This window comes from Pseudophryne corroboree, chromosome 9, assembly GCF_028390025.1.
Source record: "Pseudophryne corroboree isolate aPseCor3 chromosome 9, aPseCor3.hap2, whole genome shotgun sequence".
NCBI classification, from domain to species: domain Eukaryota; kingdom Metazoa; phylum Chordata; class Amphibia; order Anura; family Myobatrachidae; genus Pseudophryne; species Pseudophryne corroboree.
This window is the reverse complement of record NC_086452.1, coordinates 13989942-14062030: the sequence shown is the minus strand read 5'-3', so window position 1 is coordinate 14062030 and position 72089 is coordinate 13989942.

The following is a 72089-nucleotide window of genomic DNA, read 5'->3' as shown; positions in this document are numbered from 1 at the left end:
CAGCATGCCCTGACACAGCTTTGGCATTCCCTGGCCCCAAAACTGAGTCAAGGCATGCTGGTATATGTAGTTTCACACCAGCTTGAGGGATGCAGTTTGGACATGCCTGCATTAAAGTGTGCTTTGTGCCTTGCTTGTATAATAAGTAATGTGAGTAAGTTATTAATGTTTATGTTATCTCTTAATTTCAGATGTTGCCGTTGGAGATCCCACATCTTTTGCGGCCATTCTTGGGGACATGAGGCTACATCTACAGGCCTTGCTGGGTCTTGTTGACCAGATGCAAACCTTGTTTTAATTTTTGTTTAAAAATCAAAAATAATTTATGTTTATATTATAAAAAAAAAAAAAAAAACTCAAAATTTTTCAAGTTAAGCGGGTGTTTATTATTTATTAATGCAATAAAGGAACAGCAGATTGCCGAACAGACATTTATTACCTTAAACATTTCATACATCTAACGTAAGTTTGTTTAAAATTTAAAAAATACATATGTTGTTATTGTCTAAATAAACATGCAAACACCTTCATTCACATACTAAAACTCTACTTAAAAAAAAAAAAACATTAGACCAAGCACATTGCAAACATCTATATTTATATTAAAAATTTTAAAAAGTATATGTACAATTATGGCAACAAAGTGTTCTTCAGGTATTTTAAAAAGACTTAATTGATCATGAACATTACAAATCATTTCACTAATTGGATTTGTAATTGAGGAGGGCTTGTGGACTTTTAATTGGAAGGTGTTATTCCACTTAATAGTAAAAAAAACCCATTGTGGTGCGTTTGTCCGTAAAAGTGTGCACTTTTAATGATAAATGTGTAAATCTACTACAACTTAGTATTTTTACGATGAAGTATGTGTTAATGCGATGGTTTCGCATTGCTGCGATGTTTTCGCATTGCTGCGATGTCATTTGGCGTACGCCCACTTTGTGTAATACTGCGTACGAATGAGCAAAAATACGTTGGGGGCGGATGTTCGCAAATTTACTACATTAACGCAACTTTACGAATAGGTTGTGCGAACGAAAAACTTAGCGACCAACTCGGAATGAGGGCCTGTGTCTCTGTATCCCCTCCCTACCGCTCTGCATCTCTATCACCTCCCTACCGCTCTGCGTCTCTGTATCACCTCCCTACCGCTCTGCGTTTCTGTATCCCCTCCCTACCGCCCCGTGTCTCTGTATCCCCTCCCTACCCCCCTGTATCCCATACACGGTCCATACCACTGGCTCCTTGATACCTCCCTGACAAACCCTCACCAGGAGTACAGGAGCCATAACCCCCTGCGGTGCCCCCCATAGTTACCGGTATATCGGTGATGCTCCGCTCTGCCGCCTCCTCCCTATCCCTCACACAGCAAGCGCAGGGCGCAAGCCCAGCACCGAGCACATGACCGCGCTGTCCATGCCCATTGGCCCTGGTACCAGCTCCAGCCATCGCCCCCTCCTCCTACTGCACCTGAGGGGGGCGCGCACATAGCGCATGCAGAGGGGACTGGTGCACCTGCGGCTGCGTGGAGACCTTGCGTGCGCAACATGTCCGTGTTGCTACACCTGAAGGCTGGTACAGTGTAGAGAGAGGACACAGCTGCCCCTGCTCCGCATTGTACCAGCACTTCCCTCTGTGTCTAATGACACCATTTACCTCTTCATGCTGGTATGTCTATATCACATACATCCTTATCCTTGTCCTATATATTGTTACACATAAAATTACATAGGTATAGGTGACCCCCCCCACACACACACCTGCATCCACCTCCCCCTCCACTCGCAGCATCTACATACTCCCTGCCTCATCCGCGGTCCCCCCCCCCCCGCACCCGCTGCATTCTGTACATCGTGCTCTGCAGGCACTGTTCACGCCATCGCAAGGGGCTACGCCCCCTTCACCATTGGAAGCACTTTCGTCGTGCAATATTTAACCACTAACAAACCTAGGAATGCAGGTAATACTCATACAAATATTGAACTGCAGCAAGGCGTGCAGGGGTTAAGGGGGTGTAGACCCTTTCGACGGTGTGAAGAGCGCCCGTAGGGCGCGATGAAGCACCTAGTCTCCTATATAATAGCCCAGATCTGTGACTCTGTGCCTGTGTGTATAACGCTGGGCGGAGTCAAAGTTACAAATCTGGCCAATTATATAGGAGATGGGAAAATTAACAACCAGCCGAGGATCCACTTTCTCTGGTGTCCCAGTATGGCTGCAGGCATGGGGGGCTGAGGCACAGCGCTCTCCCTGGCCGGCGGTCTGCCCTGGGCACAGCTCTCCAGGTGCAGCCACTCTCTGTGCACCATGCTACATGGGGGACTGCTCAGCTGCGTGACTCGGGGATCAGGAACCAGCGCCAGCCCGCTGACCCCGCCGTACACGTCACCCGCAGCAGCCGTGCACCGTACTCTACCCTGTGCGGGGTCAGCACCACCATCATGTCTTCCGCTCCTCAGTCCTACACCCTGAGCAGGTCTGGGGCGCAGCAGCTGAGGACATTACATGGATCAAGCCATGGACCAGAGGTATGAACAAACCCGCACCTGCCCCTCTACCACCCGCAGCACCTCTGGACCCCCTCCCCCATCTACCGCACCTGCCCCTCCCCCACCCACGGCACCCCTGCACCCACCCCTCCCCCACCTGCGGTACCCCGCACCTGCCCCCCACCCAAAGCACCCACCCCTCCCCCACCCAAGGCACCCCCACAACCACCCCTCCCCCACCCGCGGCACCCCCATATACACCCCTGCCCCAACACCCCCGGATCCCCTCCCCCATCTGCCGCATCACCGCACCTGCCCCCCCCCCACCCGTGGCACCCATGCTCCTCCCCTACCAACGACACCTCTGGAACCCCTCCCCCACCTGTGGCATCCCCGCCCCTCTCCCACCCGCAGCGCCCACGGGACCGCATCCACTGCAACCGCCCTACCCCACCCGCTGCACCCCCGCACCTGCCCCTCACCACCGCAGCACCTCCGGGCCCCATCCACTACACCTTCCCCATGGCACCTCTGGACCCCCGCTCCTTCTCCACGGCACCTCCGGACCTCCTACCCCACCCGCGACATCCTCGCAATCTGCCCCTTCCCCACCCGCAGCGCCTTCGGAAACCCCTCCCCCATCCACAACAGCCCCGCACCTGCCTCTCCCCCACCAGCAGCACCTCCCCCCTCCACCACCCGCAGCGCCTCTGGACCCCCTCCCCCATCAGCGGCCCCCATTCCCCCACCCCTCCCCAACCCGCAGCATCTTCCCCATCCGCGCACCCCCCACATCCGCACCACTTCACCCACAGCATCTACAGACACCGTCCCCCATCCGTGGTCCCCCCTGCAGCTACTACATTCTGTACATCGTGCCCAGCAGGCGCTGTTCACGCCGTCGCAAGGGGCTACACCCCCTTCACCATCGGACGCCCTTTTGTCGCTCAATATTTAGCCTCTAACAAAACTAGGAATGCAGGTAATACTCCATATAATACAAATATTGAACCCCAGAAAGGCTTGCAGAGGTTAAGGGGGCGTAGCCTCTTGCGACGTTGTGAAGAGCACCCACAGGGTGCGATGAAGCACCTAGTATAATATAATATACATGCAATTAACAAATCAAGAACACATGCCATTCTACCTTTGTATCTTATGGACATCTGCTGTACAATCCCACTTGCTCTCAGGTGCGCCAACCTCCAGGAGCTGGCCTATACAAACCATGAGCCTTATTCAGGTTTGTCAGCAAACCAAAAAAAGCACACTAATGGGTAACACCATGCTGCACTGCAGGTGATGCAGATGTAACATGTGCAGAGAGAGTCCGAATAACTCCCCAAGCCTCAATCACAGGACTGTTGCATCTCTAGCCTGTATATGGCTGGAATAGTGTTTGAGGGCATTTATACTGTGTCTGTCACAGGTTTCTGACCTACATGTTTTAAAAACCCCAGGGAAATGTTTGAGTTGTGTTGCGAATAGCTTTTTGGTAAAATCCAGTTAAGGGTGCCTGGGGTTATGGATGGAGAGTGAGGGCGGGATCCATCAATTATTAGGCCCATTCTGGGCCTTCAGAGGTTTTAGCCTAAGATTGGGTATTACTTGCACCTGGGTGAGTGTGATAAAACCCTGCCAAGCTGGAGAGTGCAGAAACCTGCTACTTGGTACAAGTGAGGTAAACTTGCTGAAACGTTCTTTGTTTTTGTAGCTGACAGTCAGGAACGTTTTATGTTTAGTTAGTGCCGGAACAGGCAAGGTGTTTAATTTGACGTTTTATTTTCTTTTTCTGCTTAATAGAATGGCTGAGGCCAGTTGCACAAGAAACCTAGTACTTGTGTGAAGTCTCAGCTGCTGTTCACAAGCCCACGTCCCCTTTTCAGTTGCACCTTATGCAATGCAGAAGAGCCCTTTCTGCCAGTGACATACGGTAAGGTCAGTGGATGGTGAGGCACTGGCTAGTGTCAGAGACAGATTTACTGTACATACCACACCATATACAGCCCATCCCCTCTGCAAGAAGCACAGCAATGGGCAGCAATTACAGCCCTGAGGACGGACAACACTGAGATAAAATGTCATGCCTCCTCATAGATCAAACTGCCTCAACATAGCCCCCTCCTCACATCACACTGCCTCCACACAGCTCCCTCCTCACATATCACACTGCCTCCACACAGCCCCCTCCTCACATATCACACTGCCTCAACATAGCCCCCTCCTCACATCACACTGCCTCCACAGTCCCCTCCTCACACATCACACTGCCTCCACACAGCTCCCTCCTCACATATCACACTGCCTCCACACAGCCCCCTCCTCACATATCACACTGCCTCCACACAGCCCCCTCCTCACATATCACACTCCCTCAACACAGCCCCCTCCTCACATATCACACTGCCTGCACACAGCCCCCTCCTCACATATCACACTGCCTCCACACAGTCCCCTCCTCACACATCACACTGCCTCCACACAGCTCCCTCCTCACATATCACACTGCCTCCACACAGCCCCCTCCTCACAAATCACACTGCCTCCACACAGCCCCCTCCTCACATATCACACTGCCTCAACACAGCCCCCTCCTCACATATCACACTGCCTGCACACAGCCCCCTCCTCACATATCACACTGCCTCCACACAGCCCCCCTCCTCACACATCACACTGCCTCCACACAGCCCCCTCCTCACATATCACACTGCCTCAACATAGCCCCTTCCTCACATATCACACTGCCTCCACACAGCCCCCTCCTCACATACCACACTACCTCCACACAGCCCCCTCCTCATATATCACACTGCCTCCACATAGCCCCCTCCTCACATACCACACTGCCTCAACAGCGCCCTCCTCACGTATCACACTACCTCCACACAGCCCCCTCCTCACATATTACACTGCTCCACACAGCCCCTTCCTCACATATCACACTGCCTCCACATAGCCCCTCCTCACATACCACACTGCCTCCACAGCCCCCTCCTCACATATCACACTGCCTCCACACAGTCCCCTCCTCACACATCACACTGCCTCCACACAGCTCCCTCCTCACATATCAAACTGCCTCCACACAGCCCCCTCCACACATATCACACTGCCTCCACACAGCCCCCTCCTCACATATCACACTGCCTCCACATAGCCCCCTCCTCACATCACACTGCCTCCACACAGTCCCCTCCTCACACATCACACTGCCTCCACATAGCCCCCTCCTCACATATCACACTGCCTCCACACAGCCCCCTCCTCACACATCACACTGCCTCCACACAGCTCCCTCCTCACATATCACACCTCCACACAAAGCCCTCCTCACATATCACACTGCCTCCACAGAGCCCCCCTCCTCACATATCACACTGCCTCCACACAGCCCCCCTCCTCACATATCACACTGCCTTCACAGAGCCCCCCTCCTCACATCACACTGCCTCCACACAGTCCCCTCCTCACACATCACACTGCCTCCACACAGCTCCCTCCTCACATATCACACCTCCTCCACACAGCCCCCTCCTCACATATCACACTGCCTCCACACAGCCCCCTCCTCACACATCACACTGCCTTCACACAGCTCACTCCTCACATACCACACTGCCTCCACAGCCCCCTCCTCACATATCACACTGCCTCCACACAGTCCCCTCCTCACACATCACACTGCCTCCACACAGCTCCCTCCTCACATATCACACTGCCTCCACACAGCCCCCTCCACACATATCACACTGCCTCCACACAGCCCCCTCCTCACATATCACACTGCCTCCACATAGCCCCCTCCTCACGTCACACTGCCTCCACACAGTACCCTCCTCACACATCACACAGCCTCCACACAGATCCCTCCTCACATATCACACCTCCTCCACACAACCCCCTCCTCACACATCACACTGTCTCCATACAACCCCCTCCTCACATATCACACTGCCTCCACACAACTCCCTCCTCACATATCACACCTCCACACAAAGCCCTCCTCACATATCACACTGCCTCCACAGAGCCCCCTCCTCACACATCACACTGCCTCCACACAGCCCCCTCCTCACATATCACACTGCCTCCACATAGCACCCTCCTCACATCACACTGCCTCCACACAGTCCCCTCCTCACACATCACACTGCCTCCACACAGCTCCCTCCTCACATATCACACCTCCTCCACACAACCCCCTCCTCACATATCACACTGCCTCCACACAACCCCCTCCTCACATATCACACTGCCTCCACACAACTCCCTCCTCACATATCACACCTCCACACAAAGCCCTCCTCACATATCACACTGCCTCCACAGAGCCCCCCTCCTCACATATCACACTGCCTCCACACAGCCCCCTCCTTACATATCACACTGCCTCCACAGAGCCCCCATCCTCACATATCACTCTGCCTCCACACAGCCACCCCACTCACACATCACACTGCCTCCACACAGTCCCTCTCCTCACATATTACACTGTCTCCACACAGCCCCCTCCTCACACATCACACTGCCTCCACACAGTCCCTCTCCTCATATATCACACTGTCTTCACACAGCCCATTCCTCACACATCACACTGCCTCCACACAGTCCCCCTCCGCACAGATCGCACTGCCTCCACACAGACCCCCTCCTCACACAGCACACTGCGTCCACGCAGCCCCCCTTCTCACACATTACACTGCCTCCACACAGCCCCGCTTCACCAATCACACTGCCTCCACACACACCCCTCCTCACACATCACACAGCCTCCAAACAGCCCCCTTACCCCCCTCACAGATCACACTGCTTCAACACAGCCCCCCTCACACCTCACACTGCCTCCACACAGCCCCCTTCCTCACACATTATACAGCCTACACACAACTACCTCCTCACATGACACACTGCCTTCACACAGCCCCCTCCTCAAATATCACACTGCCTCCACACTGCCCCCATCCTTACACATCACACTGCCTCCACACAGCCCCGTCCTCACATATCACGCTGCCTCCACACAGCCCCACATCTTACACATTCCAATGCCTCCATACAACCCCCTCCTTACAGATCACACTGCCTCCACACAGCCCCCCACCTCACAGATCACACTGCCTCCACACAGCCCCCTCCTCACACATCACACTGCCTCCACACTGCCCCCTCCTCACATATTACACTGCCTCTACACAGCCCTCACCTCACATATTACACTGCCTCTACAAAGCCCTCACCTCACATATCACACTGCCTCCACACATCACACTGCCTCCACACAACTACCTCCTCACACATCACACTGCCTCTGCACAGCCTGCTTCTCACTGATCACACTGCCTCCACACAGCCCCCCTTCCCACACATCACACTGCCTCCACATAGCCCTCACACATGACACTGCCTCCACACAGCCACTCTCCTCACAGATAACACTGCCTCCACACAGCCCTCACACATCACACTGCCTCCACACAGCCCCCCTCCTCACACATCACACTGCCTCCACACAGCCCCCCTCCTCACACATCACACTGCCTCCACACACACCCCTCCTTACATCACACTGCCTCCACACAGCCCCTCCTCACACATCACACTGCCTCCACACACCCCCCGCCTCATATCACACTGCCTCCAGACAGCCCCTCCTCACACATCACACTGCCTCCACATAGCCTCCTCCTCACAGATAACACTGCCTCCACACACACACCCCTCCTCACACATGACACTGCCTACACACAGCCCCACTCCACACATATTACACTGCCTCCACACAGCCCATTTCTCACACATCACACTGCCTCCACACAACTCCTCAGCGATCATACTGCCTCCACACAGCCCCCCTTCTCACAGATAACACTGCCTCCACACAGCCTCCCTCTGCAAATTGCACTGCCTGCTCACAGCCCCCTCCTCACACATCACATTGCCTCTACACAGACCCCTCCTTACACATCACACTGCTTGCACACAGACCCCTCCTCACAGACCACTCTGTCTCCAAATAGCCCCACTCCTCACACATCACACTGTCTCCACACAGCCCCCTCACACAGCACACTGCCTCCACACAGCCTCCTCCTCACAAACCACACTGTCTCCACACAGCCTCTCTCCTCACACATCACACTGCCTCCACACAGCCCCCTCCTCACAGATAACACTACCTCCACACACACCCCTCCTCACACATCACACTGCCTCCACACAGCCCCCTCACACATCACACTGCCTCCACACAGCCCCCTACTCACAAACCACATTGCCTACACACAGCCACCTCCTCACATATCACACTGCCTCCACACAGCCCCTCTCCTCTCAGATAACACTGCCTCCACACACACCCCTCCTCACACATCAAACTGCCTCCTCATAGACCCCAATCACCAATCACACTGCCTCCAGACAGCCCCCCTCCTCACACATTACACTGCCTCCACACAGCCTCCTCCTCACATATCACACTGCCTCCACACAGCCCCCCTCCTCACAGATAACACTACCTCCACACACACCCCTCCTCACACATCACACTGCCTCCACACAGCCCCCTCACACATCACACTGCCTCCACACAGCCCCCTACTCACAAACCACATTGCCTACACACAGCCACCTCCTCACATATCACACTGCCTCCACACAGCCCCCCTCCTCTCAGATAACACTGCCTCCACACACACCCCTCCTCACACATCATACTGCCTCCTCATAGACCCCAATCACCAATCACACTGCCTCCAGACAGCCTCCCTCCTCACACATTACACTGCCTCCACACAGCCTCCTCCTCACATATCACACTGCCTCCACACAGCCCCCCTCCTCACAGATAACACTACCTCCACACACACACCCCTCCTCACACATCACACTGCCTCCACACAGCCCCCTCACACATCACACTCCCTCCACACAGCCCCCTCCTCACAAACCACATTGCCTACACACAGCCCCCTCCTTACATGTCACACTGCCTCCACAAAGCCCCCTCCTCCCAGATAACACTGCCTCCACACAGATCACACTGCCTCCACACACACCCCTCCTCACACATCACACTGCCTCCACACAGGCCCCTCCTCACAAACCACACTGCCTCCACACAGCCCCTCTCTTCACACATCACACTGCCTCCACACAGCCCCCTCCTCACATATCACACTGCCTCCACACAGCCCCCCTCCTCACATATCACACTGCCTCCACACAGTCCCCTCCTCACATATCACACTGCCTCCACACAGTCCCCTCCTCACACATCACACTGCCTCCACACAGCCCCCCTCCTCATAGATAACACTGCTTGCACACATACCTTTTCTCACACATCACACTGCCTCCACACAACTCCTCAGCGATCATACTGCCTCCACACAGCCCCCCTTCTCACAGATAACACTGCCTCCACACAGCCTCCCTCTGCAAATCGCACTGCCTGCTCACAGCCCCTTCCTCACACATCACATTGCCTCTACATAAACCCCTCCTTACACATCACACTGCTTGCATACAGACCCCTCCTAACAGACCACTCTGTCTCCAAATATCCCCACTCCTCACACATCACACTGGGGGTCATTCCGAGTTGTTCGCTCGCAAGCTGCTTTTAGCAGCATTGCACACGCTAAGCCGCCGCCTACTGGGAGTGAATCTTAGCATCTTAAAATTGCGAACGAAAGATTCGCAATATTGCGATAAGACATCTCTGTGCAGTTTCTGAGTAACTCGAGACTTACTCGGCCTCTGCGATCAGTTCAGTGCTTGTCGTTCCTGGTTTGACGTCATAAACACACCCAGCGTTCGCCCAGACACTCCTCCGTTTCTTCAGCCACTCCCGCGTTTTTTCCAGAAACGGTAGCGTTTTTCCACACACACCCATAAAACGGCCAGTTTCCGCCCAGAAACACCCACTTCCTGTCAATCACATTACGATCACCAGAACGAAGAAAAAACCGTGAGTAAAATTCCAAACTGCATAGCAAATTTACTTGGCGCAGTCGCAGTGCGGACATTGCGCATGCGCACTAAGCGGAAAATCGCTGCGATGCGAAAAAATTTACCGAGCGAACAACTCGGAATGACCCCCACTGTCTCCACACAGCCCCCTCACACATCACACTGCCTCCACACAGCCCCCTCCTCAAAGATAACACTACCTCCACACACACCCCTCTTCACACATCACACTGCCTCCACACAGCCCCCTCACACATCACACTGCCTCCACACAGACCCATACTCACAAACCACATTGCCTACACACAGCCATCTCCTGACATATCACACTGCCTCCACACAGCCCCCCTCCTCTCAGATAACACTGCCTCCACACACACCGCTGCTCACACATCACACTGCCTCCACACAGACCCCCATCACCAATCAAACTGCTTCCACACAGCCCCCCACCTCACACATCACACTGCCTCCACACAGCCCCCCTCCTCACACATCACACTGCCTCCACACAGCCACCCTCCTCACACATCACACTGCCTCCACACAGCCCCCCTCCTCACACATCACACTGCCTCCACACAGCCCTCCTCCTCACACATCACACTGCCTCCACACAGCCCCCCTCCTCACACATCACACTGCCTCCACACAGCCTCCTCCTCACATATCACACTGCCTCCACACAGCCCCCCTCCTCACAGATAACACTACCTCCACACACACCCCTCCTCACACATCACACTGCCTCCACACAGTCCCCTCACACATCACACTCCCTCCACACAGCCCCCTCCTCACAAACCACATTGCCTACACACAGCCCCCTCCTTACATATCACACTGCCTCCACAAAGCCCCCTCCTCCCAGATAACACTGCCTCCACACAGATCACCCTGCCTCCACACACACCCCTCCTCACACATCACACTGCCTCCACACAGACCCTCTCTTCACACATCACACTGCCTCCACACAGCCCCCCTCCTCACATATCACACTGCCTCCACACAGCCCCACTCCTCACATATCACACTGCCTCCACACAGCCCCTCTCTTCACACATCACACTGCCTCCACACAGCCCCCTCCTCACATATCACACTGCCTCCACACAGCCCCCCTCCTCACACATCACACTGCCTCCACACACACCCCTCCTCACATATAACACTGCCTCCACACAGTCCCTCTCTTCACACATCACACTGCCTCCACACAGCCCCTCTCTTCACACACCACACTGCCTCCACACAGCCCCCCTCCTCACACATCACACTGCCTCCACACAGCCCCCCTCCTCACGCATCACGCTGCCTCCACACAGCCCCCTCCTCACATATCACACTGCCTCCACACAGCCCCTCTCTTCACACATCACACTGCCTCCACAAAGCCCCTCTCTTCACACATCACACTGCCTCCACACAGCTCCCCTCCTCCCACATCACACTGCCTCCACACAGCCTCCCTCCTCACACATCACACTGCCTCTACACAGCCCCCCTCCTCATAGATAACACTGCTTGCACACATACCCCTCCTCACACATCACACTGCCTCCACACAGCCCCCCTCCACAAATCATACGGCCTGCACACAGCCCCCTCCTCATAAATCACACTGCCACCACAAAGCTCCCTCCTCACATATCACACTGCCTCCACACACACCCCTCCTCACATATCACACTCCCTCCACATAGCCCCCTTCTCACATATCACACTGCCTCCACACAGCCCCCTCCTCACACATCACACTGCCTCCACACAGCCCCCTCCTCACACATCACACTGCCTCCACACAGCACCCTCCTCACATATCACACTCCCTCCACACAGAACCTCACCTCACACATCACACTGCCTCCACACAGCCTCCTTTCCTCACATATCACACTGCCTCCACACAGCCCCTCTCTTCACACATCACACTGCCTAAACACAGCGCCCTCCTCACATATCACACTGCCTCCACACAGCCCCTCTCTTCACACATCACACTGCCTCCACACAGACCCCTACTCACAAACCACATTGCCTACACACAGCCACCTCCTGACATATCACACTGCCTCCACACAGCCCCCCTCCTCTCAGATAACACTGCCTCCACACACACCGCTGCTCACACATCACACTGCCTCCACACAGACCCCCATCACCAATCAAACTGCTTCCACACAGCCCCCCACCTCACACATCACACTGCCTCCACACAGCCCCCCTCCTCACACATCACACTGCCTCCACACAGCCTCCTCCTCACATATCACACTGCCTCCACACAGCTTCCCTCCTCACAGATAACACTACCTCCACACACACCCCTCCTCACACATCACACTGCCTCCACACAGTCCCCTCACACATCACACTCCCTCCACACAGCCCCCTCCTCACAAACCACATTGCCTACACACAGCCCCCTCCTTACATATCACACTGCCTCCACAAAGCCCCCTCCTCCCAGATAACACTGCCTCCACACAGATCACACTGCCTCCACACACACCATTCCTCACACATCACACTGCCTCCACAAAGACCCTCTCTTCACACATCACACTGCCTCCACACAGCCCCCCTCCTCACATATCACACTGCCTCCACACAGCCCCCCCTCCTCACATATCACACTGCCTCCACACAGCCCCTCTCTTCACACATCACACTGCCTCCACACAGCCCCCTCCTCACATATCACACTGCCTCCACACAGCCCCCCTCCTCACACATCACACTGCCTCCACACACACCCCTCCTCACATATCACACTGCCTCCACACAGTCCCTCTCTTCACGCATCACACTGCCTCCACACAGCCCCTCTCTTCACACATCACACTGCCTCCACACAGCCCCCCTCCTCACACATCACACTGCCTCCACACAGCCCCTCTCTTCACACATCACACTGCCTCCACAGAGCCCCCCTACTCACACATCACACTGCCTCCACACAGCCCCCCTCCTCACACATCACACTGCCTCCACACAGCCCCCTCCTCACATATCACACTGCCTCCACACACACCCCTCCTCACATATCACACTGCCTCCACACAGCCCCCTCCTCACACATCACACTGCCTCCACACAGCCCCCTCCTCACACATCACACTGCCTCCACACAGCACCCTCCTCACATATCACACTCCCTCCACACAGACCCACTCCTCACACGTCACACTGCCTCCACACAGCCTCCTTTCCTCACATATCACACTGCCTCCACACAGCCCCTCTCTTCACACATCACACTGCCTCCACACAGCCCCCTCCTCACATATCACACTGCCTCCACACAGCCCCCTCTTCACACATCACACTGCCTCCACACAGACCCCTACACACAAACCACATTGCCTACACACAGCCACCTCCTGACATATCACACTACCTCCATACAGCCCCCCTCCTCTCAGATAACACTGCCTCCACACACACAGCTGCTCACACATCACACTGCCTCCACACAGACCCCCATCACCAATCAAACTGCTTCCACACAGCCCCCCACCTCACACATCACACTGCCTCCACACAGCCCCCCTCCTCACACATCACACTGCCTCCACACAGCCTCCTCCTCACATATCACACTGCCTCCACACAGCCCCCCTCCTCACAGATAACACTACCTACACACACACCCCTACTCACACATCACACTGCCTCCACACAGTCCCCTCACACATCACACTCCCTCCACACAGCCCCCTCCTCACACACAGCCCCCTCCTTACATATCACACTGCCTCCACAAAGCCCCCTCCTCCCAGATAACACTGCCTCCACACAGATCACACTGCCTCCACACACACCCCTCCTCACACATCACACTGCCTCCACACAGACCCTCTCTTCACACATCACACTGCCTCCACACAGCCCCCCTCCTCACATATCACACTGCCTCCACACAGCCCCCCTCCTCACATATCACACTGCCTCCACACAGCCCCTCTCTTCACACATCACACTGCCTCCACACAGCCCCCTCCTCACATATCACACTGCCTCCACACAGCCCCCCTCCTCACACATTACACTGCCTCCACACACACCCCTCCTCACATATCACACTGCCTCCACACAGTCCCTCTCTTCAAACATCACACTGCCTCCACACAGCCCCTCTCTTCACACATCACACTGCCTCCACACAGCCCCCCTCCTCACACATCACACTGCCTCCACACAGCCCCTCTCTTCACACATCACACTGCCTCCACAGAGCCCCCCTACTCACACATCACACTGCCTCCACACAGCCCCCCTCCTCACACATCACACTGCCTCCACACAGCCCCCTCCTCACATATCACACTGCCTCCACACACACCCCTCCTCACATATCACACTCCCTCCACATAGCCCCCTCCTCACATATCACACTGCCACCACACAGCCCCCTCCTCACACATCACACTGCCTCCACACAGCCCCCTCCTCACACATCACACTGCCTCCACACAGCCCCCTCCTCACATATCACACTGCCACCACACAGCCCCCTCCTCACACATCACACTGCCTCCACACAGCCCCCTCCTCACACATCACACTGCCTCCACACAGCCCCCTCTTCACACATCACACTGCCTCCACACAGACCCCTACACACAAACCACATTGCCTACACACAGCCACCTCCTGACATATCACACTGCCTCCATACAGCCCCCCTCCTCTCAGATAACACTGCCTCCACACACACAGCTGCTCACACATCACACTGCCTCCACACAGACCCCCTTCACCAATCAAACTGCTTCCACACAGCCCCCCACCTCACACATCACACTGCCTCCACACAGCCCCCCTCCTCACACATCACACTGCCTCCACACAGCCTCCTCCTCACATATCACACTGCCTCCACACAGCCCCCCTCCTCACAAATAACACTACCTACACACACACACCCCTCCTCACACATCACACTGCCGCCACACAGTCCCCTCACACATCACACTCCCTCCACACAGCCCCCTCCTCACAAACCACATTGCCTACACACAGCCCCCTCCTTACATATCACACTGCCTCCACAAAGCCCCCTCCTCCCAGATAACACTGCCTCCACACAGATCACACTGCCTCCACACACACCCCTCCTCACACATCACACTGCCTCCACACAGACCCTCTCTTCACACATCACACTGCCTCCACACAGCCCCCCTCCTCACATATCACACTGCCTCCACACAGCCCCCCTCCTCACATATCACACTGCCTCCACACAGCCCCTCTCTTCACACATCACACTGCCTCCACACAGCCCCCTCCTCACATATCACACTGCCTCCACACAGCCCCCTTCCTCACACATCACACTGCCTCCACACACACCCCTCCTCACATATCACACTGCATCCACACAGTCCCTCTCTTCACACATCACACTGCCTCCACACAGCCCCTCTCTTCACACATCACACTGCCTCCACACAGCCCCCCTCCTCACACATCACACTGCCTCCACACAGCCCCCTCCTCACATATCACACTGCCTCCACACAGCCCCTCTCTTCACACATCACACTGCCTCCACACAGCCCCGCTCCTCACACATCACACTGCCTCCACACAGCCCCTCTCTTCACACATCACACTGCCTCCACACAGCCCCCTCCTCACACATAACATTGCCTCTACACAGCCCCCCTCCTCATAGATAACACTGCTTGCACACATACCCCTCCTCACACATCACACTGCCTCCACACAGCCCCCTCCTCACACATAACACTGCCTCTACACAGCCCCCTCCTCATAGATAACACTGCTTGCACACATACCCCTCCTCACACATCACACTGCCTCCACACTGCCCCCCTCCACAAATCATACGGCCTGCACACAGCCCCCTCCTCATATATCACACTGCCACCACACAGCACCCTCCTCACACATCACACTGCCTCCACACAGCACCCTCCTCACATATCACACTCCCTCCACACAGCCCCCCTCCTCACACATCACACTGCCTCCACACAGCCCCCTCCTCACACATCACACTGCCTCCACACAGCCTCCTCCTCACATATCACACTGCCTCCACACAGACCCCCTCCTCACATATCACACTCCCTCCACACAGCCCCCTCCTCACACATCACACTGCCTCCACACAGCACCCTCCTCACATATCACACTCCCTCCACACAGCCCCCTCCTCACATATCACACTGCCTCTACACAGCCCCCCTCCGCAAATCATACGGCCTGGCCACAGCCCCCTTTCCTCACACTGCCTCTACACAGATCCCTCCTCACACATCACACTGCCTCCACACAGACCCCCTCCTCACATATCAAACTGCCTCCACACACACCCCTCCTCACACATCACACTGCCTCCACACACACACCCTCCTCACATATCACACTGCCTGCACACAGTCCCCCTCCTCACATTTCACTCTGCCTCCACATAGCCTCCCTCCTTACACATCACACGGCATCCACACAGCCCCTCTGCCCACACATCACACTGCCTCTAGTCCACACACACCTCACACTGCCTCCACACAGCCCCACATCTCACACATCACACTGCCTCCACACAGCCCTCTCCTCACACATCATACTGCCTCCACACAGCACCTCTCCTCACACATCACACTGCCTCCACAGCCCCCTCCTCACACATCATACTGCCTCCACACAGCACCTCTCCTCACACATCACAGTGCCTCAATTGCGGTTTTTAATATACTGCGTACCGTGCGGAATAAACCCCCACCCAAGACCCTTATATACTGTTTATATAGTATGCCCAAGACAAAAAGCATATGTCACCTTTAACAAAAAAAGTATACTGATTATAATGTGTTAGCTGCTTCGTCTCTCTTCTGCGTTATATCGTACAAAAAAAAACCCATATAGATTAAGTTAGAATATTACTTTTCCAATGTTTTTTTTACAGAAATGAATGCTTGATTTAATCTCAACAATCGATGACTGCAGGAACAATATATATTTCAAAGTAAAGAAAAGACAGATATAAATTAGCATATATATATTATATATAACGGGACACCTACAGGTTTTAATATCTGTTATATTTATGGCACATATTTTCTGGTCGTTCTTGTAATTTGAACGAATGTGGCATGTTCTAGACTACAGCAATTATGTATTCAGTTGCATAATAATTTTAATACAATTTATTTTTCAGCATACAGTAGGTTATGGAAACTCAGGATCATGCAGATATTTTCTAATATTATACTCTGCTGTAATTGAGTGTAATAAATTATAATTTGTTTTTCTTGAATATCGAAAGGCTTTCTGAGGCAAAATATAAGCGTCCTGAACTTTTGTAACTTACTGCTGAGACTCGTAATTTTTTAAAAGTGCATTTTTTATCTTCTAAGGGCATCTGCGGAGCACGCTCACTGGAAGGAAGTCTTCACAGGAAACATGCAAGAAAAATTGACTGTCTTTTGAATGTTGTTGAATAAATACACTTATCAGTACGGAGCCTTGGGAAACAAATATAAGAAAAATAAATTCATACAAATGTGGATAAATACTTAAAAAAATAAAATATTGAAGTCATTGTTTTGAGTGTATTTTTTTTTTCATTCAGAAAAGGCTCATTGAGGGTCATTATAAAACAGATGTGGAGGCTGAAACGCAAACATGAACCATTCCACCCGGCATTAAAGGTTCTGCCCCCAATCTTCCCATTTTGTTTTTCATGATTGCTTTTACCAAATATTTGAAGATTTAAAAGGCTGTTTTTAGATCAATCAATCAATCAATCAATCAATCAATCAATCATCAATTAATACAATCCAAACTATTGATCTTGGAGGGTCTGCTTTCTGTGTGGAGCTTGTGTGGTCTCCCCATATTCAACTGCAGTTCCTGACTGGAAATCTGATAGTAGAGGCAAAAAGCAATGGGCCGGTGCCCTAATGGGTCAGCCAGGCGATGTGGCACCTGCACTTAAAGTTCATTTGGTTTGACTGCTAGTAGTTTTCACACTCACAAATAATCTGGTGCAATAGGTCCCAGAAAGTGTAAAAAAAAACTCTTGATATTGCTCAAGTAGACAACATAGTGGCACAGTGGATGGCATTGCAGTATCACAGTGATGTTTTCCTGGGTTTGCTTCCAAACAAGGCCCTATATATGTGACGTTTTATGTTCTCCCCATGTTTGTGTGTATTTCCCTTGGTTGCTCCGGTTTACACCAAAATGGGGTAAGTATTTTTACTCTTCCCTGTCCCCTACATTAACGCTCAGGGGGTGGCGGCTATGGCTAAACACCCCCCAGTGCCTAATCCTAACCCCCCTAGTGCCTAACCCTAACCCTCCCCCCCCCCAACCTGCCCTAACCATGAACCCCGATACTCACCTATGGGATGTCAGCTGTCAGTGATCCGGCGCAGATCTCCCGCGTGGTGACGGAATTCTGGAATTGGTCACGTGACCGCCGGGATGCTGGACACATCCAGTGTAGCATTATGGCATTTTAGACATTTTCATACTGGCGGTGTAAATCTAACTCACCTGTTATAGAGCGCAACGTGAATTATATTATTCTATCATTTTGCATGACGTCACCAACAAGAACATAATAACATATTTAGTGCTCTTGGTTATTTAAGTTAAGTCATTATTTAAGTATCTCAACCCAGAGATCATTTCTCTCACCGACTTCAAATCAGCATAGCAGCTAAATACTCTGAGGGCGCGATTCAGACCTGATCGCTGCAGTGCGTTTTCGCCCAGCGGGCGATTATCAAACTACTGCGCATGTGTATGAACCGCGATGCGCATGCACAACAGACAGCAGCGACAGGAGGGTGCGGAAATTTTGATCTCACAGGCAAAGTGATTGACAGGAAGAGGACGTTTGTGGGTGGTAACTGACTGATTTTTCTGGGAGGAAAAACGCAAGCGTTCCCAAGCGTTTTCAGGGCGGGTGTGTGACATCAGCTCCGGACACCATCAGCCTGATTTTTTCGCACTGGAGGAGTAAGTCCTGGGCTACGCACACACTGCACAGAATGGGATAAACATTCGATGGTGAGTGAGGTGTGAACGGTTTTGCGGCTGTCCGCTGATTTTCACACAGTGTACACATGCATTTGCACACTTCCACGGAGGCGTATTTCCACTCCCCCTGGGCGGCGACTATCTGATCGCAGCACAGTGTAATTTGCAGCTCAGCGATCGGGTCTGAATTAGGCCCTGTGTGTTCCTTGCAGATCAATGTTTCGTACTTATTTCAATGTGAGTTTATTGACTGAAAGTAAAACTGGTTTTAATAATGCAGACGAAAAGATATAAAAATTTACATAGGATTAAAGTCACTTAGTAATATCAATATAAGTGGTGGAAGAAAACCAGTGTAAGATGCTCAATTACTGCAGGACCAAGCCTCTTCCCAGTCTGATGACGTCACACTAGAATACCACCCCACGCGTTTTGTAATGCTGGTGATTGCATCCTCAGAGACGTCACACTAGAATACATCCCCACGCGTTTTGTAATGCTGGTGATTGCATCCTCAGAGACGTCACACTAGAATACATCCCCACGCGTTTTGTAATGCTGGTGATTGCATCATCAGAGACGTCACACTAGAATACAACCCCACGCGTTTTGTAATGCTGGTGATTGCATCCTCAGACATTGGGTAGGGTTACTATAATATTGGAGTCTTTATATTGAAAGTGAAGACTTAGGGGTCTATTTTACTAGGCCTTGGAGAGAGATAAAGTGGATGGAGATAAAGTACCAGCCAATCAGCTCATAGCTGTCATTTTTCTAACACAGCCTGTAACGTGACAGTTAGGAGCTGATTGACTGGTACTTAATCTCCGTCCACTTTATCTCTCTCCAAGCATTAGTACATACTGTAGACCCCAAAGTCTACTTGATATTTAAAGCCACAGCACCAGAATCCTCGGTTATTATTAAGTTTGTGATTGTAGCACAAAATACAAATATAAAGGAGCTGCAGAAAAATAAATATCTATTATGTACAGTATATAGGGACACATTCATTTTTTAATTCATTAAAAGAACACCTTTAGAGTTACGACAACTCATACAGTTAAACAATAGTGAATAATAGTTAATTAAACATGATTCTATATGCATATAAAAATTATAAAACATCAAAAGTTTCTGGCAAAAGTATGATAACAAAAATTATTAGTATTAGTAAAATGCTTTACTTTAGACTGTGATTATACTTGATCACAATTGTAATTAAATATTGTTTTATCATTTTTAAAGGCGTTTCCGCAACAGGCACCCGTCATGTAAATAATCTGTCCTTTATTACAGGAAAGATAGGGGAATTACTTTCACGGCTATCGGAAATATATTTATCATTGTTTATTTGATTAGACAGTCTTTTAATTGCACATTTGAAAATTGAGTTGGAAGGGGCTACATTACAGTTCCACTTGGAAATAAAGAGGGTCCCCGGAGGTTTGAGAATAAATAAAGCGGCCACTTTTTAGTTACATAATTAACAGTTCTTTAAGGATAGGAATGAGATATTAAATAATTGCTCTTTTGAAGTTATGAAACTATTAATCTCACAAAGAATAAAAAAAAGATCTTATTATATCTTGATGAAAAAAATCTCACAACTCAAAAGGAATTAGATCCATACAGTATGAAAATATGGATAATTATATCTGTCTTTAAATGAAGACCAGACATCAGGGTGAGAAAGCGGATGGGGTGTTAGATTTATAAAACAAAGAGGAAAGGAGAATATTCTGACAATATCAAAGAGTATTTTACAAGATAGAAAGATAGGTTATATACGTCTGAAGTTTTAATATTCAGTTGATCAAGGACAACCCTCAATACCTACATTCACCCATAACATTTGGTAATAAAAAAAAAAAAAGTCATACTAAAATAAAAAGTCACACAAATTTTTGTAATTTATGCAAAAGAAGGAATCAAAATGGCAACTTGACTGAGGGATCGTGTCCATCAGTTTTCTTTTATTGCTGGGTCAGCGTAAAAGGCAAATAGCAGTAAAAGAGGAGGTCAATGTGGCCAAAAAAGTAGGGTTCTAGACAGAGTATCATCGTGACAGCAAATAGCCAAACAACATGCTAAAATACAGTGTACTGTAAGTGATCTAAATAAATCTTACGTAAAACTCTTTAACAAGAGGCTATTTGTTAGACCTACAAATCATACTGACCCTTTTTGGAAGCATTAGAGTCATAATTCCATTTCTTACAAACCTCACTCTTGAGAACATTGGGGTATATTTACTAAGGTCCCGATTTTGACCTAGATGCCGTTTTTTCTTCAAAGTGTCATCTCGGGAATTTACTAAGCAGAAATCACGGCAGTGATGAGGCCATTCGTATTTTTTTGCAAGTCCAAGAATAAAAATACGAATGAATACACCATCGGTCAAAACGCGGCTGTTTAGATATGAATCTCGGTCATTTACTAAGAAGTGCAAAGCAAAAAAAAAAAAAAACACTGCCGTGAAAAAATACAACTCGTAAAAAAGTGCTAAAAAAAAACAGACCTGCTTTTTTTCGCCGTGATTGGATAGGCATGCACGGATCCATGAGATCCGTGCATGTATATCAGTGGGAAGGGGTGGGAAAGTGTTAATTTTGTGAAAAAAAATTGCATGGGGTCCCCCCTCCTAAGCATAACCAGCCTCGGGCTCTTTGAGCCGATCCTGGTTGCAGAAATATGGGAAAAAAATGGACAGGGGTTCCCCCATATTTAAGCAACCAGCATCGGGCTCTGCGCCTGGTCCTGGTTCCAAAAATACGGGGGACAAAAAGCGTAGGGGTCCCCCGTATTTTTAAAACCAGCACCGGGCTCCACTAGCTGGACAGATAATGCCACAGCCGGGGGTCACTTTTATACCGTGCCCTGCTGCCGTGGCATCAAATATCAAACTAGTCACCCCTGGCCGGGGTACCCTGGGGGAGTGGGGACCCCTTCAATCAAGGGGTCCCCCCCCCCAGCCACCCAAGGGCCAGGGGTGAAGCCCGAGGCTGTCCCCCCCCATCCAATGGGCTGCGGATGGGGGGCTGATAGCCTTTTTGTAAAAGTGATTGATATTGTTTTTAGTAGCAGTACTACAAGGCTCAGCAAGCTTCCCCCGCATGCTGGTACTTGGAGAACCACAAGTACCAGCATGCGGCGGAAAAACGGGCCCGCTGGTACCTGTAGTACTACTACTAAAAAAATACCCAAAAAAAGACAATACACACACACCTTGAAAGTAAAGTTTTATTACATCCATCCACACAAACATACATACATACATACTTACCTTATGTTCACACGAGGGTCGGTCCTCTTCTCCAGTAGAATCCATGGGGTACCTGTTGAATAAATTATACTCACCAGATCCAGGGTACCAGGCTCTTCGGATAATCCTTTTGTAATCCACGTACTTGATTAAAAAAATAAAACGGATACCCGAGCCACGCACTGAAAGGGGACCCATGTTTTCACATGGGTCCCCTTTCCCCGAATGCCAGAAACCCACTCTGACTGATGTCTAAGTGGGTTTCTTCAGCCAATCAGGGAGCGCCACGTTGTAGCACCCTCCTGATCGGCTGTGTGCTCCTGTACTGTCTGACAGGCGGCACACGGCAGTGTTACAATGTAGCGCCTATGCGCTCCATTGTAACCAATGGTGGGAACTTTGTGGTCAGCGGTGAGGTCACTTTCGGTCAACCGCTGACTACAAAGTTCCCACCATTGGTTACAATGGAGCGCATAGGCGCTACATTTTAACACTGCCGTGTGCCGCCTGTCAGACAGTACAGGAGCACACAGCCGATCAGGAGGGTGCTACAACGTGGCGCTCCCTGATTGGCTGAAGAAACCCACTTAGACATCAGTCAGAGTGGGTTTCTGGCATTCGGGGAAAGGGGACCCATGTGAAAAGTAAACATGGGTCCCCTTTCAGTGCTTGGCTCGGGTATCCGTTTTATTTTTTTAATCAAGTACGTGGATTACAAAAGGATTATCCGAGGAGCCTGGTACCCTGGATCTGGTGAGTATAATTTATTCAACAGGTACCCCATGGATTCTACTGGAGAAGAGGACCGACCCTCGTGTGAACATAAGGTAAGTATGTATGTATGTTTGTGTGGATGGATGAAATAAAACTTTACTTTCAAGGTGTGTGTGTATTGTCTTTTTTTGGGTATTTTTTTAGTAGTAGTACTACAGGTACCAGCGGGCCCGTTTTTCCGCCGCATGCTGGTACTTGTGGTTCTCCAAGTACCAGCATGCGGGGGAGGCTTGCTGGGCCTTGTAGTACTGCTACTAAAAACAATATCAATCACTTTTACAAAAAGGCTATCAGCCCCCCATCCGCAGCCCATTGGATGGGGGGGGGACAGCCTCGGGCTTCACCCCTGGCCCTTGGGTGGCTGGGGGGGGGGACCCCTTGATTGAAGGGGTCCCCACTCCCCCAGGGTACCCCGGCCAGGGGTGACTAGTTGGATATTTGATGCCACGGCCGCAGGGCACGGTATAAAAGTGACCCCCGGCTGTGGCATTATCTGTCCAGCTAGTGGAGCCCGGTGCTGGTTTTAAAAATACGGGGGACCCCTACGCTTTTTGTCCCCCGTATTTTTGGAACCAGGACCAGGCGCAGAGCCCGATGCTGGTTGCTTAAATATGGGGGAACCCCTGTCCATTTTTTCCCCATATTTCTGCAACCAGGATCGGCTCAAAGAGCCCGAGGCTGGTTATGCTTAGGAGGGGGGACCCCACGCAATTTTTTTTCACAAAATTAACACTTTCCCGCCCCTTCCCACTGATATACATGCACGGATCTCATGGATCCGTGCATGCCTATCCAATCACGGCTCAAAAAAGCAGGTCTTTTTTTTTTTAGCACTTTTTTACGAGTTGTATTTTTTCACGGCAGTGTTTTTTTTTTTTTTGCTTTGCACTTCTTAGTAAATGACCGAGATTCATATCTAAACAGCCGCGTTTTGACCGATGGTGTATTCATTCGTATTTTTATTCTTGGACTTGCAAAAAAATACGAATGGCCTCATCACTGCCGTGATTTCTGCTTAGTAAATTCCCGAGATGACACTTTGAAGAAAAAACGGCATCTCGATCAAAATCGGGACCTTAGTAAATATACCCCATTGTCTTAGGAATAGGCCAGTTTAAATAGATGATGAGAAAATAGATCCTGAAGGGCTGACGCTCACTGACCAGCGGTGGGCTCAGCAGATAGAACATACAGCGCTGTCCAATTAAATAAGAGGAATCATTAATGAATAAAATAAAAAACAGGTTTTAAATGAATTATGGATAATTAAGCAAACAAGCATTTAGGAGGAGTCATGGGTGGTCATTCCGAGTAGTTCGCTCGCTAGCAGTTTTTAGTAGCCGTGCAAACGCTATGCCGCCGCCCACTGGGAGTGTATTTTAGCTTAGCAGAAGTGCGAACTAAAGGATCGCAGAGCGGCGGCAAAGTATTTTTGTGCAGTTTCAGAGTAGCTTCAGACCTACTCAGCGCTTGCGATGACTTCAGACTGTTCAGTTCCTGTTTTGATGTCACAAACACGCCCTGCGTTCGCCCAGACACGCCTGCATTTTTCCGAACACTCCCTGAAAACGGTCAGTTGACACCCAGAAACGCCCACTTCATGTCAATCACTCTGCGGCTGCCTGTGCGATTGAAAAGCTTCACTAGACCCTGTGTGAAACTACATTGTTTGTTGTAATAGTACGTCGCGCGTGCGCATTGCGCCGCATACGCATGCACAGAAATACCTTTTTTTACATCATCGCTGCACAGCGAACGAATGCAGCTAGCGATCAACTCGGAATGACCACCTTGGTTATTATTTAATTGTATTCATTCCAGTTGCTATTTTCATGACGCTAATAGTCTTTACAAACTGTATGTGGGGGAGATGTACCAGGGATGTGTGGTGAGCTAAGTGGCTCAGGAGGCACTGGCTAGCACCAGAGCCAGATTTACATGCAATATATGAGCCAAAACGTACATCTGGGCATTATACACAGGTGCAGCAGTATATACATCTGGGCATTACTGTATACACAGGTGCAGCAGTATATACATCTGGGCATTATACACAGGTGCGCAGTAAAAACTCCAGGAAATTTGGTGAGTTTTGATCAGAGATGTGCGGAAAAGATAGGTGGGGGAAGGGGGGGGGGCACTGCCTTACCTGCCATAGACTTTTTACTCCAGAGTTTTGGCTATAAAAATTATTATAATAATGCAAAGAAGATATTTCAAACATATTCTTTGTATTTTCATATACTTTACGCAGTCAAAACTCTTGAACAAACGTTAGTATGACAGGAAAAGCTCTGCCTCACCTGCCTCACCACACCGCACGTCACCGAGATGTACTAAGCCATGGAGAGTGATAAAGTAGAGAGAGAGAAGTGGAGGGAGATAAAATGGAGAGAGATAAAGTACCAGTCAATCAGCTCCTAACTGTCATGTTACAGGCTGTGTTTGAAAAATGACAGTTGCTGATTGGCTGGTACTTTATCTCTCTCAAGTCTTAATACATCTGTCCCAATATATTACAGTATACATACACGGTCGAGTCACATTATTATGACCACCTCCTACATGTGACGTCGGCAGCGTGTAGCCCATGAAGTACGTCATGTATCGTGCGCTGACGTGGTGGGTATATAAGGTGTGCGATAAGTCGTCTGCACAAATATCACTCGTTGATGTCAGGGGTAAAAGGGGCCATTTATCCGAGTAGCAATAAAGGATGATTACCGGCTTTCAGGCCACGCGTGGCGGTATTTCTAACACAGCGAAGTGTGTGACCTGTCCGCGTGCTGCTGTGATGAACGTGTATCGTGACTGGAGAAATGGCGCCATTGTGACTAACCATCTCCTATATATTAGCCCTGTGACTACATTTCTAACGCTGGGCGGAGTCACAAGCACAGATCTGGGTGGCTGGATGCAGGCCAGGAACTGTCCCCTCCCTTGGTCCGCCCATCCCCGCCCAGTTCCCTCCCCATCTCCGCCCACTCCCCTCTCTCCCTCCTCCCTGTACACTCCCTGCACCCTGGTGACACTGCAGCCGGTGAGTCTTGCGGCTGCAGCACAGTCCGGTGGAGAATGCCGTGGACGACCTCTGACTGCCGCCCCCCCTCCCACCCGCGGCACCCACAGCCTCCACAACATCCGCCACCCACCCCGCAGCACACACCCCGCTCCTCCCGGCACCCTCCCTCCCAGCACCCCTCCCTCACCCGCGGCACTCCCTCCCCTCCCCCACCCGCTGCAGACGCTCCTCCCCCACCTGCAGCACTCCCCGCCCCTCCCCCATCCGCGGCACTCCCACCCCCCCCCACCCGCACCACTCCCGCCCTTCCCCCACCCGCGGCACATGCCCCTCCCCCACCCACTGCACTCCCGCCCCCTCCCCCACCCGTAGCACCCACACCTGCGGCACCCACCACATCCGTCCCCCACCCACAGCACTCCCGCCGCCTCCCCCACACATAGCACCCACAACCCCACAACCCGCACCACCCCCGCCCCTCCCCCACCCGCGTCACCCCCCGTCCCACCTCCACCCCACCCCCATACCCACCACCCCCCCTCTACACCCCCGCACCCTCCACCCCACCCGCCCCGCGCCACCCCGCACCCTCCCACCCTCGCCACCCCCACCTGCAGCACCCCCGCCCCCTCCCCCACCCACGCCCCTCCTCCACCCGCGACAGATGCCTCTCCCCCACCCGCGGCACTCCCGCCCCCCTCCCCCCACCCGTTGCACCCCCACCTGCAGCACCCCCCCCACCCGCGCACCCACAGTATCCACCACATCCGCCGCCCACCCGCAGCATCCACCACATCCGCCTCGCGCCCCCTACCTCACCCGTAGCACCCACACCCGTAGCACCCCCGTCCCTCCCCCATCCTAGGCACTCCTGCCCCTATCCGCAGCCCCCCCTGCCCCTCCCCCACCTGTGGCACCCACCACATCCGGACCCCACCCCCGGCACATGCCCCTCCCCCATCCGCGGCACTCCCGTCCCCTCCGCCACTGGTATCACCCTCAAACCGCAATACCCCCGCACCTCCCCCACCCCCATACCCACTTCTCCACCCGCTACACCCTCGCACCCTCCACCCCCCCCTCCCCCAACCCCCCCCCCATACCCACCTCCCCCCCCCCTCCATCACACCCGCACCTCCCTCACCCGCGGCTCCCATAGCGTCTACCACATCCGCCCCCCACCCGCGGAACACGTCCCTTCTCCACCCATAGCACCCACACCCGCAGCACCCACCACCCCTCCCCCACACGTGGAACCCCCGCACCCCCATACCCACCTCTGCCCTCCCGCTACATTCCCGCACCCGCCACCCCACCTACCCCTCCCCCACCCGCGGCACCAACAGCATCCACCACATCTGCCCCCCACCTGCGGCACACGCCCCCCCTCCCACCCACAGCATCCACCACATCCCCCTCCCACCCGCCACACTACCACCCCCTCCCACACCCGTAGAACCCACACCCGCAGCACCCCCCGCCCCTTCCCCTGCCCGCAGCGCATCCGGACACCCACCACACCCTGCAGCCACCACACCCCCAACCACAGCACCTCCGGCCCCCTCCCCCACCCACATCATCTACAGACACCTTCCCCCATTCGTGGACCTACCACACCTCCCCCACCCGCAGCACCTCTGGACCACCTCCCACAGCACTTATGGACCCCATCCACGGCTCCCCTGCAGCCACCCCTCCTCCACCTGCAGCACTTCTAGAACCTATCACCCAACATCACCTCCCCAAACACACACCCACTACATCGCCCCTCCAGACCCCCTCCTTCATCCACAGCCCCCCGCACCCACCCCTCCCCCACCAACAGCATTCCCCTTCCACACCCGCACCTCCCCCCACCCGCAACCCCTCCGCGCCCCCTCCACACCTACCCCTCCTCCACCCACAGCACCACTGCACCCTTTCCGCCATCCGTGCCACTGCACCCACCCCTCCACCACCCGCAACACCTCTGGACCCTCTCCCGCACCCACCCCTCCACCACACGTAGCACATCGGACACCATCCGCAGCCGCTACAAGTGATTCCCTGAATCAGGGTGATCAGCAGCACGGATAGGCACCTCCACCTCTCTGAACCCACCCCCTTTCCAAACCCCCCCACCCCCACTGAACTTCTGTGAGTATAGTTGCTACCAGTGGACATTGGATTAATAAAAAAAAGTAATACTGTGGCCATTATGTGTCTAAGTGACACTGCTACCTGTGGCCATTGTGTATAAGTGGCGCTGCTACCTGTGGGCACTGTGTGTATACACGGCTCTGCTACCAGTGGCCATTGTGTGTATAAATGACACTGCTACCTGTGGCCACTGTGTGTATAAGCGCCACTGCTACCTGTGCCATTGTGTGTATAAGTGGTGCTGCTACCTGTGGACATTGTGTGTATAAGTGACACTGCTACCAGTGGCCATTGTGTGTATAAGCGGTGCTGCTAAAAGTGGCCATTGTGTGTATAAGTGGTGCTGCTACCTGTGGCCATTGTGTGTATAAGTGGCTCAGCTACCTGTGGCCACTGTGTGTATAAACTGCTTTGCTAACTGTTGGTACTGTGTGTACAAGCGGCTCTGCTATCTGTGGGCGCTGTGTGTATAAGCGGCTCTGCTACCTGTGGGCACTGTGTGTATAAGCGGCTCTGCTACCTGTGGGCACTGTGTGTATAAGCAGCTCTGCTACCTGTGGGCACTGTGTGTACAAGCGGCTCTGCTATCTGTGGGCGCTGTGTGTATAAGCGGCTCTGCTACCTGTGGGTATTGTGTGTATAAGCTGCCCTGCTACCTCTGGCCACTGTGTTGACACGTGGCTCTGATACCTGTGGCCACTGTGTGTATAAGCTACACTGCTACCTGTGGGCGCTGTGTGTATAAGCGGCTCTGCTACCGTTGGGTATTGTGTGTATAAGCTGCCCTGCTACCTCTGGCCACTGTGTGGACACGTGGCTCTGATACCTGTGGCCACTGTGTGTATAAGCTACACTGCTACCTGTGGGCGCTGTGTGTATAAGCGTCTCTGCTACCTGTGGGCACTGTGTGTATAAGCAGCTCTGCTACCTGTGGGCACTGTGTGTACAATCGGCTCTGCTATCTGTGGGCGCTGTGTGTATAAGCGGCTCTGCTACCGTTGGGTATTGTGTGTATAAGCTGCCCTGCTACCTCTGGCCACTGTGTGGACACGTGGCTCTGATACCTGTGGCCACAGTGTGTATAAGCTACACTGCTACCTGTGGGCGCTGTGTGTATAAGCGGCTCTGCTACCGTTGGGTATTGTGTGTATAAGCTGCCCTGCTACCTCTGGCCACTGTGTGGACACGTGGCTCTGATACCTGTGGCCACTGTGTGTATAAGCTACACTGCTACCTGTGGGCGCTGTGTGTATAAGCGGCTCTGCTACCTGTGGGTATTGTGTGTATAAGTGGCTCTGCTACCTGTGGGTATTGTGTGTATAAGCGGTTCTGCTACCTGTGGGTATTGTGTATATAAGCTGCCCTGCTCCCTCTGCCCACTGTGTGGATACGTGGCTCCGTTACCTGTGGGCACTGTGTGTATAAGCAGTTCTGCTACCTGTGGGTATTGTGTGTGTGTGTGTGTGTGTGTGTGTATGTATAAGCGGCTCTGCTACCTGTGTCCATTGTGAGTATACGCAGCTCTGATACCTGTGGCCACTGTGTGTATAAGCTGCGCTGCATATACTAGCAGTATATACTAGAGATGAGCGGGTTCGGTTCCTCGGAAACCGAACCCGCCCGAACTTCAGTTTTTTTTACACGGGTCCGAGCGACTCGGATCTTCCCGCCTTGCTCGGTTAACCCGAGCGCGCTCCGAACGTCATCATCCCGCTGTCGGATTCTCGCGAGGCTCGGATTCTATCGCGAGACTCGGATTCTATATAAGGAGCCGCGCGTCGCCGCCATTTTCACACGTGCATTGAGATTGATAGGGAGAGGACGTGGCTGGCGTCCTCTCCGTTTATAGAGAGTGAGACTACTAGAGTAGAGAGAGACACAGTATTATTTACTTTAGTAATTTTGGGGAGCATTAGGAGGAGTACTACTACTTGCTGAAGTGATAGTGTGACTGTATATCTGACTTGTGGGGGAGACAGTGGGGAGCAGTTAGAGTCAGAGAGCAGGAGTACATATTTTAACGTACAGTGCACACTTTTGCTGGCACTCTGCTGCCAGAGTGCCACACTGCCATTGTGACCACACTGACCACCAGTATATATTGTGATTGTCTGCTTAGGAGTACTACTTGCAAGTTGCTGATAGTGTGACCAGTGACCTGACCACCAGTTTAATTAATCACCACCAGTTTAATATATATATATATATATATATATAATTGTATATAATATATATATAATTGTATATGTACACCACCTACCCGTGTTTTTTTTTTTCTTTCTTCTTGATACATACTACTATAGTAGCTTACTGTAGCAGTCTGCGGTGCTGCTGAGCTGACAGTGTCCAGCAGGTCCGTCATCAGTCATTACATAATAAATATATATACCTGTCCGGCTGCAGTACTAGTGATATTATATATATATATATATATATTAATTTCATCTCATTATCATCCAGTCTATATTAGCAGCAGACACAGTACGGTAGTCCACGGCTGTAGCTACCTCTGTGTCGGCAGTCGCTGGTCCATCCATAATTGTATACCACCTACCCGTGGTTTTTTTTTTCTCTTTCTTCTTGATACATACTACTATAGTAGCTTACTGTAGCAGTCTGCGGTGCTGCTGAGCTGACAGTGTCCAGCAGGTCCGTCATCAGTCATTACATAATAAATATATATACCTGTCCGGCTGCAGTACTAGTGATATTATATATATATATATATATATATATATATTAATTTCATCTCATTATCATCCAGTCTATATTAGCAGCAGACACAGTACGGTAGTCCACGGCTGTAGCTACCTCTGTGTCGGCAGTCGCTGGTCCATCCATAATTGTATACCACCTACCCGTGTTTTTTTTTTTTTTTCTTTCTTCTTGATACATACTACTATAGTAGCTTACTGTAGCAGTCTGCGGTGCTGCTGAGCTGACAGTGTCCAGCAGGTCCGTCATCAGTCATTACATAATAAATATATATACCTGTCCGGCTGCAGTACTAGTGATATTATTTATATATATATATAATAATTTAATCTCATTATCATCCAGTCTATATTAGCAGCAGACACAGTATGGTAGTCCACGGCTGTAGCTACCTCTGTGTCGGCAGTCGCTGGTCCATCCATAATTGTATACCACCTACCCGTGTTTTTTTTTTTTTTCTTTCTTCTTGATACATACTACTATAGTAGCTTACTGTAGCAGTCTGCGGTGCTGCTGAGCTGACAGTGTCCAGCAGGTCCGTCATCAGTCATTACATAATAAATATATATACCTGTCCGGCTGCAGTACTAGTGATATTATATATATATATATATATATATATATATTAATTTCATCTCATTATCATCCAGTCTATATTAGCAGCAGACACAGTACGGTAGTCCACGGCTGTAGCTACCTCTGTGTCGGCAGTCGCTGGTCCATCCATAAGTATACTAGTATCCATCCATCTCCATTGTTTACCTGAGGTGCCTTTTAGTTGTGCCTATTAAAATATGGAGAACAAAAATGTTGAGGTTCCAAAATTAGGGAAAGATCAAGATCCTCTTCCACCTCGTGCTGAAGCTGCTGCCACTAGTCATGGCCGAGACGATGAAATGCCAGCAACGTCGTCTGCCAAGGCCGATGCCCAATGTCATAGTACAGAGCATGTAAAATCCAAAACACCAAATATCAGTAAAAAAAGGACTCCAAAATCTAAAATAAAATTGTCGGAGGAGAAGCGTAAACTTGCCAATATGCCATTTACCACACGGAGTGGCAAGGAACGGCTGAGGCCCTGGCCTATGTTCATGGCTAGTGGTTCAGCTTCACATGAGGATGGAAGCACTCAGCCTCTCGCTAGAAAAATGAAAAGACTCAAGCTGGCAAAAGCACCGCAAAGAACTGTGCGTTCTTCCAAATCCCAAATCCACAAGGAGAGTCCAATTGTGTCGGTTGCGATGCCTGACCTTCCCAACACTGGACGTGAAGAGCATGCGCCTTCCACCATTTGCACGCCCCCTGCAAGTGCTGGAAGGAGCACCCGCAGTCCAGTTCCTGATAGTCAGATTGAAGATGTCAGTGTTGAAGTACACCAGGATGAGGAGGATATGGGTGTTGCTGGCACTGGGGAGGAAATTGACAAGGAGGATTCTGATGGTGAGGTGGTTTGTTTAAGTCAGGCACCCGGGGAGACACCTGTTGTCCGTGGGAGGAATAGGGCCGTTGACATGCCTGGTGAAAATACCAAAAAAATCAGCTCTTCGGTGTGGAAGTATTTCAACAGAAATGCGGACAACATTTGTCAAGCCGTGTGTTGCCTTTGTCAAGCTGTAATAAGTAGGGGTAAGGACGTTAACCACCTCGGAACATCCTCCCTTATACGTCACCTGCAGCGCATTCATAATAAGTCAGTGACAAGTTCAAAAACTTTGGGCGACAGCGGAAGCAGTCCACTGACCAGTAAATCCCTTCCTCTTGTAACCAAGCTCACGCAAACCACCCCACCAACTCCCTCAGTGTCAATTTCCTCCTTCCCCAGGAATGCCAATAGTCCTGCAGGCCATGTCACTGGCAATTCAGACGAGTCCTCTCCTGCCTGGGATTCCTCCGATGCATCCTTGCGTGTAACGCCTACTGCTGCTGGCGCTGCTGTTGTTGCTGCTGGGAGTCGATGGTCATCCCAGAGGGGAAGTCGTAAGCCCACTTTTACTACTTCCACCAAGCAATTGACTGTCCAACAGTCCTTTGCGAGGAAGATGAAATATCACAGCAGTCATCCTGTTGCAAAGCGGATAACTGAGGCCTTGACAACTATGTTGGTGTTAGACGTGCGTCCGGTATCCGCCGTTAGTTCACAGGGAACTAGACAATTTCTTGAGGTAGTGTGCCCCCGTTACCAAATACCATCTAGGTTCCACTTCTCTAGGCAGGCGATACCGAGAATGTACACGGACGTCAGAAAAAGACTCACCAGTGTCCTAAAAAATGCAGTTGTACCCAATGTCCACTTAACCACGGACATGTGGACAAGTGGAGCAGGGCAGGGTCAGGACTATATGACTGTGACAGCCCACTGGGTAGATGTATGGACTCCCGCCGCAAGAACAGCAGCGGCGGCACCAGTAGCAGCATCTCGCAAACGCCAACTCTTTCCTAGGCAGGCTACGCTTTGTATCACCGGTTTCCAGAATACGCACACAGCTGAAAACCTCTTACGGCAACTGAGGAAGATCATCGCGGAATGGCTTACCCCAATTGGACTCTCCTGTGGATTTGTGGCATCGGACAACGCCAGCAATATTGTGTGTGCATAAAATATGGGCAAATTCCAGCACGTCCCATGTTTTGCACATACCTTGAATTTGGTGGTGCAGAATTTTTTAAAAAACGACAGGGGCGTGCAAGAGATGCTGTCGGTGGCCAGAAGAATTGCGGGACACTTTCGGCGTACAGGCACCACGTACAGAAGACTGGAGCACCACCAAAAACGCCTGAACCTGCCCTGCCATCATCTGAAGCAAGAAGTGGTAACGAGGTGGAATTCAACCCTCTATATGCTTCAGAGGTTGGAGGAGCAGCAAAAGGCCATTCAAGCCTATACAATTGAGCACGATATAGGAGGTGGAATGTACCTGTCTCAAGCGCAGTGGAGAATGATTTCAACGTTGTGCAAGGTTCTGCAACCTTTTAAACTTGCCACACGTGAAGTCAGTTCAGACACTGCCAGCCTGAGTCAGGTCATTCCCCTCATCAGGCTTTTGCAGAAGAAGCTGGAGGCATTGAAGGAGGAGCTAAAAGGGAGCGATTCCGCTAGGCATGTGGGACTTGTGGATGGAGCCCTTAATTCGCTTAACAAGGATTCACGGGTGGTCAATCTGTTGAAATCAGAGCACTACATTTTGGCCACCGTGCTCGATCCTAGATTTAAAACCTACCTTGGATCTCTCTTTCCGGCAGACACAAGTCTGCTGGGGTTCAAAGACCTGCTGGTGACAAAATTGTCAAGTCAAGCGGAACGCGACCTGTCAACATCTCCTCCTTCACATTCTCCCGCAACTGGGGGTGCGAGGAAAAGGCTCAGAATTCCGAGCCCACCCGCTGGCGGTGATGCAGGGCAGTCTGGAGCGACTGCTGATGCTGACATCTGGTCCGGACTGAAGGACCTGACAACGATTACGGACATGTCGTCTACTGTCACTGCATATGATTCTCTCACCATTGAAAGAATGGTGGAGGATTATATGAGTGACCGCATCCAAGTAGGCACGTCAGACAGTCCGTACTTATACTGGCAGGAAAAAGAGGCAATTTGGAGGCCCTTGCACAAACTGGCTTTATTCTACCTAAGTTGCCCTCCCACAAGTGTGTACTCCGAAAGAGTGTTTAGTGCCGCCGCTCACCTTGTCAGCAATCGGCGTACGAGGTTACTTCCAGAAAATGTGGAGAAGAAGATGTTCATTAAAATGAATTATAATCAATTCCTCCGTGGAGACATTGACAAGCAGCAATTGCCTCCACAAAGTACACAGGGAGCTGAGATGGTGGATTCCAGTGGGGACGAATTGATAATCTGTGAGGAGCGGGATGTACACGGTGATATATCGGAGGATGATGATGAGGTGGACATCTTGCCTCTGTAGAGCCAGTTTGTGCAAGGAGAGATTAATTGCTTCTTTTTCGGTGGGGGTCCAAACCAACCCGTCATTTCAGTCACAGTCGTGTGGCAGACCCTGTCACTGAAATGATGGGTTGGTTAAAGTGTGCATGTCCTGTTTATACAACATAAGGGTGGGTGGGAGGGCCCAAGAACAATTCCATCTTGCACCTCTTTTTTCTTTCATTTTTATTTGCGTCATGTGCTGTTTGGGGAGTGTTTTTTGGAAGGGCCATCCTGCGTGACACTGCAGTGCCACTCCTAGATGGGCCAGGTGTTTGTGTCGGCCACTAGGGTCGCTTAGCTTACTCACACAGCTACCTCATTGCGCCTCTTTTTTTCTTCTTTGCGTCATGTGCTGTTTGGGGAGTGTTTTTTGGAAGGGCCATCCTGCGTGACACTGCAGTGCCACTCCTAGATGGGCCAGGTGTTTGTGTCGGCCACTAGGGTCGCTTAGCTTACTCACACAGCTACCTCATTGCGCCTCTTTTTTTCTTCTTTGCGTCATGTGCTGTTTGGGGAGTGTTTTTTGGAAGGGCCATCCTGCGTGACACTGCAGTGCCACTCCTAGATGGGCCAGGTGTTTGTGTCGGCCACTAGGGTCGCTTAGCTTACTCACACAGCTACCTCATTGCGCCTCTTTTTTTCTTCTTTGCGTCCTGTGCTGTTTGGGGAGTGTTTTTTGGAAGGGCCATCCTGCGTGACACTGCAGTGCCACTCCTAGATGGGCCAGGTGTTTGTGTCGGCCACTAAGGTCGCTTAGCTTACTCACACAGCTACCTCATTGCGCCTCTTTTTTTCTTCTTTGCGTCATGTGCTGTTTGGGGAGTGTTTTTTGGAAGGGCCATCCTGCGTGACACTGCAGTGCCACTCCTAGATGGGCCAGGTGTTTGTGTCGGCCACTAGGGTCGCTTAGCTTACTCACACAGCTACCTCATTGCGCCTCTTTTTTTCTTCTTTGCGTCATGTGCTGTTTGGGGAGTGTTTTTTGGAAGGGCCATCCTGCGTGACACTGCAGTGCCACTCCTAGATGGGCCAGGTGTTTGTGTCGGCCACTAGGGTCGCTTAGCTTACTCACACAGCTACCTCATTGCGCCTCTTTTTTTCTTCTTTGCGTCCTGTGCTGTTTGGGGAGTGTTTTTTGGAAGGGCCATCCTGCGTGACACTGCAGTGCCACTCCTAGATGGGCCAGGTGTTTGTGTCGGCCACTAGGGTCGCTTAGCTTACTCACACAGCTACCTCATTGCGCCTCTTTTTTTCTTCTTTGCGTCCTGTGCTGTTTGGGGAGTGTTTTTTGGAAGGGCCATCCTGCGTGACACTGCAGTGCCACTCCTAGATGGGCCAGGTGTTTGTGTCGGCCACTAGGGTCGCTTAGCTTACTCACACAGCTACCTCATTGCGCCTCTTTTTTTCTTCTTTGCGTCATGTGCTGTTTGGGGAGTGTTTTTTGGAAGGGCCATCCTGCGTGACACTGCAGTGCCACTCCTAGATGGGCCAGGTGTTTGTGTCGGCCACTAGGGTCGCTTATCTTACTCACACAGCTACCTCATTGCGCCTCTTTTTTTCTTCTTTGCGTCATGTGCTGTTTGGGGAGTGTTTTTTGGAAGGGCCATCCTGCGTGACACTGCAGTGCCACTCCTAGATGGGCCAGGTGTTTGTGTCGGCCACTAGGGTCGCTTAGCTTAGTCATCCAGCGACCTCGGTGCAAATTTTAGGACTAAAAATAATATTGTGAGGTGTGAGATATTCAGAATAGACTGAAAATGAGTGGAAATTATGGTTTTTGAGGTTAATAATACTTTGGGATCAAAATGACCCCCAAATTCTATGATTTAAGCTGTCTTTTAGTGTTTTTTGAAAAAAACACCCGAATCCAAAACACACCCGAATCCGACAAAAAAAATTCGGTGAGGTTTTGCCAAAACGCGGTCGAACCCAAAACACGGCCGCGGAACCGAACCCAAAACCAAAACACAAAACCCGAAAAATTTCAAGTGCACATCTCTAGTATATATTACACTATGTTATTCATTGTGCCCTGCGGTCACTCTACATGCCCTCACAAAGGGCTACGCCCCCTTGACAATTGCACGCACCTTCCCCCTTCTAATATTTACCCAATAACATAAACTTTTTTGCAGGTAATACTCCATATAATAACAATTATAGCACAGCTGAAGCCCGTGCAGGGGTTAACAGGTCGTAGCTTCTTGCAACGGTATTTTCTGTCTAACACCTTGCCTCTCTTTATCCTCTCCCTACCACCCTGCCTCTCCCTATCCTTTACCGATCGCACAGCGTTTCTGTACATTCCCTTTCTCCCCACCTACACCTGTCTATCTTTTCTCAACCAGAACCCATTCCTGTATGCCCTCTATACTGCCCTGCATTTCTGTATCTGTTATCTACCTGCCTGCATATGTTCAAAGGCGTGCAGGGGTTAACGGGGCATAGCCCTTAACGATGGTGTGAAGAGCACACGTAGGGCGCGATGAATCACTTAGTTGTAAATAACTAACGTGTAAACTGCGGAGCACGCCACGCCATTGATGTGAGAGGTGAATGTTGGCTAGGAAGGTGTGTGAGGGCCGACCGACGCACTACAGTGGAGCAGCTCACCATCACGATGAACCTGGGGGCTACCAGACGTGCGTCTAAAACCGCAATTCAGCCCGTGGTTTTCACGGTGGTTACTCTGGCTATTAGCTGGTTCTCATAATAATGTGACTTGTACATGTATTTTAACACTATTTTAGTAAATCTAAGAAAGTCATAATTTAATGCTTTTGAAAGCTTTATAGTTAGGTACATTGAATATATTCCCACAGCTCTGTACTTGCATTTTTCCCTAAATAGCATAAGATTAGGATAAAATCTCCAATGGAATCCAATGATTTTCTAAATCAATTAACAGCTATTTGGTCAATATATGCTGATGATATTATTACTGTACTAGGTGACTCTTCTTCACACCACTCTTCTCACCGTCATAAGGGGCTACGCAACCTTAACCCTTGCATACCCTTGTGGCGTGCAATATTTTTACTATTTGGAGTATTACCTCCAATCATAATTGTGTGAGTGGTTAAATATTGCACGGACAATGGGCGTGTGATGGTTAAGGGGTCGTAGCCCCTTGCAATGGTGTAAACAGTGCATGCAGGGCCTGATAAATCACCTAGTAAGTGCTGTGGTTGAGGGAGATGCAGATGGGGGTGGGGGTCCTGGAGAGATGCGGGTGGAGGAGGAGCAGTTGCGGTGGTGCCGCAGGTGGGGGAGGGGTGGGTGCAGTGGTGCCGCAGGTAAGGGAGGGTGTGGGGGTGCTGCAGGGGGGGAGGGGGTTTGGAGCCACCACGGTTGGTGGAGGGGGGGTCCCGCAGACGGGGCCCGGAGGTACTGCGAGTGGGGGAGGGCCAGGTAATAATTGTCAGTGACACTGCACACCCACTGCACTGCACAGCACTGTCACCTTTTACATTGATTCAGCGTCCAGACATTACCCTCCGCGATATCACCCACTCTATCCGTTACATTAGCCATCTCGGGGCTTCCAGGCCGGCAGCCCAGGTGCTGTGTTGCGAAGTCAGGGCCTCTGGGGATCTGGGCGCGGCTGTGGCTGGGAGGCACTTCTGTGACATCACGCGCAGAGGTGGCTCCGGGGCTCAGAGAGTATGCGGTGCAGGGAGGGCTATGAAAGCCATCTGATGTGCCATTTTCATACACATCTATGCCGGTGGCCGCAGCAGCTTTTGTTCCACCTGCGCCGCGGCTAGGGAGTGGGGATTGTTGATGCCGGAGGGGGCAGGCAGACTGGCAGCAGGACATAGGACGCTGCAGTAAAAGGATTTTTTCCCCATATCTACAGCGCAGAGACTTGCTGCAGATGCAGTGGCATACCCTCCAGCTGCACCTTTTTGGCAGGTACAGTACATTTTTTTATGGTCTGCACCGATTTTTGGCTCTCCAAACTTCCATTGAAAGAAAAGGGACGTGGCCACGCAACTTTACCCGTGGCCATGCCCCCTTTTGGAATTTGTAGCGATTTTTATGTATAAATTGTTGGAGGGTGTGTTGCTGCAGATGCAGTGGGCCTATTTTGGGGTGTGGGCCTGGAGCTGCAGCTCCATCAGCCCCATTGTTAATCCTGCTCTGGGAACACACAGCAGCCAAAGGGCAGAGGCTCCCATTGGATGTAACCTGTGTGGGAGGGCATTTCTCGCCCAATCAGCTGTGGACTGGGTGTGATAGACCTGCTGCTAACCCAATGAGAGCTCCTAGCCACGCCCAACGTTAGAAACCCAGGCACAGAATCACAGGGCTATTATATAGGAGATTATTATTATTATTATTATTATTATTATTATTATTATTATTATTATTATTATTTTCAAGCAGTATTGTGAAATGTACTTTCCTATTTAAGAGAATTAGTGCAAAGAATAAGGATTTTGAAGGATGTTCAATAGAAAACCATTTTTTTAGGTTAGGTTATTGTATCCTCTCTTACAACTTGTGTTATCGTATGTATTACTAGCCTTTGACGATTTGAACAAAGGAGAAGATACTGAATTTATTTAAAACATAATAATTAAAATGTTAAAATTATTTTGTCTTGGATCTTGTGTCTACTTTAGTTAATGTATTTATTTTGGAGGGAATTTAAGAATCCATATAAAGTATTGAATAAAAACTTTAAATCTCTGGCCTGGCTCCGTTATATTGATGATGTGATTTTTATTTGGAAAACGGATACCTTGACACTAGAGAATTTTTTTTATTATTATTATTATTATTTTTAAAAAAAATTCTGGAATTTAACTTGTACATCAATTATCACTCAGAACAGAAAATTCTTTATTGGTTTAAGAAATAATGAAAATTATATTGATATTAATAATTATATATTTTCTTGCCATAGTGTACAATGGATTAAAACAATCTTTGAAGGGAATTTCACATGAATTTTAAAAACCATACAGATAAGGATGTTTTAATCCTTAAGGAAATTCATATATTTTTTTCAGAAATGGCTGAAGAGGTACACAATTATTATGTGCCTCAAAAAAGGTTAAGAAGTTTGTATGAAGGTACAGCAAATGTCCAATGTTACAAAAACAATGAAAAATATAATCAAAACCAAAAAAAGATGATGAATTTGAACCAAAACTTAAATTCGCATATCTCTACTTTTTTTTTATCGCTACATTCACAGATTAAACAATGTTACTTTATCAAACTTATTTTAATCCTTAATATGCAAGGACTGAAAGGATTTAGCGTGGCTTATTGATATGTTTGTCCGTACATAGGGCTCGATTCAGACCTGAACGCTGATGTGTGTTTTCGCACAGCGGGTAATCAGGCATTAACTGAGCATGCGTATTTACCGCAATGTGCATACGCATCGGCCAACAACAACGGGCATTGCCGGTCAGCGTCAGGATGGTGCGAAAATTCCTATTGCATGGGCATTCGCAAGCCGATTGACAGGAAAAGGCCATTTGGCCATTTGTGGGTGGTAACTAACCGTTTACTGGGAGTGTGCGGAAAAACACAGGCATGCCCAAGTGTTTTCAGGGAGGGTGTGTGACGTCAGCTCTGGCTCCGATCAGCCTGTTCTCATCGCACTGTAGGAGTAGGTCCTGGGCTGCGCACACACTGGATTTTTGCAGCTCTGCAAACACATGCGATCGCACATTTGCATGGGGAAAATGTATACTCCCCTTGGGCGGCGACTATCTGAACGCAGGACAGCAAAATTAGCATCCCAGCGATCAGATCTGAATTCCCCCCATAGATTGTAAAGTATTTACATTTGGAATATAAAGTGAAACTTAGTAATATTGAAATTGTCCGTTTAAAGTTTAGAAATTTGGTCTTAGGGCCAGAGATGGTCAAAGTAACTGCGATCATGTACCCAACGGTCGTGTGAAAATACACAAATGTCGCAGCCTCTATAATTTGTACTGATACATCCACTGGCAGCATCTGAGATCCGCCGTTTCTGTACATAGACGCAACTATCAGATGCACATTGGTTGATCATCGACTCACCCAGCATGGCTGCCAGAAATAAGACACCGGTAGCCAGGGGCTGGCTGGCAACTTTCAGCCTGGGGGGATGACTCAAGCAAGTGGCCCAGCTTTTCACAGGGAATGTACTGCAAAAATTGCCCTGGAACACTTAAATTGCACTGGCCCGGGGGGCAGATGGCACCCTGCCCCCCTGCCCAGCCAGCCCGTGCCGGAAGCCATTTTATTAGCACCCGGGATCGCAGAGCAAGTTCTGACAAACCCCCAAAATGCTGGTACCGTGTATTAGCTGTAACGTTAGGTGAGTGCCGCAAACTTTCTTCTGAGTACCCCAACCCTGTAACATAGAAATAAAAAGCACTGGTTATAAATGAGAACATCACATTATAACCCGCTCATTCACATTATAGCAGACTATAATGATTTACTGAATTATACATGCAAGAGATTAGAGTCTTGTCAGTGTTAGCATAAAAGCGTTGCACATTCCGTGTAAAATGTAAAGTAATATATATTTCCTTTGCCGTTCTACCTCTCCTCCAACCATATCAGATCGGTTCTCCAAAATAAAACTTTTCTATTGATATGAACGACATTGTCTCATTTGCAGGAACCTCCCTTCTGAGACATTTGTTCCACTGGGGTAAATGTACTAGGCCGCACTATCCTATGCCATCTTATCTCCAAAAGCAGTCAAAAACAGATGCGTCTCTGTGGGGCAATCAGAGCCAGCCCTGGGCATAGGCAAACTAGGCAAATGCCTAGGGCTTTTGGAATGCCTAGGGGCACAAGCAGCTTCCGCTGATTAAAATGATATGCGGCATGCCTATATCCTGTGTGTGACTGCGGCTGTATCTGCATACGAAATGCATTACTAATGTGCGGCATTATGTGTATAAGGTGTACTACAGTACTTTGTGGCATAACGTATAGAAAGGGCACTACGGTGTGGTCTAATGTGAATAAAGAGCAATATGGTGTGGTGTAATGTGAATAAGGAGCACTACTGTGTGGTCTAATGTGAATAAAGAGCAGTATGGTGTGGTGTAATGTGAATAAGGAGCACTACGGTGTGGTCTAATGTGAATAAAGAGCAATATGGTGTGGTGTAATGTGAATAAGGAGCACTACGGTGTGGTCTAATGTGAATAAAGAGCAATATGGTGTGGTGTAATGTGAATAAGGGGCACTAATGTGAGGAGTAATGTGGTATTACGGTGTGATGTAACGTGAATAAGAGACACTATTGCATGATATAATGTGAATAAAGTTGCAGTACTGTGTGCCGTAATTTCAACTGGGGGTATTATTGTGTGGCCGTGCCCCTTCCTAGCAAGAACACACACCGTTTTGGGCTGCACACCGAATCTGTACACTGTTCCTATTTAAAATATAGGGGGTAGGAGCACCAAAATGAGGACTGGCGTGGGTGAGGGGTGATGGTGCTGGGAAAGGGGTACAGGGTCAGAGGCGGAACTAGCATCTGTGCAAGGGGGCATCAGCCAAAATCTTGCCTAGGGCACCATATTGGTGAGGGGGCCGGCTCTGGGGGCAGTGGTTTGTACCGTGTATTGTATATCCGCACCTTACAGTCAGGTACTGAACCCATGATCTGCCAATCCAAGCACAAGTATAAGATGTAACCAGAGGTGGATTTAAGGGTGAAGGAGACACAACAGCAGCAGCTGGACACGCCCCTTACAGTATAGAATGACTCCCCTCCTCCTAATTTCCTTTACACCTCTTGTGTACCCTGAAATAACAAGCCCCTTTAGTTTGCAATGATCTGTGGCCACTTGCGAACCAGGAAATAACTGTACTTGCAACATCTAGATCCCTTGAATCACATTATAATAGTAAATATTAAAATAAAAATGTCAAAAACTCAGAGAATATCAATATAACAACATTTCACACTGTGGCAGGGAAAGTACTATAGGAACATTGATTAAAGGGAAAATCGTTAAAGGTCATTACAATCAATAAGTATGCAATGTACACAGCGGAATGTAACATCTCTTCTCTGCCTTAACCAACAAGAAGCCAACAGACATTATTATTCCACATTAAAAACTAATGACCTGGAAATAGTAATCTAACACACAAAGCTGCATTTGATTATTTTTAGCCATACGAGTTTTCAGGTCGGCTCATAGCTGAACAAAGTCCTCTCCTACTTATGGGTACAATATATATAATGATGATAACTGGCTGAATATGAAATAAGGGATTAGCATGAGAACATTGGTATTTATTTAAACTAAAATGTGTAAATCACTTTCTGAGCGACATACAGTACTGTGCAAAAGTTTTAGGCAGGTGTGGAAAAAATGCTGCAAAATAAGAATGCTTTCAAAAAATAGAAGTGTTAATAGTTTATATTTATCAATTAACAAAATGCAAAGTGAAGGAACAGAAGAGAAATCTAAATCAAATCACTATTTGACGTGACCACCCTTTACCTACAAACCAACATCAATTCTTCTAGGTACACTTGCACACAGTTTTTGAAGGAACACAGCAGGGAGGTTGTTCCAAACATCTTGGAGAACTAACCACAGATCTGCTGTGGATGCAGACTTACTGAAATCCTTCTGTCTCTTCATGTAATCCCGGACAGACTTGATGATGTTGAGATCTGGGCTCTGTGGGGGCCATATTATCATTTCCAGGACTCCTTGTACTTCTTTACGCTGAAGATAGTTCTTAATGACATTGGCTGTATGTTGGGGGTCATGGTCCTACTGCAGAATAAATCTGGAGCCAATCAGATTCCTCCCTGTTGGTATTGCACGGTGGATAATTACTAGCCAGTATTTCTCAGCACTGAGGACACCATTAATCCTGACCAAATCCCCAACTATCTATCTATCTATCTACACAGTACCTATCTATCTATCTATCTATCTATCTATCTATCTATCTATCTATCTATCTATCTATCTATCTATCTATCTATCTCATTTCCTTTCTGTATCACATAGTATCTAATATTGTATTGTATGATGCAGAATAAAATGATGTAGTGTAAGTGATAATGGCACATTGATAGCAGTTGGCACATAGAAATAGTAGCTCCTGTGTAAGTAATGATTTACATTAGTTCTGAGGAAGTGTCAGTTTACTATAACTCCTGACAAAATTGATGTTATGCAGCATTATAAGAAGAGGTAATGGGTTTTTTGTATTGACATTGATGTGTTTTACTGCCAGAAATGAATAGGTATATACAGCAAAATCATTCTTAGAAAATAATATTATTTTATGGTATTGTAAAGTTAATATAAGAGAAAATGTAGCTTTTGGTGGATTTTACTTTTGCCTTTTGCTGAATAGATATCATTGTTTCCCAGTACATCTTCCTGGGTCAGCCTGAGCGCTGAGCAAATGTATGTGCCCAACGTCACCCGCCGGATGAGTGGCCACAATGACTGCACAGTGCCGGGGGCCACTGGACCCATGATGTGACACTAGGGATCTTCTCCCTTATAGCAGTACACCATGCCATGCACAGAGCCAAAAGCAGCTGACACTAATTGGACGCAAGCTCCTCATGTTCCCTGGTGGTATTATAACCTGGGCTAATCACTATTTACACAGATATCTCTTATAGAGAATATAACAGGTTTATTTAAGTACAAATATAACTCACTCCAATGGAGAACATACATTTACCAGTATGCAGCACACGGTATACAATCATGGAATACGTGACTGGAAACAGTGCATTGAATGGATGAGTAGTCACTTGTAGCGGAACCACTTTACAGTTATGCAGAATAACGCCACAGGTTAACAAAGGTTTAATCTATCATGCTTGGTGCAGTAACACATCCTTCAACGTGACCTCTCCTTCCTTCCGGGTACAACATGCTCTGCTCCTGGGCTACCCACTTATTGGGCGGGATGTACTATGCATGGCATTGTGGATGCGATACATCCCACCTGTGACATTCCAGCACGTGGACTGTGGACTGCAACCTACCAGACACACACACCAGCCTCTGGAGTCTAGTTACTATGCCTTGGGTGGAGATAAAGTGGATGGAGATAAAGTACCAGCCAATCAGCTCCTTACTGCCATTTTTCAAACCCAGCCTGTGACATGACAGTTATGAGTTGATTGGCTGGTAATTTATCTCCGTCCACTTTATTTCCATCCAAAGCTTAGTAAATAGACCCCTCTGTTTCCTAGTTCATGCAGTTCCCATGTTATTTTATCCATAGAGTTATTCTTTTGTTTAATTTAATGAACTTTAGCCGGAGGAACTGCAGATTCTTAAATGGTGCCCAGTGGTCAGGCTGATTCTTAGACTGGATATCTTCAGACAGTTTGTCCTCGGCTATGGGACTTTTTACCTCAGAGCTGCTACCGATGTAGCCAGACTGGAAACATTCAGCGGGATTGTCCTCGGTCACCGGACACTTTCCCTCTGGCTAGAGCTGTCCCGGTCTCAGTAATGTATCGCACACCTGAGGATTACCAGATCGGAGTGGAAAGTGAGGGACATCACATCAAAGGGCCAGAGGTGATGGAGGGAGTATATGTGGTGGACTTGAACTTGAAGGACGGGGTGACATGTTCCGGGCAACCTGAAGGTGACACATGTAGTTAGTGTGGGTGGGAAGCCACAAAGTCCAAGGTCTACGAAACTCAAGGGCATCCCTCATGTTGGTGGAGCTGGACCTGGTCTCTACTGCGCAAATATGAGTTGCAATGGATGGGGGTCAGCAATCTGATATTCCGGTCAACAGGGTACATCTGGATTGGGTCATGAAATTGTGGAAATTGGGATTTTAAAGTGCCTTCACACAAAGGTCATCTTGTGGAATGATTTGGGCCAATGGCTGGTGACCCACTTTGCACAAGCAGTTACCAGGAGTCAGAGCTGGAGATCAGACCTTCCTGCACACCACAGGCATAGCCAACCCCCTGCACCAATAACCAAGGACAGTATCCAACCCAAGCTTCCATTGGGAAAAGATCATGCCAACACAGATGGACTCATGTAGAGTAGTGGAGGATACTAAACCCTGCAGACCACTGAGCCAAACTGACAATTGAGGACCTGACTACAGCACAACGCCTGTCTCCTTGATTTAAGCAGGGGGAGGAACATTACAGCCAAGCACGTGGACTGTGGCCTGCAACCTACCGAACATACCAACATCTGTTTTCTACTTCTTGCAGTTCTCATGTTATTTTATCCATGGAGTGATTCTTTTGTTTGGATTGGTGGACTTGCACTGCAGATTCTTAAATGGTTCCTGGTGGTCAGGCCAATTCCCAGCAGACACCAGCGTGGGAGGAAATACACATGATCAATCCCATCCATAAGGTAGAAGGCTGACCCACCCATCTGACATCATGGATTACATCACTCCTAACCAATGTACATGGTCCGCAGTTGCAGAATGACGTATGAAACAAGGTATACTGGGAGGGAGTGGATCCCTCCCAGAAGGAATGCAAAAAGAACCCCATAGGCTTCTATTGGGCAATTCCATCTAAAGTTGGCGTTACCCTCTACGTCCAAGCTCCGGAATATATCACATTCCGGAACTTGGTACATATGGGAAATGCAACCAGATTGTGAAATATTTGGGTGCAGATGGAATTGCAATTGTGATTCTCTAGGTTACGGAAATGCTAATGTTAGCGAGTGAAGCTGCCGCCCTGAAATCAGAAGATACGCCCACCGGAGCCATCGTAAACTCACTCACAACTACATACACATTTGTGACCTATATACAAAAATGAGGAACAGCGGGGCTAAGGGTTGGTCTATAGTTACGCAGACTGGACACAGCAGTAGCGAATCAGATGCCTTGTTATTGCATGTATGAGCTTGCACGCCCCGAAAATGGCCAAGATAAGCGTCTTTCCAATGAGACCCCGTAAACTGCTCGTTAACACCTCCAAACGGCTGCTTCCTGTAAATTACTGTTACATGAAATCCTCATTGAGAATGGGATTGCGGCGGCACCTTCACGCGTGCACATTGCAGTCTGCCGATAATCGCTCCATTGCGTCTTCTTGAGTTTGTGACTGAAATGTGCGTACATTGGCCATTCGCGTGCGCATGCATAAGGGACTCGTAGTGAAAACCTATAGATTACAGTAGCCAGTGCCATCTAATGATGGTGTTCTCTGTCGGACACACGTTCCGGAACGTTGCGCTTTCTGGAGGTTGGTGCATGCAGCCATATCACAGCCCAGATGAAGCCTGTGGGGACTGCAGCGTTGTAGGATCGCAGACGATATTTCCTGCAGCAGACCCAAGTCATAAATATGGGACAAGCGAAAATTGCATGCCTCCTCCACTGGTGCTTGTAAGTACAGCAATGTATCATATAATTAACGAGGAAATCAACACATTCCTTAATAAAATATTTCTGACCACATAGGGGCTAATTCAGACCTGATTATAGATGTGATAAATTCACATCTAGGATCAGTCACACTGACATGCGGGGGGGGGGGGGGGGGAGACGCCCAGCACAGGGCTAGTCCGCCGCGCATATCAGTCCCTACCCCACCACACAAGTCCAAAAACATCGCACAGCGGCGGTGCTTTTGTACTTCAGGAGTAGCTCCCAGCCATCACGCACCCTCCACGGCCCGCTCCCCCAAAGGTCCGGGCACGACTGCGTTGCCCGTACCGTGCCCCCTAGACGCCCAGCGACCTCCTCTGCCTGTCAATCAGGCAGAGGCAATCGCAGAGCTACGACATCCGTCGACTGTCTGGCATGTGCCGGCGCATGCGCAGTTGAGACCTGATCCCTGCTGTGCGAAAACGCACAGCACCGATCGGGTCTGAATCAGCCCCATAATCTCCAGAAGTGCAATGTACAAAGCAGATTAGAGATGAGCGGGTTCGGTTCCTCGGAATCCGAACCCGCCCAAACTTCATGTTTTTTTTACACGGGTCCGAGGCAGACTCGGATCTTCCCGCCTTGCTCGGTTAACCCGAGCGCGCCCGAACGTCATCATCCCGCTGTCGGATTCTCGCGAGGCTCGGATTCTATCGCGAGACTCGGATTCTATATAAGGAGCCGCGCGTCGCCGCCATTTTCACACGTGCATTGAGATTCATAGGGAGAGGACGTGGCTGGCGTCCTCTCCGTTTATAGAGAAGAGAGTGAGACAGTAGAGAGAGACACAGTAGTAATTTTGGGGAGCATTAGGAGGAGTACTACTACTTGCTGAAGTGATAGATAGATAGTGTGACTGTATAATGTATATCTGACTTGTGGGGGAGACACTGACAGTGGGGAGCAGTTAGAGTCTGAGAGCAGGACTCAGGAGTACATATAACGTACAGTGCACACTTTTGCTGCCAGAGTGCCACACTGCCATTGTGACCACACTGACCACCAGTATAATATATATTGTGATTGTCTGCTTAGGAGTACTACTTGCAAGTTGCTGATAGTGTGACCAGTGACCTGACCACCAGTTTAATAATCACCACCAGTTTAATATATATGTATATATATATATAATTGTATATAATATATATATAATATTGTATACCACCTACCCGTTTTTTTTTTTTCTTTCTTCTTCTTTATACATACTACTATAGTAGCTTACTGTAGCAGTCTGCGGTGCTGCTGAGCTGACAGTGTCCAGCAGATCCGTCATCAGTCATTACATAATAAATATATATACCTGTCCGGCTGCAGTACTAGTGATATTATATATATATATATTGATTTCATCTCATTATCATCCAGTCTATATTAGCAGCAGACACAGTACGGTAGTCCACGGCTGTAGCTACCTCTGTGTCGGCAGTCGCTCGTCCATCCATAATTGTATACTACCTACCCGTGTTTTTTTTTTTTTTCTTTCTTCTTTATACATACTACTATAGTAGCTTACTGTAGCAGTCTGCGGTGCTGCTGAGCTGACAGTGTCCAGCAGGTCCGTCATCAGTCATTACATAATAAATATATCTACCTGTCCGGCTGCAGTACTAGTGTGATATTATATATATATATATATATATTGATTTCATCTCATTATCATCCAGTCTATATTAGCAGCAGACACAGTACGGTAGTCCACGGCTGTAGCTACCTCTGTGTCGGCAGTCGCTCGTCCATCCATAATTGTATACTACCTACCCGTGTTTTTTTTTTTTCTTTCTTCTTTATACATACTACTATAGTAGCTTACTGCAGCAGTCTGCGGTGCTGCTGAGCTGACAGTGTCCAGCAGGTCCGTCATCAGTCATTACATAATAAATATATCTACCTGTCCGGCTGCAGTACTAGTGTGATATTATATATATATATATATATTGATTTCATCTCATTATCATCCAGTCTATATTAGCAGCAGACACAGTACGGTAGTCCACGGCTGTAGCTACCTCTGTGTCGGCAGTCGCTCGTCCATCCATAATTGTATACCACCTACCCGTGGTTTTTTCTTTTTTCTTTCTTCTTTATACATACTACTATAGTAGCTTACTGTAGCAGTCTGCGGTGCTGCTGAGCTGACAGTGTCCAGCAGGTCCGTCATCAGTCATTACATAATAAATATATCTACCTGTCCGGCTGCAGTACTAGTGTGATATTATATATATATATTGATTTCATCTCATTATCATCCAGTCTATATTAGCAGCAGACACAGTACGGTAGTCCAAGGCTGTAGCTACCTCTGTGTCGGCAGTCGCTCGTCCATCCATAATTGTATACCACCTACCCGTGGTTTTTTTTTTCTTTCTTCTTTATACATACTACTATAGTAGCTTACTGTAGCAGTCTGTGGTGCTGCTGAGCTGACAGTGTCCAGCAGGTCCGTCATCAGTCATTACATAATAAATATATCTACCTGTCCGGCTGCAGTACTAGTGTGATATTATATATATATTGATTTCATCTCATTATCATCCAGTCTATAATATATTAGCAGCAGACACAGTACGGTAGTCCACGGCTGTAGCTACCTCTGTGTCGGCAGTCGCTCGTCCATCCATAATTGTATACCACCTACCCGTGGTTTTTTTTTCTTTCTTTCTTCTTTATACATACTACTATAGTAGCTTACTGTAGCAGTCTGCGGTGCTGCTGAGCTGACAGTGTCCAGCAGGTCCGTCATCAGTCATTACATAATAAATATATCTACCTGTCCGGCTGCAGTACTAGTGTGATATTATATATATATATATATTGATTTCATCTCATTATCATCCAGTCTATATTAGCAGCAGACACAGTACGGTAGTCCACGGCTGTAGCTACCTCTGTGTCGGCAGTCGCTCGTCCATCCATAATTGTATACCACCTACCCGTGGTTTTTTTCTTTTCTTTCTTCTTTATACATACTACTATAGTAGCTTACTGTAGCAGTCTGCGGTGCTGCTGAGCTGACAGTGTCCAGCAGGTCCGTCATCAGTCATTACATAATAAATATATCTACCTGTCCGGCTGCAGTACTAGTGTAATATTATATATATATATATATATATATTGATTTCATCTCATTATCATCCAGTCTATATTAGCAGCAGACACAGTACGGTAGTCCACGGCTGTAGCTTCCTCTGTGTCGGCAGTCGCTCGTCCATCCATAATTGTATACCACCTACCCGTGTTTTTTTTTTTCTTTCTTCTTTATACATACTACTATAGTAGCTTACTGTAGCAGTCTGCGGTGCTGCTGAGCTGACAGTGTCCAGCAGGTCCGTCATCAGTCATTACATAATAAATATATCTACCTGTCCGGCTGCAGTACTAGTGTGATATTATATATATATATATATATATTGATTTCATCTCATTATCATCCAGTCTATATTAGCAGCAGACACAGTACGGTAGTCCACGGCTGTAGCTACCTCTGTGTCGGCAGTCGCTCGTCCATCCATAATTGTATACTACCTACCCGTGTTTTTTTTCTTCTTTCTTCTTTATACATACTACTATAGTAGCTTAGTGTAGCAGTCTGCGGTGCTGCTGAGCTGACAGTGTCCAGCAGGTCCGTCATCAGTCATTACATAATAAATATATCTACCTGTCCGGCTGCAGTACTAGTGTGATATTATATATATATATATTGATTTCATCTCATTATCATCCAGTCTATATTAGCAGCAGACACAGTACGGTAGTCCACGGCTGTAGCTACCTCTGTGTCGGCAGTCGCTCGTCCATCCATAATTGTATACCACCTACCCATGTTTTTTTTTTCTTTCTTTCTTCTTTATACATACTACTATAGTAGCTTACTGTAGCAGTCTGCGGTGCTGCTGAGCTGACAGTGTCCAGCAGGTCCGTCATCAGTCATTACATAATAAATATATCTACCTGTCCGGCTGCAGTACTAGTGTGATATTATATATATATATATTGATTTCATCTCATTATCATCCAGTCTATATTAGCAGCAGACACAGTACGGTAGTCCACGGCTGTAGCTACCTCTGTGTCGGCAGTCACTTGTCCATCCATAAGTATACTAGTATCCATCCATCTCCATTGTTTACCTGAGGTGCCTTTTAGTTGTGCCTATTAAAATATGGAGAACAAAAATGTTGAGGTTCCAAAATTAGGGAAAGATCAAGATCCACTTCCACCTCGTGCTGAAGCTGCTGCCACTAGTCATGGCCGAGACGATGAAATGCCAGCAACGTCGTCTGCCAAGGCCGATGCCCAATGTCATAGTACAGAGCATGTAAAATCCAAAACACCAAATATCAGTAAAAAAAGGACTCCAAAATCTAAAATAAAATTGTCGGAGGAGAAGCGTAAACTTGCCAATATGCCATTTACCACACGGAGTGGCAAGGAACGGCTGAGGCCCTGGCCTATGTTCATGGCTAGTGGTTCAGCTTCACATGAGGATGGAAGCACTCAGCCTCTCGCTAGAAAAATGAAAAGACTCAAGCTGGCAAAAGCACCGCAAAGAACTGTGCGTTCTTCGAAATCCCAAATCCACAAGGAGAGTCCAATTGTGTCGGTTGCGATGCCTGACCTTCCCAACACTGGACGTGAAGAGCATGCGCCTTCCACCATTTGCACGCCCCCTGCAAGTGCTGGAAGGAGCACCCGCAGTCCAGTTCTTGATAGTCAGATTGAAGATGTCAGTGTTGAAGTACACCAGGATGAGGAGGATATGGGTGTTGCTGGCGCTGGGGAGGAAATTGACAAGGAGGATTCTGATGGTGAGGTGGTTTGTTTAAGTCAGGCACCCGGGGAGACACCTTTTTTTCCGTGGGAGGAATATGGCCGTTGACATGCCTGGTGAAAATACCAAAAAAATCAGCTCTTCGGTGTGGAAGTATTTCAACAGAAATGCGGACAACATTTGTCAAGCCGTGTGTTGCCTTTGTCAAGCTGTAATAAGTAGGGGTAAGGACGTTAACCACCTCGGAACATCCTCCCTTATACGTCACCTGCAGCGCATTCATAATAAGTCAGTGACAAGTTCAAAAACTTTGGGCGACAGCGGAAGCAGTCCACTGACCAGTAAATCCCTTCCTCTTGTAACCAAGCTCACGCAAACCACCCCACCAACTCCCTCAGTGTCAATTTCCTCCTTCCCCAGGAATGCCAATAGTCCTGCAGGCCATGTCACTGGCAATTCTGACGAGTCCTCTCCTGCCTGGGATTCCTCCGATGCATCCTTGCGTGTAACGCCTACTGCTGCTGGCGCTGCTGTTGTTGCTGCTGGGAGTCGATGGTCATCCCAGAGGGGAAATCGTAAGACCACTTTTACTACTTCCACCAAGCAATTGACTGTCCAACAGTCCTTTGCGAGGAAGATGAAATATCACAGCAGTCATCCTGCTGCAAAGCGGATAACTGAGGCCTTGGCATCCTGGGTGGTGAGAAACGTGGTTCCGGTATCCATCATTACTGCAGAGCTAACTAGAGACTTGTTGGAGGTACTGTGTCCCCGGTACCAAATACCATCTAGGTTCCATTTCTCTAGGCAGGCGATACCGAAAATGTACACAGACCTCAGAAAAAGAGTCACCAGTGTCCTAAAAAATGCAGCTGTACCCAATGTCCACTTAACCACGGACATGTGGACAAGTGGAGCAGGGCAGGGTCAGGACTATATGACTGTGACAGCCCACTGGGTAGATGTATGGACTCCCGCCGCAAGAACAGCAGCGGCGGCACCAGTAGCAGCATCTCGCAAACGCCAACTCTTTCCTAGGCAGGCTACGCTTTGTATCACCGGTTTCCAGAATACGCACACAGCTGAAAAACTCTTACGGCAACTGAGGAAGATCATCGCGGAATGGCTTACCCCAATTGGACTCTCCTGTGGATTTGTGGCATCGGACAACGCCAGCAATATTGTGTGTGCATTAAATCTGGGCAAATTCCAGCACGTCCCATGTTTTGCACATACCTTGAATTTGGTGGTGCAGAATTTTTTAAAAAACGACAGGGGCGTGCAAGAGATGCTGTCGGTGGCCAGAAGAATTGCGGGACACTTTCGGCGTACAGGCACCACGTACAGAAGACTGGAGCAACACCAAAAACGCCTGAACCTGCCCTGCCATCATCTGAAGCAAGAAGTGGTAACGAGGTGGAATTCAACCCTATATATGCTTCAGAGGTTGGAGGAGCAGCAAAAGGCCATTCAAGCCTATACAATTCAGCACGATATAGGAGGTGGAATGCACCTGTCTCAAGCGCAGTGGAGAATGATTTCAACGTTGTGCAAGGTTCTGCTACCCTTTGAACTTGCCACACGTGAAGTCAGTTCAGACACTGCCAGCCTGAGTCAGGTCATTCCCCTCATCAGGCTTTTGCAGAAGAAGCTGGAGACATTGAAGGAGGAGCTAACACGGAGCGATTCCGCTAGGCATGTGGGACTTGTGGATGGAGCCCTTAATTCGCTTAACAAGGATTCACGGGTGGTCAATCTGTTGAAATCAGAGCACTACATTTTGGCCACCGTGCTCGATCCTAGATTTAAAACCTACCTTGGATCTCTCTTTCCGGCAGACACAAGTCTGCTGGGGTTCAAAGACCTGCTGGTGAGAAAATTGTCAAGTCAAGCGGAACGCGACCTGTCAACATCTCCTCCTTCACATTCTCCCGCAACTGGGGGTGCGAGGAAAAGGCTCAGAATTCCGAGCCCACCCGCTGGCGGTGATGCAGGGCAGTCTGGAGCGACTGCTGATGCTGACATCTGGTCCGGACTGAAGGACCTGTCAACGATTACGGACATGTCGTCTACTGTCACTGCATATGATTCTCTCCCCATTGAAAGAATGGTGGAGGATTATATGAGTGACCGCATCTAAGTAGGCACGTCACACAGTCCGTACTTATACTGGCAGGAAAAAGAGGCAATTTGGAGGCCCTTGCACAAACTGGCTTTATTCTACCTAAGTTGCCCTCCCACAAGTGTGTACTCCGAAAGAGTGTTTAGTGCCGCCGCTCACCTTGTCAGCAATCGGCGTACAAGGTTACTTCCAGAAAATGTGGAGAAGATGATGTTCATTAAAATGAATTATAATCAATTCCTCCGTGGAGACATTGACCAGCAGCAATTGCCTCCACAAAGTACACAGGGAGCTGAGATGGTGGATTCCAGTGGGGACGAATTGATAATCTGTGAGGAGGGGGATGTACACGGTGATATATCGGAGGATGATGATGAGGTGGACATCTTGCCTCTGTAGAGCCAGTTTGTGCAAGGAGAGATTAATTGCTTCTTTTTTGGTGGGGGTCCAAACCAACCCGTCATTTCAGTCACAGTCGTGTGGCAGACCCTGTCACTGAAATGATGGGTTGGTTAAAGTGTGCATGTCCTGTTTATACAACATAAGGGTGGGTGGGAGGGCCCAAGGACAATTCCATCTTGCACCTCTTTTTTCTTTAATTTTTCTTTGCGTCATGTGCTGTTTGGGGAGTGTTTTTTGGAAGGGCCATCCTGCGTGACACTGCAGTGCCACTCCTAGATGGGCCAGGTGTTTGTGTCGGCAACTAGGGTCGCTTATCTTACTCACACAGCTACCTCATTGCGCCTCTTTTTTTCTTTGCGTCATGTGCTGTTTGGGGAGTGTTTTTTGGAAGGGCCATCCTGCGTGACACTGCAGTGCCACTCCTAGATGGGCCCGGTGTTTGTGTCGGCCACTAGGGTCGCTTATCTTACTCACACAGCTACCTCATTGCGCCTCTTTTTTTCTTTGCGTCATGTGCTGTTTGGGGAGTGTTTTTTGGAAGGGCCATCCTGCGTGACACTGCAGTGCCACTCCTAGATGGGCCCGGTGTTTGTGTCGGCCACTAGGGTCGCTTAGCTTACTCACACAGCTACCTCATTGCGCCTCTTTTTTTCTTCTTTGCGTCATGTGCTGTTTGGGGAGTGTTTTTTGGAAGGGCCATCCTGCGTGACACTGCAGTGCCACTCCTAGATGGGCCCGGTGTTTGTGTCGGCCACTAGGGTCGCTTATCTTACTCACACAGCTACCTCATTGCGCCTCTTTTTTTCTTTGCGTCATGTGCTGTTTCGGGAGTGTTTTTAGGAAGGGCCATCCTGCGTGACACTGCAGTGCCACTCCTAGATGGGCCCGGTGTTTGTGTCGGCCACTAGGGTCGCTTATCTTACTCACACAGCTACCTCATTGCGCCTCTTTTTTTCTTTGCGTCATGTGCTGTTTGGGGAGTGTTTTTTGGAAGGGCCATCCTGCGTGACACTGCAGTGCCACTCCTAGATGGGCCAGGTGTTTGTGTCGGCCACTAGGGTCGCTTAGCTTACTCACACAGCTACCTCATTGCGCCTCTTTTTTTCTTTGCGTCATGTGCTGTTTGGGGAGTGTTTTTTGGAAGGGCCATCCTGCGTGACACTGCAGTGCCACTCCTAGATGGGCCCGGTGTTTGTGTCGGCCACTAGGGTCGCTTATCTTACTCACACAGCTACCTCATTGCGCCTCTTTTTTTCTTTGCGTCGTGTGCTGTTTGGGGAGTGTTTTTTGGAAGGGCCATCCTGCGTGACACTGCAGTGCCACTCCTAGATGGGCCCGGTGTTTGTGTCGGCCACTAGGGTCGCTTAGCTTAGTCATCCAGCGACCTCGGTGCAAATTTTAGGACTAAAAATAATATTGTGAGGTGTGAGGTATTCAGAATAGACTGAAAATGAGTGGAAATTATGGTTTTTGAGGTTTATAATACTTTGGGATCAAAATGACCCCCAAATTCTATGATTTAAGCTGTTTTTTAGTGTTTTTTGAAAAAAACACCCGAATCCAAAACACACCCGAATCCGACAAAAAAAATTAGGTGAGGTTTTGCCAAAACGCGGTCGAACCCAAAACACGGCCGCGGAACCGAACCCAAAACCAAAGCACAAAACCCGAAAAATTTCAAGTGCACATCTCTAAAGCAGATTCCTTCCGTGATTTCCAAAGTCTCTCCAATTTCCAACATCGTGGGAAAAACTAGAGATGAGCGGGTTCGGTTCCTCGGAATCCGAACCTGCCCGAACTTCATGTTTTTTTTCACGGGTCCGAGCGACTCGGATCTTCCCGCCTTGCTCGGTTAACCCGAGCGCGACCGAACGTCATCATGACGCTGTCGGATTCTCGCGAGACTCGGATTCTATATAAGGAGCCGCGCGTCGCCGCCGCCATTTTCACACGTGCATTGAGATTGATAGGGAGAGGACGTGGCTGGCGTCCTCTCCATTTAGATTAGAAGAGAGAGAGTGAGATTGATTTGAGACAGAGACACTTGATTTACTGGAGCTTAGGAGTACTGTAGAGAGTGCAGAGTTTAGTAGTGACTGACCACAGTGACCACCAGACAGTGCAGTTTTATTTAATATAATCCGTTCTCTGCCTGAAAAAAACGATACACAGTGACTCAGTCACATACCATATCTGTGTGCACTGCTCAGCCCAGTGTGCTGCATCATCTATGTATATATCTGACTGTGCTCACACAGCTTATAATTGTGGGGGAGACTGGGGAGCAGTGCCAGTTATAGGTTATAGCAGGAGCCAGGAGTACATATTATTAAAATTAAACAGTGCACACTTTTGCTGCAGGAGTGCCACTGCCAGTGTGACTGACCAGTGACCTGACCACACTGACCACCAGTATAGTTAGTAGTATACTATATTGTGATTGCCTGAAAAAGTTAAACACTCGTCGTGTGACTTGTGTGGTGTGTTTTTTTTTATTCTATAAAAAAATCATTCTGCTGACAGACAGTGTCCAGCAGGTCCGTCATTATATAATATATACCTGTCCGGCTGCAGTAGTGATATATATATATTTTTTATATCATTATTTATCATCCAGTCGCAGCAGACACAGTACGGTAGTTCACGGCTGTAGCTACCTCTGTGTCGGCACTCGGCAGTCCATCCATAATTGTATACCACCTACCCGTGGTTTTTTTTTCTTTCTTCTTTATACATACATACTACATCTCTTTATCAACCAGTCTATATTAGCAGCAGACACAGTACAGTAGTCCACGGCTGTAGCTACCTCTGTGTCGGCACTCGGCAGTCCATCCATAATTGTATACCACCTACCCGTGTTTTTTTTTTCTTTCTTCTTTATACATACATACTACATCTCTTTATCAACCAGTCTATATTAGCAGCAGACACAGTACAGTACGGTAGTCCACGGCTGTAGCTACCTCTGTGTCGGCACTCGGCAGTCCGTCCATAATTGTATACCACCTACCCGTGGTTTTTTTTTCTTTCTTCTTTATACATACATACTACATCTCTTTATCAACCAGTCTATATTAGCAGCAGACACAGTACAGTAGTCCACGGCTGTAGCTACCTCTGTGTCGGCACTCGGCAGTCCATCCATAATTGTATACCACCTACCCGTGGTTTTTTTTTCTTTCTTCTTTATACATACATACTACATCTCTTTATCAACCAGTCTATATTAGCAGCAGACACAGTACAGTACGGTAGTCCACGGCTGTAGCTACCTCTGTGTCGGCACTCGGCAGTCCGTCCATAATTGTATACCACCTACCCGTGTTTTTTTTTTCTTTCTTCTTTATACATACATACTACATCTCTTTATCAACCAGTCTATATTAGCAGCAGACACAGTACAGTAGTCCACGGCTGTAGCTACCTCTGTGTCGGCACTCGGCAGTCCATCCATAATTGTATACCACCTACCCGTGGTTTTTTTTTCTTTCTTCTTTATACATACATACTACATCTCTTTATCAACCAGTCTATATTAGCAGCAGACACAGTACAGTACGGTAGTCCACGGCTGTAGCTACCTCTGTGTCGGCACTCGGCAGTCCGTCCATAATTGTATACCACCTACCCGTGGTTTTTTTTTCTTTCTTCTTTATACATACATACTACATCTCTTTATCAACCAGTCTATATTAGCAGCAGACACAGTACAGTAGTCCACGGCTGTAGCTACCTCTGTGTCGGCACTCGGCAGTCCATCCATAATTGTATACCACCTACCCGTGGTTTTTTTTTTCTTTCTTCTTTATACATACTACATCTCATTATCAACCAGTCTATATTAGCAGCAGACACAGTACGGTAGTCCACGGCTGTAGCTACCTCTGTGTCGGCACTCGGCAGTCCGTCCATAATTGTATACCACCTACCAGTGGTTTTTTTGTTCTTTCTTCTTTATACATACTACATCTCATTATCAACCAGTCTATATTAGCAGCAGACACAGTACGGTAGTCCACGGCTGTAGCTACCTCTGTGTCGGCACTCGGCAGTCCATCCATAATTGTATACCACCTACCCGTGGTTTTTTTTTCTTTCTTCTTTATACATACTACATCTCATTATCATCCAGTCTATATTAGCAGCAGACACAGTACAGTACGGTAGTCCACGGCTGTAGCTACCTCTGTGTCGGCACTCGGCAGTCCGTCCATAATTGTATACCACCTACCCGTGGTTTTTTTTTCTTTCTTCTTTATACATACATACTACATCTCTTTATCAACCAGTCTATATTAGCAGCAGACACAGTACAGTAGTCCACGGCTGTAGCTACCTCTGTGTCGGCACTCGGCAGTCCATCCATAATTGTATACCACCTACCCGTGGTTTTTTTTTCTTTCTTCTTTATACATACATACTACATCTCTTTATCAACCAGTCTATATTAGCAGCAGACACAGTACAGTACGGTAGTCCACGGCTGTAGCTACCTCTGTGTCGGCACTCGGCAGTCCGTCCATAATTGTATACCACCTACCCGTGTTTTTTTTTTCTTTCTTCTTTATACATACATACTACATCTCTTTATCAACCAGTCTATATTAGCAGCAGACACAGTACAGTAGTCCACGGCTGTAGCTACCTCTGTGTCGGCACTCGGCAGTCCATCCATAATTGTATACCACCTACCCGTGGTTTTTTTTTCTTTCTTCTTTATACATACATACTACATCTCTTTATCAACCAGTCTATATTAGCAGCAGACACAGTACAGTACGGTAGTCCACGGCTGTAGCTACCTCTGTGTCGGCACTCGGCAGTCCGTCCATAATTGTATACCACCTACCCGTGGTTTTTTTTTCTTTCTTCTTTATACATACATACTACATCTCTTTATCAACCAGTCTATATTAGCAGCAGACACAGTACAGTAGTCCACGGCTGTAGCTACCTCTGTGTCGGCACTCGGCAGTCCATCCATAATTGTATACCACCTACCCGTGGTTTTTTTTTTCTTTCTTCTTTATACATACTACATCTCATTATCAACCAGTCTATATTAGCAGCAGACACAGTACGGTAGTCCACGGCTGTAGCTACCTCTGTGTCGGCACTCGGCAGTCCGTCCATAATTGTATACCACCTACCCGTGGTTTTTTTGTTCTTTCTTCTTTATACATACTACATCTCATTATCAACCAGTCTATATTAGCAGCAGACACAGTACGGTAGTCCACGGCTGTAGCTACCTCTGTGTCGGCACTCGGCAGTCCATCCATAATTGTATACCACCTACCCGTGGTTTTTTTTTCTTTCTTCTTTATACATACTACATCTCATTATCATCCAGTCTATATTAGCAGCACACACAGTACAGTACGGTAGTCCACGGCTGTAGCTACCTCTGTGTCGGCACTCGGCAGTCCGTCCATAATTGTATACCACCTACCCGTGGTTTTTTTTTTTCTTCTTTATACATACTACATCTCATTATCAACCAGTCTATATTAGCAGCAGACACAGTACGGTAGTCCACGGCTGTAGCTACCTCTGTGTCGGCACTCGGCAGTCCATCCATAATTGTATACCACCTACCCGTGGTTTTTTTTTCTTTCTTCTTTATACATACATACTACATCTCTTTATCAACCAGTCTATATTAGCAGCAGACACAGTACAGTAGTCCACGGCTGTAGCTACCTCTGTGTCGGCACTCGGCAGTCCATCCATAATTGTATACCACCTACCCGTGGTTTTTTTTTCTTTCTTCTTTATACATACATACTACATCTCTTTATCAACCAGTCTATATTAGCAGCAGACACAGTACAGTAGTCCACGGCTGTAGCTACCTCTGTGTCGGCACTCGGCAGTCCATCCATAATTGTATACCACCTACCCGTGGTTTTTTTTTCTTTCTTCTTTATACATACATACTACATCTCTTTATCAACCAGTCTATATTAGCAGCAGACACAGTACAGTAGTCCACGGCTGTAGCTACCTCTGTGTCGGCACTCGGCAGTCCATCCATAATTGTATACCACCTACCCGTGGTTTTTTTTTCTTTCTTCTTTATACATACATACTACATCTCATTATCATCCAGTCTATATTAGCAGCAGACACAGTACAGTACAATAGTCCACGGCTGTAGCTACCTCTGTGTCGGCACTCGGCAGTCCATCCATAATTGTATACTAGTATCCATCCATCTCCATTGTTTACCTGAGGTGCCTTTAATTGTGCCTATTAAAATATGGAGAACAAAAATGTTGAGGTTCCAAAATTAGGGAAAGATCAAGATCCACTTCCACCTCGTGCTGAAGCTGCTGCCACTAGTCATGGCCGAGACGATGAAATGCCAGCAACGTCGTCTGCCAAGGCCGATGCCCAATGTCATAGTACAGAGCATGTCAAATCCAAAACACCAAATATCAGTAAAAAAAGGACTCCAAAACCTAAAATAAAATTGTCGGAGGAGAAGCGTAAACTTGCCAATATGCCATTTACCACACGGAGTGGCAAGGAACGGCTGAGGCCCTGGCCTATGTTCATGGCTAGTGGTTCAGCTTCACATGAGGATGGAAGCACTCAGCCTCTCGCTAGAAAACTGAAAAGACTCAAGCTGGCAAAAGCACCGCAAAGAACTGTGCGTTCTTCGAAATCCCAAATCCACAAGGAGAGTCCAATTGTGTCGGTTGCGATGCCTGACCTTCCCAACACTGGACGTGAAGAGCATGCGCCTTCCACCATTTGCACGCCCCCTGCAAGTGCTGGAAGGAGCACCCGCAGTCCAGTTCCTGATAGTCAGATTGAAGATGTCAGTGTTGAAGTACACCAGGATGAGGAGGATATGGGTGTTGCTGGCGCTGGGGAGGAAATTGACCAGGAGGATTCTGATGGTGAGGTGGTTTGTTTAAGTCAGGCACCCGGGGAGACACCTGTTGTCCGTGGGAGGAATATGGCCGTTGACATGCCTGGTGAAAATACCAAAAAAATCAGCTCTTCGGTGTGGAAGTATTTCACCAGAAATGCGGACAACATTTGTCAAGCCGTGTGTTCCCTTTGTCAAGCTGTAATAAGTAGGGGTAAGGACGTTAACCACCTCGGAACATCCTCCCTTATACGTCACCTGCAGCGCATTCATAATAAGTCAGTGACAAGTTCAAAAACTTTGGGCGACAGCGGAAGCAGTCCACTGACCAGTAAATCCCTTCCTCTTGTAACCAAGCTCACGCAAACCACCCCACCAACTCCCTCAGTGTCAATTTCCTCCTTCCCCAGGAATGCCAATAGTCCTGCAGGCCATGTCACTGGCAATTCTGACGAGTCCTCTCCTGCCTGGGATTCCTCCGATGCATCCTTGCGTGTAACGCCTACTGCTGCTGGCGCTGCTGTTGTTGCTGCTGGGAGTCGATGGTCATCCCAGAGGGGAAGTCGTAAGCCCACTTTTACTACTTCCAGTAAGCAATTGACTGTCCAACAGTCCTTTGCGAGGAAGATGAAATATCACAGCAGTCATCCTGCTGCAAAGCGGATAACTGAGGCCTTGACAACTATGTTGGTGTTAGACGTGCGTCCGGTATCCGCCGTTAGTTCACAGGGAACTAGACAATTTATTGAGGCAGTGTGCCCCCGTTACCAAATACCATCTAGGTTCCACTTCTGTAGGCAGGCGATACCGAGAATGTACACGGACGTCAGAAAAAGACTCACCAGTGTCCTAAAAAATGCAGTTGTACCCAATGTCCACTTAACCACGGACATGTGGACAAGTGGAGCAGGGCAGGGTCAGGACTATATGACTGTGACAGCCCACTGGGTAGATGTATGGACTCCCGCCGCAAGAACAGCAGCGGCGGCACCAGTAGCAGCATCTCGCAAACGCCAACTCTTTCCTAGGCAGGCTACGCTTTGTATCACCGCTTTCCAGAATACGCACACGGCTAAAAACCTCTTACGGCAACTGAGGAAGATCATCGCAGAATGGCTTACCCCAATTGGACTCTCCTGTGGATTTGTGGCATCGGACAACGCCAGCAATATTGTGTGTGCATTAAATATGGGCAAATTCCAGCACGTCCCATGTTTTGCACATACCTTGAATTTGGTGGTGCAGAATTTTTAAAAAAACGACAGGGGCGTGCAAGAGATGCTGTCGGTGGCCAGAAGAATTGCGGGACACTTTCGGCGTACAGGCACCACGTACAGAAGACTGGAGCACCACCAAAAACTACTGAACCTGCCCTGCCATCATCTGAAGCAAGAAGTGGTAACGAGGTGGAATTCAACCCTCTATATGCTTCAGAGGTTGGAGGAGCAGCAAAAGGCCATTCAAGCCTATACAATTGAGCACGATATAGGAGGTGGAATGCACCTGTCTCAAGTGCAGTGGAAAATGATTTCAACGTTGTGCAAGGTTCTGATGCCCTTTGAACTTGCCACACGTGAAGTCAGTTCAGACACTGCCAGCCTGAGTCAGGTCATTCCCCTCATCAGGCTTTTGCAGAAGAAGCTGGAGACATTGAAGGAGGAGCTAACACGGAGCGATTCCGCTAGGCATGTGGGACTTGTGGATGGAGCCCTTAATTCGCTTAACAAGGATTCACGGGTGGTCAATCTGTTGAAATCAGAGCACTACATTTTGGCCACCGTGCTCGATCCTAGATTTAAAACCTACCTTGGATCTCTCTTTCCGGCAGACACAAGTCTGCTGGGGTTGAAAGACCTGCTGGTGAGAAAATTGTCAAGTCAAGCGGAACGCGACCTGTCAACATCTCCTCCTTCACATTCTCCCGCAACTGGGGGTGCGAGGAAAAGGCTCAGAATTCCGAGCCCACCCGCTGGCGGTGATGCAGGGCAGTCTGGAGCGACTGCTGATGCTGACATCTGGTCCGGACTGAAGGACCTGACAACGATTACGGACATGTCGTCTACTGTCACTGCATATGATTCTCTCAACATTGAAAGAATGGTGGAGGATTATATGAGTGACCGCATCCAAGTAGGCACGTCACACAGTCCGTACTTATACAGGCAGGAAAAAGAGGCAATTTGGAGGCCCTTGCACAAACTGGCTTTATTCTACCTAAGTTGCCCTCCCACAAGTGTGTACTCCGAAAGAGTGTTTAGTGCCGCCGCTCACCTTGTCAGCAATCGGCGTACGAGGTTACATCCATAAAATGTGGAGAATATGATGTTCATTAAAATGAATTATAATCAATTCCTCCGTGGAGACATTGACCAGCAGCAATTGCCTCCACAAAGTACACAGGGAGCTGAGATGGTGGATTCCAGTGGGGACGAATTGATAATCTGTGAGGAGGGGGATGTACACGGTGATATATCGGAGGATGATGATGAGGTGGACATCTTGCCTCTGTAGAGCCAGTTTGTGCAAGGAGAGATTAATTGCTTCTTTTTTGGGGGGGGTCCAAACCAACCCGTCATATCAGTCACAGTCGTGTGGCAGACCCTGTCACTGAAATGATGGGTTGGTTAAAGTGTGCATGTCCTGTTTATACAACATAAGGGTGGGTGGGAGGGCCCAAGGACAATTCCATCTTGCACCTCTTTTTTCTTTTCTTTTTCTTTGCGTCATGTGCTGTTTGGGGAGGGTTTTTTGGAAGGGCCATCCTGCGTGACACTGCAGTGCGACTCCTAGATGGGCCCGGTGTTTGTGTCGGCCACTAGGGTCGCTTATCTTACTCACACAGTCAGCTACCTCATTGCGCCTCTTTTTTTCTTTGCGTCATGTGCTGTTTGGGGAGGGTTTTTTGGAAGGGCCATCCTGCGTGACACTGCAGTGACACTCCTAGATGGGCCCGGTGTTTGTGTCGGCCACTAGGGTCGCTTATCTTACTCACACAGTCAGCTACCTCATTGCGCCTCTTTTTTTCTTTGCGTCATGTGCTGTTTGGGGAGGGTTTTTTGGAAGGGCCATCCTGCGTGACACTGCAGTGCCACTCCTAGATGGGCCCGGTGTTTGTGTCGGCCACTAGGGTCGCTTATCTTACTCACACAGTCAGCTACCTCATTGCGCCTCTTTTTTTCTTTGCGTCATGTGCTGTTTGGGGAGGGTTTTTTGGAAGGGCCATCCTGCGTGACACTGCAGTGCCACTCCTAGATGGGCCCGGTGTTTGTGTCGGCCACTAGGGTCGCTTATCTTACTCACACAGTCAGCTACCTCATTGCGCCTCTTTTTTTCTTTGCGTCATGTGCTGTTTGGGGAGGGTTTTTTGGAAGGGACATCCTGCGTGACACTGCAGTGCCACTCCTAGATGGGCCCGGTGTTTGTGTCGGCCACTAGGGTCGCTTATCTTACTCACACAGCTACCTCATTGCGCCTCTTTTTTTCTTTGCGTCATGTGTCCAGTTCTGGAGACCCTATCTCCAGAAGGATATAAATACATTAGAGAGTGTACAAAGAAGGGCAACTAAAATGGTGCATGGCCTACATCACAAAACTTACCCGGAAAGGCTAAAAGATCTTAACATGTATAGTTTGGAGGAGAGAAGGGAAAGGGGGGACATGATAGAAACTTTCAAATATATCAAGGGTCTTAACAAAGTTCAGGAGGGAAACATTCTTCAAAGGAAAAGAAGTATTAGAACTCAAGGGCATACATTGAGACTGGAGGGGGGGAGGTTCAGGGGAAATTTAAGGAAAATTACTTCACAGAAAGGGTAGTGGATAAGTGGAATAGCCTCCCATCAGAGGTGGTAGAGGCTAAGACTGTAGGGCAATTTAAACATGCTTGGGACAGGCATATGAATATCCTTACAAAGAATTAAGGTCAAAAAAGGGTTGAGATTGCCTAAAGGATAAAATAAAAAAGGGGCAGACTAGATGGGCCAAGTGGTTCTTATCTGCCGTCAAATTCTATGTTTCTATGTTTCTATGTGCTGTTTGGGGAGGGTTTTTTGGAAGGGACATCCTGCGTGACACTGCAGTGCCACTCCTAGATGGGCCCGGTGTTTGTGTCGGCCACTAGGGTCGCTTATCTTACTCACACAGTGACCTCGGTGCAAATTTTAGGACTAAAAATAATATTGTGAGGTGTGAGGTATTCAGAATAGACTGAAAATGAGTGTAAATTATGGTTTTTGAGGTTAATAATAGAGATGAGCGCCGGAAATTTTTCGGGTTTTGTGTTTTGGTTTTGGGTTCGGTTCCGCGGCCGTGTTTTGGGTTCGACCGCGTTTTGGCAAAACCTCACCGAATTTTTTTTGTCGGATTCGGGTGTGTTTTGGATTCGGGTGTTTTTTTAAAAAAACCCTAAAAAACAGCTTAAATCATAGAATTTGGGGGTAATTTTGATCCCAAAGTATTATTAACCTCAAAAAACATAATTTACACTCATTTTCAGCCTATTCTGAACACATCACACCTCACAATATTATTTTTAGTCCTAAAATTTGCACCGAGGTCGCTGTGTGAGTAAGATAAGCGACCCTAGTGGCCGACACAAACACCGGGCCCATCTAGGAGTGGCACTGCAGTGTCACGCAGGATGGCCCTTCCAAAAAACCCTCCCCAAACAGCACATGACGCAAAGAAAAAAAGAGGCGCAATGAGGTAGCTGACTGTGTGAGTAAGATTAGCGACCCTAGTGGCCGACACAAACACCGGGCACATCTAGGAGTGGCACTGCAGTGTCACGCAGGATGTCCCTTCCAAAAAACCCTCCCCAAACAGCACATGACGCAAAGAAAAAAAGAGGCGCAATGAGGTAGCTGTGTGAGTAAGATTAGCGACCCTAGTGGCCGACACAAACACCGGGCCCATCTAGGAGTGGCACTGCAGTGTCACGCAGGATGTCCCTTCCAAAAAACCCTCCCCAATCAGCACATGATGCAAAGAAAAAGAAAAGAAAAAAGAGGTGCAAGATGGAATTATCCTTGGGCCCTCCCACCCACCCTTATGTTGTATAAACAAAACAGGACATGCACACTTTAACCAACCCATCATTTCAGTGACAGGGTCTGCCACACGACTGTGACTGATATGACGGGTTGGTTTGGACCCCCCCCAAAAAAGAAGCAATTAATCTCTCCTTGCACAAACTGGCTCTACAGAGGCAAGATGTCCACCTCATCTTCACCCTCCGATATATCACCGTGTACATCCCCCTCCTCACAGATTATCAATTCGTCCCCACTGGAATCCACCATCTCAGCTCCCTGTGTACTTTGTGGAGGCAATTGCTGCTGGTCAATGTCTCCGCGGAGGAATTGATTATAATTCATTTTAATGAACATCATCTTCTCCACATTTTCTGGATGTAACCTCGTACGCCGATTGCTGACAAGGTGAGCGGCGGCACTAAACACTCTTTCGGAGTACACACTTGTGGGAGGGCAACTTAGGTAGAATAAAGCCAGTTTGTGCAAGGGCCTCCAAATTGCCTCTTTTTCCTGCCAGTATAAGTACGGACTGTGTGACGTGCCTACTTGGATGCGGTCACTCATATAATCCTCCACCATTCTATCAATGTTGAGAGAATCATATGCAGTGACAGTAGACGACATGTCCGTAATCGTTGTCAGGTCCTTCAGTCCGGACCAGATGTCAGCATCAGCAGTCGCTCCAGACTGCCCTGCATCACCGCCAGCGGGTGGGCTCGGAATTCTGAGCCTTTTCCTCGCACCCCCAGTTGCGGGAGAATGTGAAGGAGGAGATGTTGACAGGTCGCGTTCCGCTTGACTTGACAATTTTGTCACCAGCAGGTCTTTCAACCCCAGCAGACCTGTGTCTGCCGGAAAGAGAGATCCAAGGTAGGCTTTAAATCTAGGATCGAGCACGGTGGCCAAAATGTAGTGCTCTGATTTCAACAGATTGACCACCCGTGAATCCTTGTTAAGCGAATTAAGGGCTGCATCCACAAGTCCCACATGCCTAGCGGAATCGCTCCGTGTTAGCTCCTCCTTCAATGCCTCCAGCTTCTTCTGCAAAAGCCTGATGAGGGGAATGACCTGACTCAGGCTGGCAGTGTCTGAACTGACTTCACGTGTGGCAAGTTCAAAGGGCATCAGAACCTTGCACAACGTTGAAATCATTCTCCACTGCACTTGAGACAGGTGCATTCCACCTACTATATCGTGCTCAATTGTATAGGCTTGAATGGCCTTTTGCTGCTCCTCCAACCTCTGAAGCATATAGAGGGTTGAATTCCACCTCGTTACCACTTCTTGCTTCAGATGATGGCAGGGCAGGTTCAGTAGTTTTTGGTGGTGCTCCAGTTTTCTGTACGTGGTGCCTGTACGCCGAAAGTGTCCCGCAATTCTTCTGGCCACCGACAGCATCTCTTGCACGCCCCTGTCGTTTTTTAAAAAATTCTGCACCACCAAATTCAAGGTATGTGCAAAACATGGGACGTGCTGGAATTGGCCCAGATTTAATGCACACACAATATTGCTGGCGTTGTCCGATGCCACAAATCCACAGGAGAGTCCAATTGGGGTAAGCCATTCCGCGATGATCTTCCTCAGTTGCCGTAAGAGGTTTTCAGCTGTGTGCGTATTCTGGAAAGCGGTGATACAAAGCGTAGCCTGCCTAGGAAAGAGTTGGCGTTTGCGAGATGCTGCTACTGGTGCCGCCGCTGCTGTTCTTGCGGCGGGAGTCCATACATCTACCCAGTGGGCTGTCACAGTCATATAGTCCTGACCCTGCCCTGCTCCACTTGTCCACATGTCCGTGGTTAAGTGGACATTGGGTACAGCTGCATTTTTTAGGACACTGGTGACTCTTTTTCTGAGGTCTGTGTACATTTTCGGTATCGCCTGCCTAGAGAAATGGAACCTAGATGGTATTTGGTACCGGGGACACAGTACCTCCAACAAGTCTCTAGTTGGCTCTGCAGTAATGATGGATACCGGAACCACGTTTCTCACCACCCAGGATGCCAAGGCCTCAGTTATCCGCTTTGCAGTAGGATGACTGCTGTGATATTTCATCTTCCTCGCAAAGGACTGTTGAACAGTCAATTGCTTACTGGAAGTAGTACAAGTGGGCTTACGACTTCCCCTCTGGGATGACCATCGACTCCCAGCGGCAACAACAGCAGCGCCAGCAGCAGTAGGCGTTACACGCAAGGATGCATCGGAGGAATCCCAGGCAGGAGAGGACTCGTCAGACTTGCCAGTGACATGGCCTGCAGGACTATTGGCATTCCTGGGGAAGGAGGAAATTGACACTGAGGGAGTTGGTGGGGTGGTTTGCGTGAGCTTGGTTACAAGAGGAAGGGATTTACTGGTCAGTGGACTGCTTCCGCTGTCACCCAAAGTTTTTGAACTTGTCACTGACTTATTATGAATGCGCTGCAGGTGACGTATAAGGGAGGATGTTCCGAGGTGGTTAACGTCCTTACCCCTACTTATTACAGCTTGACAAAGGGAACACACGGCTTGACACCTGTTGTCCGCATTTCTGGTGAAATACCTCCACACCGAAGAGCTGATTTTTTTGGTATTTTCACCTGGCATGTCAACGGCCATATTCCTCCCACGGACAACAGGTGTCTCCCCGGGTGCCTGACTTAAACAAACCACCTCACCATCAGAATCCTCCTGGTCAATTTCCTCCCCAGCGCCAGCAACACCCATATCCTCCTCATCCTGGTGTACTTCAACACTGACATCTTCAATCTGACTATCAGGAACTGGACTGCGGGTGCTCCTTCCAGCACTTGCAGGGGGCATGCAAATAGTGGAAGGCGCATGCTCTTCACGTCCAGTGTTGGGAAGGTCAGGCATCGCAAACGACACAATTGGACTCTCCTTGTGGATTTGGGATTTCAAAGAACGCACAGTTCTTTGCGGTGCTTTTGCCAGCTTTAGTCTTTTCAGTTTTCTAGCGAGAGGCTGAGTGCTTCCATCCTCATGTGAAGCTGAACCACTAGCCATGAACATAGGCCAGGGCCTCAGCCGTTCCTTGCCACTCCGTGTGGTAAATGGCATATTGGCAAGTTTACGCTTCTCCTCCGACAATTTTATTTTAGGTTTTGGAGTCCTTTTTTTTCTGATATTTGGTGTTTTGGATTTGACATGCTCTGTACTATGACATTGGGCATCGGCCTTGGCAGACGACGTTGCTGGCATTTCATCGTCTCGGCCATGACTAGTGGCAGCAGCTTCAGCACGAGGTGGAAGTGGATCTTGATCTTTCCCTAATTTTGGAACCTCAACTTTTTTGTTCTCCATATTTTATAGGCAGAACTAAAAGGCACCTCAGGTAAACAATGGAGATGGATGGATTGGATACTAGTATACAATTATGGACGGACTGCCACGGTTAGGTGGTATAAAAAAACCACGGTTAGGTGGTATATATTATAATAATAATACAATTATGGATGGACGGACTGCCTGCCGACTGCCGACACAGAGGTAGCCACAGCCGTGAACTACCGCACTGTACACTGGTTGATAAAGAGATAGTAGTATACTCGTAACAACTAGTATGACACTATGACGACGGTATAAAGAATGAAAAAAAAACCACGGTTAGGTGGTATATATTATAATAATAATACAATTATGGATGGACGGACTGCCTGCCGACTGCCGACACAGAGGTAGCCACAGAAGTGAACTACCGCACTGTACACTGGTTGATAAAGAGATAGTAGTATACTCGTAACAACTAGTATGACACTATGACGACGGTATAAAGAATGAAAAAAAAACCACGGTTAGGTGGTATATATTATAATAATAATACAATTATGGATGGACGGACTGCCTGCCGACTGCCGACACAGAGGTAGCCACAGCCGTGAACTACCGCACTGTACACTGGTTGATAAAGAGATAGTAGTATACTCGTAACAACTAGTATGACACTATGACGACGGTATAAAGAATGAAAAAAAAACCACGGTTAGGTGGTATATATTATAATAATAATACAATTATGGATGGACGGACTGCCTGCCGACTGCCGACACAGAGGTAGCCACAGCCGTGAACTACCGCACTGTACACTGGTTGATAAAGAGATAGTAGTATACTCGTAACAACTAGTATGACACTATGACGACGGTATAAAGAATGAAAAAAAAACCACGGTTCGGTGGTATATATTATAATAATAATACAATTATGGATGGACGGACTGCCTGCCGACTGCCGACACAGAGGTAGCCACAGCCGTGAACTACCGCACTGTACACTGGTTGATAAAGAGATAGTAGTATACTCGTAACAACTAGTATGACACTATGACGACGGTATAAAGAATGAAAAAAAAACCACGGTTAGGTGGTATATATTATAATAATAATACAATTATGGATGGACGGACTGCCTGCCGACTGCCGACACAGAGGTAGCCACAGCCGTGAACTACCGCACTGTACACTGGTTGATAAAGAGATAGTAGTATACTCGTAACAACTAGTATGACACTATGACGGTATAAAGAATGAAAAAAAAACCACGGTTAGGTGGTATATATTATAATAATAATACAATTATGGATGGACGGACTGCCTGCCGACTGCCGACACAGAGGTAGCCACAGCCGTGAACTACCGCACTGTACACTGGTTGATAAAGAGATAGTAGTATACTCGTAACAATTAGGATGACACTATGACGGTATAAAGAATGAAAAAAAAACCACGGTTAGGTGGTAGGTATATAATAATAAATAATACAATTCTGGTCGGACGGACTGCCTGCCGTGTGCCGACACAGAGGTAGCCACAGCCGTGAACTACCGCACTGTACACTGGTTGATAAAGAGATAGTAGTATACTCGTAACAATTAGGATGACACTATGACGGTATAAAGAATGAAAAAAAAACCACGGTTAGGTGGTAGGTATATAATAATAAATAATACAATTCTGGTCGGACGGACTGCCTGCCGTGTGCCGACACAGAGGTAGCCACAGCCGTGAACTACCGCACTGTACACTGGTTGATAAAGAGATAGTAGTATACTCGTAACAATTAGGATGACACTATGACGGTATAAAGAATGAAAAAAAAACCACGGTTAGGTGGTAGGTATATAATAATAAATAATACAATT